General features: G+C 43.6%; 1 protein-coding gene, 1 long non-coding RNA gene and 1 other non-coding gene across 6 annotated transcripts; all 3 read left to right on the top strand.

Moving 5' to 3' along the window:
• Positions 1-6,200: 6,200 nt before the first annotated feature.
• Positions 6,201-54,044, top strand: PCGF6 (polycomb group ring finger 6). 4 transcript variants are annotated; one of them, XM_002821113.4, is made up of 10 exons: positions 6,201-6,978; positions 8,671-8,770; positions 8,860-8,956; positions 10,194-10,249; positions 10,347-10,406; positions 12,534-12,642; positions 23,274-23,301; positions 30,594-30,692; positions 42,883-42,969; positions 52,879-54,044. In XM_002821113.4, exons 1-10 carry the CDS (start codon positions 6,619-6,621, stop codon positions 52,933-52,935), a joined length of 1,053 nt encoding a protein of 350 aa, XP_002821159.1. In that variant the 5' UTR covers positions 6,201-6,618; the 3' UTR covers positions 52,936-54,044. The 4 variants fall into 4 exon arrangements, 3 of the variants coding, with proteins under 3 accessions (XP_002821159.1, XP_063583793.1, XP_063583794.1); XM_063727723.1 differs by having other exon boundaries at positions 6,532-6,978; positions 42,887-42,969; positions 52,879-52,927; XR_008510597.2 differs by lacking the exons at positions 42,883-42,969; positions 52,879-54,044 and adding an exon at positions 22,030-22,326 and having other exon boundaries at positions 6,532-6,978; positions 30,594-30,644.
• On the top strand, positions 12,649-15,779 carry LOC129048340 (uncharacterized). The gene is made up of 2 exons (XR_008510599.2): positions 12,649-14,082; positions 14,526-15,779. It is a non-coding gene; the product is annotated as an uncharacterized LOC129048340 (long non-coding RNA).
• Positions 44,586-44,718, top strand: LOC112135329 (U11 spliceosomal RNA). The gene has a single exon (XR_002916627.1). It is a non-coding gene; the product is annotated as a U11 spliceosomal RNA (small nuclear RNA).
• Positions 54,045-60,283: the final 6,239 nt, after the last annotated feature.

The following is a 60,283-nucleotide window of genomic DNA, read 5'->3' as shown; positions in this document are numbered from 1 at the left end:
CCAGGTTCAAGCAGTTCTCCTGCCTCAGCCTCCCAAGTAGCTGGGGCTACAGGCACATGCCACCATGCTCGGCTAATTTTTTGTATTTTAGTACAGACAGGGTTTCACTGGGTTGCCCAGGCTGGTCTCGAACTCCTGAGCTCAGGCAATCTGCCTGCCTTGGCCTCCCAAAGTGCTAGGATTACAGGCATGAGGACCACACTCAGCTATTTGGCTTTATTTCTTTTGATAATTTTCATTTATTTTCCAATTTTTAAACGTGTGTGTGTGTGTGTGTGTGTGTGTGTGTATGTGTGTGTGAGATCATGGTCTCTCTCTGTCACCCAGGCTGGAGTGCTGGAGTGCTAGGTGCAGTGATGCTGTCATAGCTCATTGCAGCCTGGAACACCTGGGCTTAAGCAATCCTACGCCTCAGCCTCCTGAGTCACTGGGATCACAGGTGTGAGCCATCATGCCTGTCAAAAGTTGTACATATTTTTGAGTTTCTTGTTATATGTTAACTAATTTCTTTCTTTTCATTTTTATTTTTAATTTTTTTTGAGACAGGATCTCACTCTGTTGCCCAGGCTAGAGTGCAGTGGCGTGATCACAGCTCACTGCAGCCTTGACCTCCTGGGCTCAGTGATCCTCCCACCTCAGCCTCCCAGGTAGCTGGGACTACATGCACATGCCACTACTGTGGGCAATTCTAAATTTTTTTTATGTTTGTGGAGACGGGATCTCACTATGTTGCCAGGGTGGTCTGGAACTCCTGGGGTCAAGCAATCCTCCTGCCTTGGCCTTTCAAAGTTCTGGGATTACAGGCATGAACCAACACACCAGCCTAATTGCTTTCTTTAAGGTTGTACAGATTACACTGTCAACAGCAATAAAAAAAGGCCTATTTTCACTAAAAAAAAAACTTGCCAATTTCAACATGTGGCCAAAATACAAATGTTTCTACCTTGTGACCCACCAATTCCACTGCTAGAAGTATGGAAGTAATTATCAGGTATGCGCTGGCTTTCACAGGGTTGTCCTCTGAAGAATATGATGGTGTGATACCAGGTATTTTAGAAAGCGTAAGTGTGTTCAAGTCCATGAACGGGGATTATGGGAAAGGACTTCAATATTTTATTTTGTATACTTTCTCGTGTTGTTTTAATTTTTCGTTGTTGTTATTCTGATGGAGTTTCTCTCTTGTTGCCCAGGCTGGAATGCAATGGCACGATCTCAGCTCACTGCAACCTCTGCCTCCCGGGTTCAAGGGATTCCCCTGCCTCGGCTGAGTAGCAGGGATTACCGGCATGTGCCACCATGCCTGGCTAATTTTTTGTATTTTTAGTAGAGATAGTGTTTCACCACGTTGGCCAGGCTGGTCCCAGACTCTTGACCTAAGGTGATCCACCCTCCTCAGCCTCCCAAAGTGCTAGGATTACAGGCGTGAGCCACTGCGCCCAGCCTTAATTCTTTATCATATGTATTACTTTGTATTGTGGTACAATGTATCTAAAACATAGAATTTACCACTTTAGCCATATTTAATGTACAGTTCAGTGTCATTAAGTACATTCACATTGTTGCACAGCCATCACCACCCTCCATCTCCAGATCCTTTTCATCTTCCCAAACTGAAACTCCAAACCCGTAAAACAGAAACTCTCCATTCCTCCTCTGCCCAGCTCCTGGTAACCAGGATTTTACTTTCTGTCTCTATGACCTTAACCACCCTAGGTATCGCATATAAGTGGAATTATATAGTATTTGTCTTTTTTTTTTTTTTTTGAGGTGCAGTCTCTGTTGCCCAGGCTGAAGTGTAGGGGTGTGATCTTGGCTGGGATTATAGTCTCATGCCAACATGCCTGGCTGATTTTTACATATATATATATAATATATTATATAATATATATTATATATTATATATTATATATATAATATATTATATAATATATAATATATAATATATATTATATAATAAACATATGTTATATATAATATATATAATATATAATATATATTATAATATATAATATATATTATATATTATAAATATATATTATATATTATATATTATATATATTATATATAATTTATATTATATACTATATATAATATATAATATGATATATATTATATATCATATATTATATATTAATATAATAATATATATTATATATTTAAATATAATATATATTATATTATATTATATATATAATATAATATAATATATTAAATATAATATAATATAATATAATATATTAAATATAATATATAATATAATATATTAAATTTAATATATTATATAATATATTAAGTATAATATAATATATTATATAATATAATGTATTATATAATATATAATATAATGTATTATATAATATATTATATTATATAATACATTATATTATATAATACATATAATACATTATATTATATAATACATATAATATATTATATTATATAATACATATACATATATACATATAATTATATATATTATATATATAATTATATTATATATAATTATTTTATTTTATTTTATTTTGAGATGGAGTTTTACTCTTGTTGCTCAGGCTAGAGTACAGTGGCGCGATCTCGGCTGACTGCTACCTCCTCCTCCCGAGTTCAAGCGATTCTCCTGTCTCAGCCTCCCAAGTAGCTGAGATTAGAGGTGTGTACCACCACGCCCGGCTAATTTTGTATTTTTAGTAGAGACACGGTTTCATCATATTGGTCAGGCTGGTCTCGAACTCCTGAACTCAGGTGATCCACCAGCCTTGGCCTCCTGAAGTGCTGGGATTACAGGCGTGAGCCATTTCCTCCAGCCTATTTTTTATATTTTTGGTAGAGACAGGATTTCACCATGTTGGCCGGCTGGTCTCAAACTCATGACCTCAAGTGATCTGCCCGCCTCTACTTCCCAAAGTACTAGGATTACAGACGTGAGTAGCCTCCTTGTGGTTTTGATTTGCATTTCTTTAATGATTAGTGATACTTAGCAGTTTTTCATACGCTGATTGGCCATTGCTGCTCCATTTTTTTTTTTTTTTTTTGAGACACAGTCTTGCTCTGTCGCCCAGGCTGGAGGGCGGTGGCATGGTCTTGGCTTACTGCAAACTCTGCCTCCTGGGTTCAAGTGATTCTCCTGTCTCAGCCTCCTGAGCAGCTGGGACTACAAGCGCATGCCACCATGCCCGGCTAATTTTTGTATTTTTAGTAGAGACAGGGTTTCACCGTGTTGGCCAGGCTGGTCTCAAACTCCTGCCTGACCTCAGGTGATCCGCGAGCCCACCTCAGCCTCCCAAAGTGCTGGGATTATAGACGTGAGCCACTGCGCCTGGCCCATTGCTTCATTTTTATGAAATAATAAAATGTGGCTAAATAATATTCCATTGAGTGGATCAATGAAATTTTACTTACCCGTTATCAGTTGATGGATATTGGAGTTCATTCTAATTATTTGTTACTATGAATAATGTTGATATGAGCATTCATGTAAGAGTTCTTGTGTGAACATATGTTTTAATTTTTCTTTATATACCTAGGAGTGGAATTGCTGGCTTACATGGTAACTTTATGTTCAACCTTTTGAGAACTGCCAGAATGTTTCTCAACGTTGCTGCACCATTTGACATTCTCACCAGCTATGTGTGAGGGTTCCCATTTCTCTACATCCTCCACAAAACTTTTTATTATCTGTTTATTATTATAGCCATCCTAATGGGTGAAGGAGGCCGGGCACAGTGGCTCACACCTGTAATCTCAGCACTTTGGGAGGTAGAGGCAGATGGATCACTTGAGGTCAGGAGCTCAAGACCAGCTTGACCAACATGGCAAAACCACATCTCTACAAAAAATAGCTGGGTGTGGTGGCATACTTCTGTAGTCTTAGCTGCTGAGAGGCCAAGGCACGAGAATTGCTTGAAGCCAGGAGGCAGTGGTGGCAGTGAGATGAGATCATGCCACTGCACTCTGGCCTGGGCAACAGAGCGAGATTCTGTCTCAAAAAAAAAAAAAACCAAAAAACCTAATAGGGTGAACTAGCATATTATCATAATTTTGATTTGCATTTCCCTGAAGACTTACGATGTTGACCATCTTTTCATATGCTTATTGATATAGTCTTTTTGGAAAAATGTTTATTCAGATTCTTTGTCCATTTTGAAATTGGATTGCATGTTTTGTTTTTGTTTTTTGAGATGAGCTGTCACTGTGTTGCCCAGGCTGTTCTTGAACTCCTGACTACGTGGAATTACTGTAGAGCTCCACCAACATCCACTTGAGGCACTCTTTTTCAATACTATAGTCGTTTTTATTTCCAACCCTCTGGAGTCTACACCTCCTCCATGTTTTAGGAGACATTTTCTTCCTTCCATTCCTTCTTGGGTCTTGCAGACTTCAGTATCTCAAGCTTGACCAGATGTTGGGACTGGAGAAGGAGAGGTGGGGTCTGGTCCAGAAGCAATGGGAATACTTAACTTGGTTCACTGTTCCCCAAGGAAACACCATGACTTGATTTCCTCATCAATTCCCTAGACAACACGTTCAGCATTTTCTTTTTTGTTGTTGTTGTTAGACTGGGTCTCGCTCTGGTGCCCAGGCTGGCAATGAGCCACCACCCCTGGCACACATTCAGCTATTTTATTTTAATTTTTTGAGACGAGTCTCACTCTGTCACCCAGGCTGGAGTGCAGTGGTACGATTTCGGCTCACTGCAAACTTCGCCTCCCGGGTTCAAGTGATTATCCTGCCTCAGCCTCCTGAATAGCTGGGATTACAAGTGTGCACCACTACGACCGGTTAATTTTCATATTTTTAGTAGAGACGGAGTTTCACCATGTTGGTCAGGCTGGTCTCAAACTCCTGACCTCGTTATCCGCCCGACTTAGCCTCCCAAAGTATTGGGATTACAGGCATGAGCCACCTCGCCTGGCCATATTTTTAAAATTTATTTGTTTTTTTGAGATGGAGTCTCGCTCTTGTTGCCCAGGCTGGAGTGCAGTGGTGCGATCTCGGCTCACCGCAACCTCCACCTCCTGTGTTCAAGTGATTCCCCTGCCTCAGCCTCCCCAGTAGCTGCGATGCGCCACCATGCCCGGCTAATTTTGTATTTTTAGTAGAGATGGAGTCTCTTCATGTTGGTCAGGCTGGTCTCTAACTCCCGACCTCAGGTAATCCGCTTGCCTTGGCCTCCCAAAGTGCTGGGATTACAGGCGGGAGCCACTGTGCCTGGTCACATTCAGCTCTTAAATGTGACTTTGCCAGGCATTATTTGATTAGGAGCATTTGACTTCCCGAATCTGGCTTGCAGGCATCGTGACATTAGCTGGCATTATCTTAGCAAGGATAATGGTTTTTTTGTTTTGTTTTGTTTGAGACAGAGTCTCACTCTGTAGCCCAGGCTGGAGTGCAATGGCGTGATCTCGGCTCACTGCAACCCCCGCCTCCTGGGCTCAAGTGATTCTTCTGCGTTAGCCTCCTAAGTAGCTGGGATTACAGGCACGCACCACCATGCCCAGCTAATTTTTGTATTTTTAGTAGAGACGGGGTTTCACCATGTTGCCCAGGCTGGTCTTGAACTCCTGACCTCATGATCCGCCAGCCTCAGCCTCCCAAAGTGCTGGGATTACAGGCGTGAGCCACCGCGCCGGGACTAGCAAGGATAATGTTAAGCCAACTCCAAACCTCTCTTAATAAAATTGGGCAATGGGGTGGAGTGTACCTGGGTGGGTCTGAGTTTCTGCTACAGTAGGCTCTCAATAAATGTTTGTTGGGCCTGGCGCCCTGGCTCAGGCCTGTAACCCCAACACTTTGGGAGGCTGAGGCGGGTGGATCACCTGAGATCAGAAGTTTGAGACTAGCGTGGTCAACATGGTGAAACTCTGTCTCTACTAAAAATACAAAAGTTAGCTGGGCGTGGTGGCAGGCGCCAGTAGTCCCAGCTGCTTGGGAGCCTGAGGCAGGAGAATCGCTTGGACCTGGGAGGCGGAGGTTGCAGTGAGCGCCACTGCACCCCTGCCTGAGCGACAAGAGCGAAACTACGTCTCAAAAAAAAGTTTTTTGAATTCAATATAATGGGCTTTATGGGATGGGGTGACATGGGTGATCTTTGAGTAGTGATTAGATTTTCATCTTGTATCAATACACTATATAATTCCTTAAAATAAATAAAAGTACATACTTCAGAACAGGAACTTCATACTTCCTAAGGGAAATAATCTTGGATGGAGGTGATTTGCCACAGAAGAAATGCATAATTGGTACTCAAGTGGAAATTATTATTTGTAATGCAACGTCACATGCTACCTAGTTCAGTGCTCTGTGAATTAGGTGATGCAAACAGAATATTGTTGCTTGGAAAGGTAGCAATTTTGTTGTTTTTAAAAGGCGGCGAAGACAGCGTCCCCTTCCAAGGGGAAAATTTGGTGAGATTCCTTTAAAGTGCGGCCCGCGCGCCCCGAAGCCTGCCCGGGAGCTGCGGGGTTTGCGCCCGGCGGAGGTGAGGGACGCTAAACCACATTTCCCGGCTGGCCCCTCAGGCTGCCGCGCCTGCGCAGTGGTGGCGTCCGAGGCAGGCTGAACTCCCGCGCTCTCCCACCGCCTCGCCTCGCCTCGCCTCGCCTGGTGTCTCTCCCGACCATGGAGGGGGTCGCGGTGGTGACGGCAGGCAGCGTAGGCGCTGCCAAAACCCAGGGAGCTGCAGCCTTGCCGCCTCCGCCTCCTGTCTCCCCGCCCGCCCTCACCCCCGCACCTGCAGCGGGTGAGGAGGGACCGGCGCCTCTGTCTGAGACTGGGGCTCCCGGCTGCTCCGGCTCCCGGCCCCCTGAGCTGGAGCCGGAGCGCAGCCTGGGCCGCTTCAGAGGCCGCTTCGAGGACGAGGACGAGGAGTTGGAAGAAGAAGAGGAGCTGGAGGAGGAAGAAGAGGAGGAGGAGGAGGAGATGAGTCACTTCTCGTTGAGGCTGGAGGGAGGCCGGCAGGACTCGGAGGACGAGGAGGAGGTATTTAGAGCCCCCACGCGACCCGGCTGGGCCCAAGCGGCGTAAGGGACGTAGCTGGCCCTCGTCGGCCGGGCGCGGGCCCGATCCTAGTGCGCCGCCGCCGCGCGGAGCACTGGAGCCAACCTCCCCCGACCTCTGCCCCGGCTGCCTAGGCGTGTGGCGCCGACAGGCCTCCGGCCCGGCCCGGGTCTTTACCGGTTTATTTTGTGAAGTTCCTGCAGATCACTTAGGCTCTGCGAGTCCGACTCATTCGTTCTGTTAATAATTATAATTATTTTGAGACAGGGTCGCCCAGGCTGGAGTGCAGTGGCGCGACCATGGCTCACTGCAGCCTCCAACTCCTGGCCTCAGGCGATCCTCCCGCCTCAGCCTGCGGAGTAGCTGGGACTACAGGCACGCGCCACCACGCCGGGCTAATTAAACATTTTTTTTTTTTTGTAGCGAGGAGGGCTCCCTATGTTCCCAGGCTGTTCTCGAACTCCTGGGTTCAAGCGATTCTCCTTCTCTGCCTTCCGAAAGATTACAGGCGTGAGCCACGTAGCCTGTCCTGTATAATTATTGAAGCTACTGCTTACTAGGCAGTAAAGATCCTTTTTTTTGTTTTGTTTTTGAGACGGAGTCTCGCTCTGTCGCCCAGGCTGGAGCGCAGTGGCGCTATCTCGGCTCACTGCAACCTCCGCCTCCCAGGTTCAAGCGATTCTCCTGCCTCAGCCTTTCGAGTAGGTGGGACTACAAGGCGCCCGCCACCACGCCCGGCTAATTTTTTGTATTTTTAGTAGAGAGGAGGTTTCACCGCGTTAGCCAGGATGGTCTCGATCTCCTGACCTCGTGATCCTCCCGCCTCGGCCTTCCAAAGTGCTGGGATTACAGGCGTGAGCCACTGCGCCCGGCGTAAAGATCCTTTTGAAACAATAATTTGGCCGGGCGCGGTGTAGCTCACGCCTATAATCCCAGCACTTTGGGAGGCCGAGGCAGGCAAAACACGAGGTCAGGAGTTCAGCCTGACCAAAGCGGTGAAACCCCTTCTCTACTAAAAATACAAAAAGTAGCCGGGCGTGGTGGCACGCGCCTGTAATCCCAGCTACTCAGGAGGCTAAGTTAGGAGAATCACTTGAATCTGGGAGGCGGAGGTTGCAGTGAGCCGAGATCCTGCCGCTGCACTCCAGCCTGGGCGACAGAGCCAGACTCCCTCTCAAAAAAAAAGAAAAGAAAGAAAGAAACAATAATTTATATTGTGTTATTATTGTAACTTTCAGCAGTTTTTTAATGGGTTGGAGGTATTTGTTTCCGTGTTGCAATGACATTTTGAGATTATGGTTTAAGGTTTTGAAGAAGGTGAACTGAGCGCGGTGGCTCACACTTGTAATCCTAGCACTGTGGGAGGCCTTGGCGGGTGGATCACCTGAGGTCAGGGGTTCCAGACCAGCCTGGCCAACATGGTGAAACCCCATCTCTACTAAAAATACAAAAATTAGCCAGGCGTGGTTGTGCGCACCTGTAATCCCAGCTACTCGGGAGGCTGAGACAGGAGAATCGCTTTAATCCAGGAGGCGGAGGTTGCAGTGAACCGAGATGACATCACTGCACTCACCTTGGGCTACAGAGTGAGACTCTGTCTCAAAAAAAAAAAAAAAAAAAGAATTTGAAAAAGGCAAGGACCTGTATTTTAAAACTGTTTCCATTTATTTGCAGCGCCTGATTAATCTCTCTGAGCTGACCCCATACATCTTGTGTTCCATTTGCAAAGGTTACTTAATAGATGCAACTACCATCACAGAATGTCTTCATACCTGTAAGCATACCGGTCACATTTCTGAATAATTTTTCAGTTTTTGAAATGTCTTGAAAGCATCCTGACTTCAACATTTTCTTTTTCAACAGTTTGTAAAAGCTGCATCGTAAGACATTTTTACTACAGCAACAGATGTCCAAAATGCAATATAGTAGTACATCAGACACAACCTCTTTATAACATAAGGTAAGAAGAATATATGTTACAATTGTATTTTAAATATACTTTTTCTGAAAGCTTGAAGTTATATAGTTGGAATAAATTCTTGACCTCTCAGGATGGGCTCAGCGGCTAACGCCATAATCCCAGCACTTTGGGAGGCAGAGGTGAGTGGATCACTTGAGGTCAGGAGTTCAAGACCAACCTGGCCAACATGGTGAAACCCCATCTCCACTATTAGCCAGGAGTGGCGGCACATGCCTGTAATCCCAGCTACTTGGGAGGTTGAGGCAGGAGAATCGCTTGAACCTGGGAGGCTAGTGGTTGCAGGAGCCAAGATTGTGCCACTGTACTCCAGCCTGGGCGACAGAGTGATGAGAATGTCTCAAAAAGAAAAAAAACTCTTGACCCCTCTCAAAATTAAAAGGGAACTACATATTCTTTTAAGAAATATGTATAGAGCACTTACTATGTACTAGGCACTGTAATATCTGCTGAGGACAGGCACAGGCCTCTTTCCTGAGAATTTTAATCCCATCACTTACTCAGGTTAATGAGGCTAGTTTAGGCTTTTCATTTCCAGTATATAGGTATTCCAAATTCTATTGTTTTAGAGAAGTAATACCTGAAACAACTGGCCTCTTTAGTAAAGCCCATTTGTCATTAGCTCATTGTGGATTATTAAAATTTCCAGTTCATACTCAGTTTCTTAAGAGAGGAAAAATACTAACAGTAGATTACTGTTATTTATTCAACAAATACTATTGATTTTTACTGCCTTCACACAGGAGTGCTTTGCAGATGATAGAAGTTCAAAATACAGTCTCTGCCCTCAACTCCTATTCTTATGAAGGGAATAAATCAAATTAACCAGGTGTGGTGTCATGCGCCTTTAGTCCCAGCTATTCAGGAGGCTGAGGTGGGAAAAATCCACCTAAACCTAGGAAGTGGAGGCTGCAGTGAGCCATGATTGAGCCACTGCACTCCAGCCTGGGTAACAAAAGTGAGACCTAGTCACACACACACGCAAAAAACAACAAAAGTTTAGTGACCCATTCAAGAATCTGTGAATACTATGATTACATATATTTACTTAAGGTTTTCTTGAGTGAGTTATATTTTAGGAACTGTAAATGCTACTTAAAAGTAACTCACCTCTGAGAAAGAAGATATCCACTCTCAAGAGAAAACACAATTAACTCACTCTGTAACAAAATGCATTTTTCTGAATTCTGAGGTATTCTCCATCCTTTCCTTTTATTAGGTTGGACCGACAGTTACAAGACATAGTGTACAAATTAGTGATCAATCTAGAGGAAAGTAAGTTTCTTTTATTACATGGTTGTGAATCCCAGAATCTCTGACTCTAGTAGTTACATTTTAAGTGTAATTTAGTCTGTGTTTTATCATTTTTTAGGAGAAAAAAAGCAAATGCATGATTTCTATAAAGAAAGAGGTCTAGAAGTACCTAAACCTGGTAAGTTTGGGTGTATACCATAATGTACTTATAGATTAAAGAATACTAACAATAAAATATATGCCCTTTGAAGTTCCTTTTGGGGGTAGCTTATTATATGATCAGAGAGATTTTGAAGGTAATGCTGTGTGTAATCCAATTTGTTTATAAAAATTAGAGATTGCAGACTGTGGAGCTAGATTCTCTGAGTTTGTTCCTAGCCCTGCCACTTTATGAGGTGTATAACTTAAGCCAAGCCAGTTACATATGTAAATGTCTGTTTCCTCATCTACAAAATAATGATAATCATACCACTTCATTTAAAAAAATATATTGAGTAATATAAGCACTTAAAACAGTGCCTGGCACACAGTAACTGTTCAAACATTAGTTTTTATGATGATGTAATGTCACGGAATGGATGTGAAATAGATTTGGATTTAAATCCTGGTTCTTTTTATTTTGAGACGGAGTTTTGCTCTTGTTGCCAGGCTGGAGTGCAATGCCGTGATCTCAGCTCACCGCAACCTCCACCTTCTGGGTTCAAGCAATTCTCCTGCCTCAGCCTCCCAAGTAGCTGAGATTACAGGCATGCGCCACCACACCTGGCTAATTTTGTATTTCTATTTATTTATTATGATTTTTTTTGAGATGTCACCAGGCTGGAGTGCAGTGGCATGATCTTGGCTCACTGCAACCTCTGCCTTCTGGGCTCAAGTGATTCTCCTGCCTCAGCCTCCTGAGTAGCTGGGGCTACAGGCGCCTGCCACTACGCCCAGCTAATTTTTGTATTTTTAGTAGAGACGGGGTTTCGCCATGTTGGCCAGGATGGTCTCAATCTCTTGACTTCGTGATCTGCCCTCCTCGGCCTCCCAAAGTGCTGGGATTACAGGCTTGATCCACCGTGCCTGGCCAATTTTGTATTTTTAATAGAGACGGGGTTTCTCCATGTTTGTCAGGCTGGTCTTGAACTCCTGACCTCAGGTGATCTGCCCACCTTGGCCTCCGAAAGTGCTAGGATTACAGGCGTGAGCCACCACGCCTGGCCTTTTTTTTTTTTTTTTTTTTTTTTTTTTAAAGTGAGATGGACTCGCTCTGTTGCACAGGCTGGAGTGCAGTGGCGTGATCTTGGCTCACTGCAACCTCTGCCTCCAGGTTCAAGCAGCTCTCCTGCCTTGGCCTCCTGAGTAGCTGGGATTACAGGCATGTGCCACCACACCCGGCTAATTTTTTTTGTATTTTTAGTAGAGATGGGGTTTCACCATGTTGGCCAGGCTGGTCCCGAACTCCTGACCTCAAGTGATCCACCCACCTCGGCCTCCCAAAGTGCTGGGATTACTGGCATGAGCTACCTTGCTTGGCCTAAATCCTGGTTCTTTGACTTAGCTGGGTGACTTTACACAAATTGCTTACTCTCTCTAAGCCTCAGTTTCTTTTTTTTTTTTGAGACAGAGTTTCGCTCTTGTCGCTTAGGCTGGAGTGCAGTGGCATGATCTCAGTTCACTGCAACCTCCGCCTTCCAGTCTCAAGCAGTCCTCCTGTCTCAGCCTCCCAAATAGCTGGGATTACAGGCACATGCCACCATGCCTGGCTAATTTTTGTATTTTTAATAGGGACAGGGTTTCTTGATGTTGGCCAGGCTGGTCTCGAACTCCTGACCTCAGATGATCCACCCACCTTGGCCTCCCAAAGGGTTGGGATTACAGGCATTAGCCATGGCGACTGGCGGTCTCAGTTTCTTCATTAGTTAAGAAAAAAAAAAAAAAAAGAGTAGCACTAGCACTGGTACCTATATCATGGGACTATAGTAAGGACAAATGAGATGATGCATGTGAAGTGCTAAGTATGAGCCCTGACACATAGTAGTGCTTATGCAGGGTTGTCTAACATGTTGCTGTTCTAATGAGCTTTCTCTGCAGCCCTAATACGCCAGCCACATGTCTGCCTTCCATTGTGGAGTGGTCCCCAGGCTTGCCTCTCATTTCACTGGCTTTGACAGATTAGCCAATGTCATTAAAGACAGGGAGATTGAGTGGTTTATGATCTTTTAAATACTCAACATAGTTATAATACTTGTGTATTTTTCCAAAGATCTCAATTTATGACATTTTTATTCTTAATTAACATTTTTGTTTGACTATTAAATAGCTGTTCCACAGCCAGTCCCTTCAAGCAAAGGAAGATCTAAAAAAGTCCTAGAATCAGTGTTTCGTATTCCACCTGAACTTGATATGTCTTTATTACTGGAGTTCATTGGGTGAGTACCCTAAAAATTTACCTTTTAACTTAAAATAAAGAATGTTAAAAGTCCTAATAGGAAATCATTCTGAACTCAGGTAAAATCAAGTTTTCTGACATCCCCTTTGAAAATTATGAAATAATTGAATATTAGAAATAATTAGAAAAAGGTATAAAGGGCCGGGTGCAGTGGCTCACGCCTGTAATCCCAACACTTTGGGAGGCCAAGGTGAGTGGATCACCTGAGGTCAGGAGTTCGAGACCAGCCTGGCTAACATGGCGAAACCCCGTCTCTACTAAAAATACAAAAAAAAAAAAAAAAAAATTAGCTGGGCGTTGTGGCGGGTGCCTGTAATCCCAGCTACTCGGGAGGCTGAGGCAGGAGAATCTCTTGAACCTAGGAGGCAGAGGTTGCAGTGAGCCAAGATGTGCCATTGCACTCCAGCCTAGGCGCCAAGAGCAAAACTCCATCTCAAAAAAAAAAAAAAAAAAAAAGGCTGGGCATGGTGGCTTACGCCTGTAATCCCAGCACTTTGGGAGGCTGAGGTGGGCGGATCACGAGGTCAGGAGTTCAAGACCAGCCTGACCAACGTGGTGAAACCCTGTCTCTACTAAAAATACAAAAATTATCCAGGCATGGTGGCAGGCGCCTGTAATCCCAGCTACTCGGGATGCTGAGGCAGGAAGATGACTTGAAATTGGGCAGTGGAGGTTGAAGTGAACCGAGGTCGTGCCACTGCACTCCAGTCTGGGTGACAGAGTGAGACTGTGTCTCAAAAAAAAAAAAAAAAAAAAAGTGTCATTCCCATGCCTTTTTTTTTCACATGGTTGCCACGTGTATATCTATTCCTAAGCAATATGTAGCATTGTTTTTGCCAAACTTGAAATGGTATACTTTTCACTCAGTATTGTGTGATTCATCCCTGTTGAAATACATAGCTCTAGTTCATTCATTTTCACCATTATCTGACATTCCATTAAAATTAATATATTATTTCTTATCTTTTCCTGTTCTGTTGAATATTTAGGTTTGTTTCCAGGTTTGTTGGTGTATTTACTTGTTGCTATTTTAAACAATGTTGCTGTAAACAAATTCATATGTATCTCCTGTGTATATGTGACATAGATAGTTCTCCACGAGTGTAGATTTACTGAGTCTTAGGGTATGTTCCTCTTCAACTTTACCTGATTTTGCCAAATTAGTTAGATAGCTTTCTTTTTTCTTCTTTTTTTCTTTTTTTTTTTTTGAGACAGAGTTTTACTCTGTCGCCGAAGCTGGAGTGCAGTAGTACAATCTCAGCTTATTGCAACTGCTGCCTCCCAGGTTCAAGGGATTCTCCTGCCTCAGCCTCCCGAGTAGCTGGGACTGCAGGCACTTGCCACCACGCCTGGCTAATTTTTGTAGTTTTAGTAGAGACAGGGTTTTGCCATGTTGGCCAGGCTGGTCTCCTGACCTCAGGTGATCCACCCACCTCAGCCTCCCGAAGTGCTGGGATTATAGACATGAGCCACCTTGCCCGGCTAGATACTTATAAATTGCTTCTTTCATACACTGTAGCATATGGTGTACTCCATTTTAGTGCAGCAATGTTAAACAGACCGTCATGGTCCCAGAGTTGGCATGTATCGAACTGTAGTTTTCAAACGCTTAACTGGCTGGCCCAGTAAACTGAAATGCCTTTCTTGGAAAAAATCTAGATTTCTCATGTTGTATCACTGATGACTATTTTACTTCTCAGTCATCTCTTTATAACTCTAGGCTACTTGTATCAATTATCTAGCATGTGCTTTGTTGTATTTATCTCCTTGTATATTCACTTCGTGCTCTCAACTGTTATTAAGAACCCCTAAGGCCGGGCGCGGTGGCTCATGCCTGTAATCCCAGCACTTTGGGAGGCTGAGGTGGGCGGATCATGAGGTCAGGAGATCGAGACCATCCTGGCTAACACGGTGAAACCCCGTCTCTACTAAAAATACAAAAAATTAGCCGGTCATGGTGGTGGGCACCTATAGTCCCAGCTACTCAGGAGGCTGAGGCAAGAGAATGGCGTGAACCCAGGAGGCAGAGCTTGCAGTGAGCCGAGATGGCACCACTGCACTCCAGCTTGGGCGACAGAGACTCCGTCTCAAAAAAAAAAAAAGAACCCCTAAACGGCAAGAGACATTTCTTATGTCCCCAGGAAGCCCATAGTAGTGGTTGATAATGACATAAAGATCCCTTTGGAAAAATTAGAAGAAATCATGTAATTCCAAATTTTAATCCAGCAATTTCTATTATTAAAGAGTATTGCAATTTATATCTCTATAAGGGAGTAGGTTAAATAATGGTATACCCATACATGAGTATGTGCTAATATAATAATGTGTGTGACGATGTGGAATAATCTCCAAGATGTATTAAGTGGGAAAAGCAAGGTGCAGAAAGGCAAGCACACGTACCATGTGCTTACTTAAGTTTTTTAAAAAGAGGATGGTGGAAAATACGCACGTACATGTATACTTTTTATGTGCACAGACCATTCCTGAAAGGCCATATAAGAACATCTTGGCCGGGCATGGTGGCTCACGCCTGTAATCCCAGCACTTTGGGAGGCTGAGGCGGGCAGATTACCTGAGGTCAGGAGTTCAAGATCACCCTGACCAACATGATGAAACCCTGTCTCTACTAAAAATGTAAAAATGAGCCAGGTGTTGTGGCAGGTGCTTGTAGTCCCAGCTACTTGGGAGGCTGAGGCAGGAGAATCACTTGAACCTGGGAGGTGGAGGTTGCAGTAACCCAAGATCGTGCTGTTGCACTCTAGCCTGGGCAATGAGAGTGAAACTCTGTCTGAAGGAAAAAAAAAAAGTCCGGGTGCAGTGGCTCACTCTTAATCCCAGCACTTGAGGAGGCCGAGGTGGGCGGATCACTTGAGATTAGGAGTTTGAGACCAGCCTGGCCAACATGGTGAAACACTGTCTCTACCAAAAGTATAAAAAATTAGCCAGGTGTGGTGGCACGCGGCTGTGATTCCAGCTACTTGGGAGGCTGAGGCAGGAGAATCGCTTGAATTGGGAGGCGGAGGTTGCAGTGAGCTAAGATTGTGCCACCGCACTCCAGCCTGGGTGACAGAGAAAGACTGCTGGGAAAAAAAAAAAAGAACATATTAATGGCAGTGCCCCTAGGAAGCGGCACTGGAGTCTATTGAGTCTAGGATGGGAAAAAGTCTTACTTGCCATTGTGTTTGAATTTTTACACATGTGACAATGTGACTTTTGTTTTGTTTTGTTTTCATACTAATCAAAAGAAGGCTGGAGTAATATCTTTTAATGACTAGCTAATTAAAATTTGAAAATTAAAAAGAGTTGGTCGGGCGCAGTGGCTCTCGCCTGTAATCCCAGCACTCTGGGAGGCTTAGGTGGGCAAATTACTTGACATCAAGAGTTCGAGACCAGCCTGGCCAACATGGTGAAACCCGTGTTTACTAAAAATACAAAAAAAAAAAAAAAGCTGGATGTGGTGGCTTGCACCTGTAATCCCAGCTATTCAGGAGGCTGAGGGAGGAGAATCACTTGAACCCGAGAGGCAGAGGTTGCAGTGAGCCGAGATCATGCCACTGCACTCCAGCCTGGGCAACAAGGGCCAAACTCCGTCTCGAAAAATACAAAAACAAACAAAAAATACAAAAATTAACCAGGCATGGTGGTGCGCACCTTTAGTCCCAGCTACTTGGGAGGCCAAGGCAGGAGAATCACTTGAACCCGGGAGGCGGAGGTTGTGGTGAGCCGAGATAGTGCCATTGCACTCCAGCCTGGGTGACAGGAGCGAAACTCCGTCTCAAAAAAAATAAAAAAGACAATTAAAAGGATTTTTTTTTTTTTTTTTGAGACAGAGTTTCACTCTTGTTGCCCATGCTGGAGTGCAATGGCGCAATCTCGGCTCACCGCAACCTCTACCTCCCGGGTTCAAGCAATTCTCCTGCCTCAGCCTCCCAAATAGCTGGGGTTACAGGTGCCGGCCACCATGCCCGGCTAATTTTCTATTTTTAATAGAGACAGGGTTTCGCCATGTCAGTCAGGCTGGTCTCAATCTCCCGACCTCAGGTGATCCGCCCACCTTGGCCTCCCAAAGTGCTGGGATTACAGGCGTGAGCCACCGCGCCCAACTTAAGGAATTATATTTTTAAAAAATTATTTTGAGAGTCAGGCATGGTGGCTCATGCCTGTAATCCTAGCACTTTGGGAAGCAGAGGTAGGAGGACCACTTGAGTCCAGGAGCTGGATACCAGCCTGGGCAACATGGTAAAACTCTGTCTCTACAAAAAAATACAAAAAGAAAATTAACTGGCCATGGTGGCATGCACCTGTAGTCCCATCTACTAGGGAGGCTGATGGGGGAGGATCGACTGAGTCTGGGAGTTTGAGGCTGCAGTGAGCCTTGATTGCACCACTGCATTCCAGCCTGGGTGACAGAGCAAGACCCTGTCTCAAAAAAAAAAAAAAAAAATTATTTTGGGGAAATGTAACACTTTCCACTAATCACAGCAGGAACTTGGATCCACTTTTTATACCTTTTTTGAAAAGTCAGATATTGTAATACAATGATGGTAAACATGTGACGGGTGTGCCACCATTTCTTCTTTCTTTACTTGTAGCAGAAATCAATAATTAATCATAGCAGGCTTTCCTGATGAGACTTGACCACAATGCTCAAGGCAGTCATTACCATTACTAAAGTTGTTACATTATTAATGTGTTCCCTGCTGTAGAGGAAAAAGCCCTATCTTGGAATAGGAGATCTGGATTTAAGTCATAGCTCTGCTGTTTTCTATCTTTGTAACCTTGAATAAATTGCTTTTCTTTATTCATAAGGTATGTATATAAAATATATATATATATATATATATATTTTTTTTTTTTTCCCGAGACGAGTCTTGCTTTGTTGCCCAGGTTGGAAGACAGAGGCACAATCTCGGCTCACTGCAGCCTCTGCCTCCTGGGTTCAAGCAGTTCTCCTACCTCAACCTCCCAAGTAGCTGGGATTACAGGCGCATACCACCATGCCTGACCTTTTTTTTTTTTTTTTTTTTTTTTTTTGTATTTTTAGTAGAGGCGGGGTTTCATCCTGTTAACCAGGCTGGTCTCAAACTCTTGACCTCATGATCCGCCTGCCTAAGCCTCCCAAAGTGCTCGGATTACAGGCATGAGCCACTGCACCCTCCTCATAAGATGTGTGTGTGTGTGTGTATAATATAGATATAGATATAGTTTTTTTTTTTTTTTTTTTGAGACAGAATTTCGCTTTTGTTCCCCAGGCTGGAGGGCAGTGGCACGATCTTGGCTCACTGCAACCTCAGTCTTCCGGTTTCAAGCAATTCTGCCACCTCAGCCTCCTGAGTAGCTGGGATTACAGGTGCCCTCCTCCACGCCCAGCTAATTTTTGTATTTTTAGTAGAGATGGGGTTTCACCATGTTGGCCAGGCTGGTCTTGAACTCCTGACCTTGTGATCCGCCTGCCTCGGCCTCCCAAAGTGCTGGGATTACAGGCGTGAGCCACTGCACCCAGCCTCATAAGGTATATATTAAGGTCCTGCTGTGTAAATAAAAATTGAACCTTAGAAATTGTTGATTATGATGGGTATTCAGTGTACCTCATAACATAGTCCTTTATCTGTTTTTTCTTCCTTGAGACAGGGTCTTGCTCTGCTGCCCAGGCTGGACTGCAGTGGTGCAATCTCGGGTTGCTGCAGCCTCTGCCTCCTAGACTCAAGCAATCCTCTCGCCTCAGCCTCCTGAGCAGCTGGGACTATAGGCACACACCATCATGCCCAGCTAATTTTTTACCATGTTGCCCAAGCTGGTCTTGAACTCCTGACTCAAGCAATCTACCCGCCTTGGCCTCCCAAAGTGATGAGATTACAGGCGGGAGCCACTGCACCTCACCCTTTTTATTACATAGAAAAGCATTTATGTTACCACAAAACTTAGGCTATTGGGGGTAACCTGTAGGAAACTGTTTTCATGACAGGACAAGGGGTGTTTTAGTCTGATGGAAGCACAGGGGCAAATTTGGTTCAGTGCTTGACTCTGCTTGACTTGGAGGAGGAAAAACACTGAGGTGGGTTCAGCCTCTGCACTAATTTCTCTGTTACTGAAATATGAAATTAGATTTCTCCCCTAAATTGGGTATGTATTTTTTTTTTTTCTTTTGAGACGGAGTTTCACTCTTCTTGCCCAGGCTGGAGTGTAGTGGTGCGATCTCGGCTCACTGCAACCTCTGCCTCTAGGGTTCAAGTAATTCTCCTGCCTTAGCCTCCCGACTAGCTGGGATTACAGGCGCGTGCCACTATGCGCGGTTAAGTTTTTATATTTTTAGTAGAGATGGGGTTTCATCATGTTGGCCAGGCTGGTCTCGAACTCCTGACCTCAGGTGATTCACCCACCTTAGCCTCCCAAAGTATTGGGATTACAGGCGTGAGGCACTGCACGCAACAGGGTATGTGTGTTTTATGGTCTTTTTTTTTTTTTTTTTGAGATGGAGTCTTGCTCTTTCCCAGGCTGGAGTGCAGTGGCGCAATCTCTGCTCACTGCAAGCTCCGCCTCCCAAGTTCATTGCCTGCCTTGGCCTCCTAAAGTGCTGGGATTAGAGGCGTGAGCCACTGCGCCTGACCAATTTTTTTGTTTGTTTGTTTGTTTGAGGCAGGCTTTTGCTCTTGTTGTCAAGGCTGGAGTGTAGTGGCATGATCTCGACTCACTGCAACCTCTGCCTCCTGGGTTCAAGCAATTCTCCTGCCTCAGCCTCCTGGGTAACTGGGATTACAGGCATGCACCACCACGCTCAGCTAATTTTGTATTTTTAGTAGAGACGGGGTTTCTCCTTGTTGGTCAGGCTGGTCTCGATCTCCTGACCTCAGGTTGTCCACCCACCTCAACCTCCCGAAGTGCTGGGATGGGATTACAGGCGTGAGCCACCGTGCCCAGCTTTATGATCTTAAGATAGACTCTTACCCTTTTTGTTCTATAGTTTCTATGTGTAAAGTAGATTATAAAAAGAAATAACCCAAGACAGACAGTATGGTATGTTGAAAGAGTATAGGTTTTGAAGACTAACTCAGAGTAGGTAACCCTTGGGATGTAACTTCTCTGAACTGATCATCAGTTTCTGTATTTCTAAATTGGAGGTTACAATAGCAACTCAAAGGATTGTTGTAAGAATCAACATATGATATTCTTAAGTCTGAATTATTATCAGTATGAGTATTGAAATAATGCAGGGCCATTCAAAAATAAAGGTTAAAGTGGTCCATGGTGCTATAATACATACACCTGAATACCAAAGAAAATGGAGTCTTACAAGATGTGTGATACAGTAAAAATTTAATGCCATTTTAAGCTCAGTGGTGTTTAGTAAACCCAAGAGTAGTATCCCACTCTATGCTGCCTTAGTCCAACAAGAGTATTGTGTTCAGCTCTGGGTACCGTATTTTAAGAGAGATATTGGTAAACAGGTATAACCGGAATGGTAAAAGTTTGAAAATACGTCCTATATGGTAGTGGAAGGAACAAAAATATTTCGTTTGGAAATAAAGCAATGGTAAGTCCCTCAAATTAGTTTAAAATCTTTAAAGGGTTACCAAATAAAAGAAAAATTGGTCTGATTCACAATACCAGAAGGCAAAACTATGACTTCTAGGTATATGTTACAGGGTGAAGCGTGTTTGATTAAGTGGAAGCAAGTAATTTTTTTTGCTTTTTTGGGATGGAGTCTGGCTCTGTCACCCAGGCTGGAGTGCAGTGGCACGACCTCGGCTCACTGCAACCTCCACCTCCCGGGTTCAAGTGATTCTCCTGCCTCAGCCTCTCGAGTAGCTAGGATTACAGGCATGTGCCAACACGCCTGGCTAATTTTTGTATTTTTATTGGAGACGTAGGTTTACCATGTTGGCCAGGCAGGTCTCAAACTCCTGACCTCAAGTGATCCACCTACCTCGGCCTCCCAGAGTGCTGAAATTACAGGCGTGACCCACCGCACCTGGCTGCAAGCAAGTAGTTTCTAACAAAGTCACCCACAAATGAAATTGCTGACTTGTCAGTTAAGCTGTCTAGCTATTCAGGCAGAAGCTGATGCCCATGTACCAGGTATTCTACAGAGATAATTCTTATAATGAATGGGATGTTTTATTTTATAACTCTAAGATAATATAATTTAACATTCTATTTATGTGTATATTTTATTTGTACATTTACGGATTTACAGTTTACATTTATATATTGATATAATTTCATATAAAATAATATATCATTTATAGGTTTATTTATAATATATAAATAATATATTTCTGTATCTCTATTTTTTCTTTTTATTTATTTATTTTTTTTTTTAATTTTTTTTTTTTGGAGACGGAGTCTCGCTCTGTTGCCCAGGCTGGAGTGCAGTGGCACGATCTTGACTCCCTGCAACCTTCACCTCCCGATTTCAAGCGATTCTCCTGCCTCAGCCTCCCGAGTAGCTGGGACTACAGGTGCATGCCACCACACCTGGCTAATTTGTTGCCCAGGCTGGTTTCGAACTCCTGCGCTCAGGCAATCCATCTTCCTTGGCCTCCCAAAGTGCTAGGATTACAGGCGTGAGCCATTGCACCTGGCCTCTTTTTCTTTATTTTTTTGAGATGGAGTCTCGCACTGTCACTGGGCTGGAGTGCAGTGACACGATCTCGGCTCACTGCAACCTCCGCCTCCCGGGTTCAAGCAGTTCTCCTGCCTTAGCCTCCCGAGTAGCTGGGATTACAGGCATGCGCCACCATGCCCAGCTAATTTTTTGTATTTTTAGTAGAGATGGGGTTTCATTATGTTGGCCAGGCTGCTCTTGAACTCCTGACCTCATTATCTGCCCACCTTGGCCTCCCAAAGTGCTGGGATTACAGGCATCAGCCACCAAGCCTAGCCTATTTTTTTCTTACAAAGAGTACTTTGCCGGGCACGGTGGCTCACGCCTGTAATCCTAGCACTTTGGGAGGGCAAGGTGGGCAGATCACGAGGTCAAGAGATCGAGGCCATCCTGAACAACATGGTGAAACCCCGTCTATACTAAAAATACAAAAATTAGCCGGGTGTGGTGGTGGGTGCCTGTAGTCCCACCTACTCGGGAGGCTGAGGCAAGAGAATCGCTTGAACCTGGGAGGCGGAGGTTGCGGTGAGCTGAGATCACGCCACTGCACTCCTGCCTGGATGACAGTGAGTCTCCGTCTCAAAAAAAAAAAAAAAAATGAGTGCTTTGGAGTCTGGGTGTGGTGGCTCACACCTGTAATTCCAGCATTTGGGGAGGCTAAGGCAAGAGGATAGCTTGAGGCCAGGAGTTTGAGACCAGCCTGGCCAACACAGCAAGACCCTATCTCTTAAATTTTTTTTTTTTTTTTTTTTTTTTAATTAGCCATGCATGGTGGCACATATCTGTACTCCCAGCTGCTCAGGTAGGCTTAAGCCCAGAAGGTTGAAGCTGCAGTGATCCACTACACTCCTGCCTGGGTGATAGAGCAAGACCCTATCTCTTAAAGAAAAAAATGAAAGAGAAAAAAGAATACTTTGGAGATGATGCAATTGTGAACTTGTCTAATCTTCACAACATAAGGAAGAAAGAACATTGGCTTTGATGTTGCGCACACCTGAGTGTGAATTTCAGTTTTATTACCTACCATATCTGTGTGACCCAAAGCAAGTTATGACCTCTGTGAGCTTAATTTTTTTTCATCTGTAGAAAGGGGTACTAATACCTCATTTGTGGGGCTATTGTGAGGACTAAATGAAAAACATGCATATGCATATGAATACCTAATTCAGTGCCTGGCACATAGTACTTTCTCAACAAAAAGTTAGATCCCCTTGTCTCCCTCATGGCTTAAAAGTAATTGATTTAACCAAGAATTCTGTAGGCTTCTAGGTGAAAAGGAAACTGAGTAAAATTATGTGCAGGTAATTATTCTGCAAGAAAAGCAATAGGAAGCATAGCAGCCTTCTTGTAAGAAATTTTATATTGTAAATATTACTATAGAGAGAAAAATCACATTCATTATGATTAAAAGAAAAACATGAAATTAGACTTTAAGTTGTAAAATGTTAGGATGCTAAATGTGGGGTGAGGGGGAATCTAATATTTAAGAATATACTTTTTCCTGGAGATCTATTGTACATCACGATGACTACAGTTAATAATGTATTATATACTTGAAAATTGCTAAGAGTAGATCCTAAATGTTCTCACTACAGTAAAATAAGTATGTGAGCTGATGGATATGTTGATTTGCTTGATTTTGTTAGTTTACAGTATATACGTATCTTAAAACCTATAGATATATACAATTTTAATTTGTCTATTATTCCCTAATAAAGCTGGAAGAAATAAGTAAATTCTCATATTTTCCATGAAAAAAAGAATATACTTTTAACTTCTAAAATTAAGTATAGAAGGTAGTGTAAAATACTGGATAAAACTGCCTTTGCCTTAACCACTAGGTGGCAGAAATGACAATTACATTTGTTTATTTCATAGAACTTCAGGTGACTGTGTTCTAGAATTACAATGAATTGATGTTTCTCAAATATTTATATATGTTGTTTTATGATTAAACATATAGCTTAAAGTATTAAATATTGATTAATTTTGCTCTCATTTTTCAGTGCTAATGAAGGCACGGGACATTTTAAGGTATTTTACTTTTTTTTTCATTCATTTCACAAGAGGACTCTGTAGCACACAAATTTGAGTCAGATTAGCAACCAAATGGAGATTGTATAAATAAGTTATTTAAATATGAAGTACATTTAATAATATTTTTATAGATTTATGAATAAAAGTTAAGTAGGGATTTGTTCATTCAGAACAGTAGTCTAAGGAAAATTAAGTGAATACTTTTTAAAACTAAAACCAAATGCTATGTTAATTTGGTGATAAAAAATGTCTCAAAGCATTTTTTGCATAGTTGGCGTTTAGAGTTAAATATGAGCTTAAAATTTTATTTGCATGTAACATTTTTTGCTCAAGTTATTTTGCCCTACTTGTTACTTCAATTATTCACTGAAGTTTTAGAGGTAAGAATGAACTCCTTTGTAACATATTTAAGTTCAGAGTTGATTTAAAGATTCCGAAATCACAGGTACCATTGTATACAGTGTTACTACTATAATGTGAGTCATCAGGAAAAGGTAACTTTTTAAAAAGGGGTAAATCAGACCTTATAGTTACTTGGGAGGTAAATATACAAGGAATAGGTGACTTTGATCTGTTTAGATTTTCAGTGACTTTGTCAAGAGCCTGTACTGAAAGTTAGGTGAATTATACCTAGTTGGATATACTGTACTGTTTTATGAACACACTAGCTCAGAGACATGAATTAAAGCATAGGAATAGATAGGTAATTCTCTGGATGAAGCATGTTATACATGTGTCTCAGAGACTGATGTGATAGAGGGAATGCAGTTTTAAGTCCTCATGATTTTTTTTTTTTTTTTTTATGGAGTCTTCCTCTGTTGCCCAGGCTGGAGCGCAGTGATGCAATCTTGGCTCACTGCAACTTCCGCCGTCTGGGTTCAAGCGATTCTTGAACCCAGCCTCAGCCTCCTGAGTAGCTGGGATTACAGGCATGCACCACCACACCCAGCTAATTTTGCATTTTTAGTAGAGACGGTGTTTCACCATGTTGGCCAGGCTATTCTCAAACTCCTGACCTCCAGTGACCCACCCACCTGGGCCTCCCGAAGTGCTGGGATTACAGGTGTGAGCCACTGCGCCCGACCACAAATCCCCATGATTTTTGATAGCGTTGAACCTCTTCTAAGTTGTAAAACATCAAACCAGTGGTGTTCAGCTTTAGGAAATTCTCGTAGCCATGTAGTGGGTGGGATAGTGGCAGATACGTTTTTGTATGGTTTAAGCACAGGGATATATGCTACCAGTGTTCCCTGAAGACGTCTATCTAATAACCTGTAGTAGTCAGTCCAACAGAGTTTTAAAACCTCATGAAGAAAGAACTAGAGAATGAATTGAAATATTAGGCTAGGTTCGTTGGCTCACATCTGTAATCCCAGTACTTTGGGAGGCCAATGCAGGAGGATTGCTTGGAGCCAGGAGTTCAAGACCAATCTGGGCAACACAGGAATACCCTGTCTCTATCAAAAATAAAAATGTTAGGTCTGCATGGTGGCATGGGCCTGTAGTTCCAGCTACTCAGGAAGCTAAGGTGGCAGGATCACATGAGCCTAGGAGTTTGAGGCTGCAGTGAGCTGTGATCACGTCACTACACTCTAGCCTAGGTGACAGAGTAAGACTCTGTCTTAAAAACAGAAAAGATAAAGTATTAGTCTACTGCTTCCTCAAAAACACGTGTGCAACCCAGAATATATAGTTGTGGTTCTTACAAATGAAAAAACATGGTAGCAATATCACCTTGAAATGTTCTTGCCAAAACATATAGGAAGGTGATTATGCTTCTAGATTTAATTACTAATTTACAAGAAATACAGGGGACAAAGAGATGTATTAGGCCGGGTGCAGTGGCTCAAGCCTGTAATCCCAGCACTTTGGGAGGCCGAGGTGGGCGGATTATGAGGTCAGGAGATCGAGACCATCCTGGCTAACAGTGAAACCCCGTTTCTGCTAAAAATACAAAAAAAATTAGCCGGGCGCAGTGGCGGGTGCCTGTAGTCCCAGCTACTCGGGAGGCTGAGGCAGGAGAATAGCATGAACCTGGGAGGCGGAGCTTGCAGTGAGCCAAGATCTCGCCACTGCACTCCAGCCTGGGCAACACAGCGAGACTCCGTCTCAAAAAAAAGAGAGAGATGTATTAAATGACACTGTAGGAATATAATAAGCCAGATCAAGATAGTGAAAAACTACATAGCAACCAATTCTGTTTCTTCAGCAAATAAATTAAAAAGGAAAGAGATGATGCATAAATCTACAGATGAAACCTATTGATAAAAGTAACTTAAGGGACATATAAATTAATTACATTGTATGCACATTATTTGGATTTGATTTGAAAAATATATATATTTTTAATAATAACCCCAAATTGGGCTGGGGACATTGGGTCATGCCTGTAATCCTGGCACGTTGGGAGCCCAAGGCAGGTGGATCTCCTGAGTTCAGGAGTTCGAGACTAGCCTGGCCAACATGCCAAAACCCTATCTCTATTAAAAATACAAAAATTAGCCAGGCATGGTGGTGGGCACCTATAATCCCAGCTACTTGGGAGGCTGAGGCAAGAGAATCACTTGAACCCAGAGGGCGGAGAACTCGGCAAAGTGAGCTGAGATCATGCCACTTCACTCCAGCCTGGGCGAAAGAGCGAACCTCTATCTCAAAAAACATAATAACCCCAAATTGGAAACAGTGTATATAACCTATTAGCTGATGAATGGATAAACAAAATGTATTTTCATATAATACAGTATTATTTGACAGTAAAAAGGAATGAAGTACTGATACATAGTCTGACATGGGTAAACATTGAAAACATGATGCTAAGGAAAAGAAGCCAGTCACAAAAGGCCATCCATATATTATTTGATTTCATTTATCTGAAATGTGCAGAACAAGAAAATCCACAGGAGCAGAAAGCAGATTAGTGGTTGTCAGAGGCTTGGGGAAGAGGCTGAATGGGGAGTGACTACCAAGAGGTACAGGTTACTTTTTTTCTTTTTGGAGATGGAGTATCGCTGTGTCACCCAGGCTGGAGTGCAGTGGCGCGATCTGGGCTCACTGTAACCTCTGCATCCCGGGTTCAAGCAATTCTCCTGCCTCAGCCTCCCAAGTAGCTGGTATTACAGGCGCGCTCCACCACGCCCAGCTAATTTTTTGTATTTTTAGTAGAAACGGGGTTTCACCATGTTAGCCAGGCTGGTCTTGAACTCCTGACCTCAGGTGATCCACCCGCCTTGGCCTCCCAAAGTGCTGGGATTACAGGTGTGAGCCACCTTGCCCAGCCAGGCTTCTTTTTAGGGTAATGAAAATATTCTGAAATTACATAGCAGTGATGGTTGCAAAATTTTGTAGATATACTAAAATCCATTTAATTGTACACTTTTAAAGGGTGAATTTAATGGTATGTGAATTACATCTCAAAAAAGCTGTTGATTTTTTTTTTTAATACCTAAGCCAAGATTCGATAGAAACTTTGAATAGAAACATTGTTTGTAATTTGCTTGGTGTAAACATTTTGGGGATATAAAAATGTATCTGGTTGAAACAATATATGCTTGGCCAGGCACGGTGGCTAATGCCTGTAATCCCAGCACTTTAGGAGACCACGATGGGAGGATCACTTGAAGTTAGGAATTGAGACCAGCTGGGCAACATGGGGAAACCCTGTCTCCACTGAAAATACAAAAATTAGCCCGGTATGGTGATGCATGCCTGTAATCCCAGGTACGCAGGAGGGCTGTGGCAGGAGAATTGCTTGAACCCGGGAGGCAGAGGCTGCAGTGAGCTGAGATTGTGCCACTGCACTCCAGCCTGGGCTAGAGCAAAACTTCATCTCAAAAAAAAAAAAAAAAACAGGCCGGGCACAGTGGTTCACACCTGTAATCCCAGCACTTTGGGAGGCTGAGGCGGGTGGATCACGAATCAGGAGATCGAGACCATCCTGGCTAACACCGTGAAACCCCATCTCTACTAAAAATACAAAAAATTAGCCGGGCATGGTGGCAGGCGCCTGTAGTCCCAGCTACTTGGGAGGCTGAGGCAGGAGAATGGCATGAACTCAGGAGGTAGAGTTTGCAGTGAGCCGAGATCGTGCCACTGCACTCCAGCCCAGGCGACAGAGCAAGACTCTGTCTCAAAAACAAACAAACAACAAAAAAACTGGCCGGGCATGGTGGCTCACGCCTATAATCCCAGCACTTTGGGAGGCCGAGGTGGGCGGTTCACTTGAGGTCAGGAGTTTGAAACCAGCCTGGCCAACATGATGAAACCCTGTCTCTACTAAAAATACAAAAATTAGTGTGGTGGCTCGCGCCTGTAATCCCAGCTACTTGGAAGGCTGAGGCAGGAGAATCGCTTGAACAGGGGAGGCAGAGGTAGCAGTGAGCCAAGACTGCGCCATTCCACTCCAGCCTGGGCAACAAGAGCGAAACTCCATCTCAAAAACATACATATGTATATGCTTATGTTAGAATTTTTGTTTAAGCCCCTTACTGGTTATATTTTTTTCATGAAATCTTTGTTTTAGTTTTTCTCTTTTAGTAATGACAGCCCTATAAAACAATAAAATCATTTTCTACTAGGTTTAAGAAATTGGGGCCGGGTGCAGTGCTCACGCCTGTAATCCCAGCACTTTGGGAGGCCAAGGCGGGGGATCATCTGAGGTCAGGAGTTCGAGACCAGCCTGACCAATATGATGAAACCCCATCTCTACTAAAAATACAAAATTAGCCAGACGTTGGTGGCGGGTACCTGTAGTCCTAGCTACTTGGGAGGCTGAGATAGGAGAATCACTTGAACCCAAGAGGCAGAGGTTGCAGTGAGCCGAGATTGTGCCACTGCACTCCAGCCTGGGTGACAGAGCGAGACTCCATCTCAAAAGTTAAAATCCGCCGGGCACAGTGGCTCACGCCTGTAATGCCAGCACTTTGGGAGGCCGAGGCCGGTGGATCACGAGGTCAGGAGATCGAGACCATCCTGGCTAACACAGTGAAACCCCGTCTCTACTAAAAATACAAAAATTAGCGTGGTGGCACACGCCTGTAGTCCCAGCTACTTGAGAGGCTGAGGCAAGAGAATTGCTTGAATCTGGAAGGCAGAGGTTGCAGTGAGCCACAATCGCTCCACTGCACTCCAGCCTGGGCGGCAGAGCAAGACTCCATCTCAAAAACAAAAAACAAACAAAAAAAAGTTAAAATCCTTTACATAAAGAGCAAAATGATGCAAATAATCTTAGAGACAAATGGCTCACAACACTAACAACTCTTCAGTTGCTTACTATGTGACAGGTATTTTTATTAGTTATTTACATACATTAACTTATTTTCATGATAATTGTATGAAGCAGGTGCTATTTTTATCTATTTTACAAATAGAGACAGACAAGTTCAGGAACTTGCCCAAAGACTCACTATTAGAAAATGGCAGAACCAGGGTTTGAGCCCAGGTGTCTGCCTGGAGTGCCTACACTCAACACCTATTCTATATGCTGTGTTGTGGTAATAACGGACAGACCATTTGTCAGTTGCTCAAGTATAACAAGCAAGCCCAAGACACCTAGAAAAATAAAATACCTATCTAATATAGACTCTGAGTTTTAGTTGGGAAAGTTCTTAAGAACAAACTACTGTACAGATAGGAAAGCTGAGTGCTGTAACATGGAACAAATGTGTGCCTTGGTTCCCTAGGTAGCCATTCTAGCCTCCCTGTCTGTAAGTCCTAAAAAAACACTTTGTACTTTTCCTGTAAGGGACTGTTTAGTTCTGATTACTTCAGCTTTTCATTTGCATGAGGTCGTAGCATCGTTAGTTGTCTCAGAGAGATGGGAGCTGGGTAAGCATTAGTTTTTACTTTCAAACTCTGTCATCTACTTACCACCTCCTACACCTCAAACTATTGGGTCCCACATTCCAGCCACATGTGTCTAGATAGTGATCTTTTTATTTTTCACTTAAAAAAGAAATCCCTGGCCGGGCACAGTGGCTCATACCTGTAATCCCAGCACTTTGGGAGGCTGAGGCGGGTGGATCACGAGGTCAGGAGATTGAGACCATGCTGGCTAACAGTGAAACCCCGTCTCTAATGAAAAAAAAAAAAAATTAGCTGGGCATAGTGGCGCACGCCTATAGTCCCAACTACTCGGGAGACTGAGGCAGGAGAATGGCGTGAACCCGGGAGGTGGAGCTTGCAGTGAGCTGAGACTACACCATTGCACTCCAGCCTGGGTGACAGAGTGAGACTCTGTCTCAAAAAAGAAAAGAAAAAAAAAATCCCTTTATTATGAAAATTTTTAAACTTATACAAAAGTAGGCAGAATAGTATAATGAACTCCCATGTACACACCACTCCAATAATTATAAATTCATGTTAAGTGTCCTTTTATGGCAACATAATAATGATACTGCAGTTTTTTAAATTAATGATAATCCCTTGATCAGATATTCATGTACTATTTAAATTTCCTAGATTGTCCCCTGAAAATTGTTGATAGTTTTTCAATCAGGATTCAGTAAGGTCCATACATTGTAATTGGTTAATGTATTTGTCATTTACACCCCTTAATGTTTTTTAGTCTCACCATTCCTCCTCTATCTTGCTTTTTCTTCCTTGCAGTTTTTTGGGTTTTTTGTTTGTTTGTTTGTTTTTTAGACAGAGTTTTGCTCTTGTTGCCCAGACTGGAGTACAATGGCACGATCTTGGCTCTCCGCAACCTCTGCCTCTCGGGTTCAAGCGATTCTCCTGCCTCAGCCTCCCGAGTAGCTGGGATTATAGGCATGCGCCACCATGCCCAGCTAATTTTTATTTTTAGTAGAGACGGGGTTTCTCCATGTTGGTCAGGCTGGTCTCGAACTCCTGACCTCAAACGATCTGCCTGCCTCTGCCTCCCAAAGTGCTGGGATTGCAGGCGTGAGCCACCATGCCCGGCCTCAAAGTTGTTTTAGACATTTGGTATTGGGTGTTTTCTCTGTGTCTTTAAAGTGTAAGTTCAGTACTTGAAATGAATGAGTACATTTTACTCTGAGTTTTGTTTTTTCAATGAAACATTAAAATAAACCAGCAAGCCTATTTAGAAAAATTGTTGACATACTTTTCAGAAAGGGAAAGCTAAGCAGAATTTCCATTTTTCTTCTCTGATATGTGTATTAACTTGTTTCATAGTAAGTTTTTTCAAGAGTCTATTGAATCATCTTTGCTATAAAATTTTCTTTAATGTTTACACATTACATATATATACAGATACCTCATGCATGTACAGGTATATTTAACCTAAAAATAGTTTTATCTGTCTATTTTTGTAGCCATTGGAAAAGAAGTTTGTTCGAGTTTCAGGAGAAGCCACTATTGGACATGTAGAAAAATTCCTCAGAAGAAAAATGGGTCTTGATCCAGCTTGTCAGGTACAGTACATATATGTAAAAGAATAGGTAAAGTTGTGAGCTTACCTTTAGCACACTGAAGAAAGAACTCTGTAGGGTTTCATGCAATTATTTTTGTTATTTTTGTTTTATGATGTTGTAGACATTGTTTTTTGTTTTTTGTTTTTGAGACAGAGTCTCGCTCTGTTGCCCAGGCTGGAGTGCAGTGACACGATCTCAGCTCACTGCAAGCTCCACCTCCCGGGTTCACGCCATTTTTCTGCCTTAGCGTCCCGAGTAGCTGGGACTACAGGCGCCTGCCACTGCACCCAGCTGATTTTTTTTTTTGTATTTTTAGTAGAGACGGGGTTTCACTGTGGTCTTGATCTCCTGACCTCGTGATCCGCCCACCTCGGCCTCCCAAAGTGCTGGGATTACAGGCGTGAGCCACCGTGCCTGGACATTGTTAATGCTAATTGAATGTTGATACATAGTGATTCACACCTCCAGCTTTAATCACTTTGATTTACTGTCCATTTCTTTTTTTTTCCTTTTTTTGAGACAGGGTCTGTTTCTGTTGCCCAGGCTAAAGTACATTGACATGATCATGGCTCACTACAACGTTGAGGTTTTCCTGGGCTTGGGTGGTCCTCCCTCCTGTCTCAGCCTCCTGATTAGTTAGGACTAGAGGCACATGCCACCATGCCCAGCTAATTTTTTTTTTTTTTTTTTAAGAGATGCGGTCTTGCTATATTGTCCAGGCTGGTCTCAAACTCCTGGCCTCAAGTAATCCTCTTACCTCAGCTTCCCAAAGCACTAGGATTATAGGAGTTAGCCACCGTGCCAGGCTAGTATCCATTTCCTACTGCCACTGATGGCAATCTATTAGTGTCAGAGAAAAGCTGAAGATAGAAATATTAAAGAGGGCTCAGTTCCAGTTCTTTCCATTTTGGTAGTAGAGAAAGATATTGCTTATCATCCACTCTTCTTTATAGGACATCCTTGCATTTATTAGTTGTTCAAGTATAACGAGCAAGCTTGGCCGGGCGCAGTGGCTCACGCCTGTAATCCCAGCACTTTGGGAGGTTGAGGTGAATGGATCACGAGGTCAGGAGTTCCAGCCTGACCAACGTGGTGAAACCCTATCTTTACTAAAAAATACAAAAATTAGCCGGACCTGTTGGCACGCACCTGTAATCCCAGCCACTCAGGAGGCTGACGCAGGAGAATTGCTTGAACCTGGCAGGCAGAGGTTGCAGTGAGCCAAGATTGTGCTACTGCACTCCAGCCTGGACGACAGAGCGAGACTCCGTCTCAAAACAAAACAAAACAAACAAAAAAACAAGCAAAGTTCAGGACACCTAGAGAAGTGAAATATATTTATCTAACAGGGACCCTATTAGTTAGTTTTTTTTTTTTTTTTGAGACTGAGTCCCACTCTCTTGCCCAGGCTGGAGTGCAGTGGCGTGATCTCGGCTCACTGCAACCTCCGCCCCCCAGGTTCAAGCAATTCTCCTGCCTCAGCCTTCCTGAGTAGCTGGGATTACAGGCAGGTGCCACCATGCCTGGCTAATTTTGTATTTTTAGTAGAGACGGGGTTTCTCCATGTTGGTCTGGCTGGTCTTGAACTCCTGACCTCAGGTGATCCACCTACCTCGGCGTCCCAATGCGCTGGGATTACAGGCGTGAGCCACCATGCCCAGCTGGCCCTATTAGTTTTTTTAATGGATTAAAAGAGATCTCCTGTTCTAGCTATGTAATATTTTCTTTTTTTTTTTTTTTTGGAGGCGGAGTCTCACTCCGTTGCCCAGGCTGGAGTGCAGTGGGGCAGTCCCAGCTCACTGCAACCCCCGCCTCCCGGGTTCAAGCAATTCTCCTGCCTCAGGCTCCTGAGTAGCTGGGATTACAGTTCCATGCCACCACACCTGGCTAATTTTTGTATTTTTAGTAGAGACGGGGTTTCACCATGTTGTTGGTCAGGCTGGTCTCCATCTCCTGCCCTTGTGATCCGCCCGCCTCGGCCTCCCAAAGTGCTGGGATTACAGGCATGAGCCACCGCACCCGGCCATAATATTTTCTTGTTGTTGTACGATGGAAACCTTAAACTTCATGTATCATTGAACATAAAAGTAAAATATACTCATAGTTCTAGTTATGTGGTCCAGTTAGTAAAAATGAACATTTATATAGCTTTGCTTTTTCATTAGTCAAATTTAAAAAGCATTTTTGTTATTCTCCATCATGTGTGAAGTTTTATAGAATAATTTTTATCTAAAATACTGTGTATTGTGGCTGGGCATGGTGACTCACCTATATAATCCCAGTACTTTGGGAGGCCAAGGCAGGTGGATCATTTGAGGTCAGGAGTTTGAGACCAGCCTGGCCAACACGGTGAAACTCTGTCTCTACTAAAAAATGAAAAATAGCTTGGCATGGTGGCACACTCCTGTAATCCCAGCTGCTTGGGAGGCTGAGGCTGGAGAATTGCATGAACCTGGGAGACGGAGGTTGCAGTCAGCCTAGATGATGCCATTGCACCCCAGCCTGGGCGACAGAGTGATAATCTGTCTCAAAAAAATAGTAAAATAAAATAATAAAATACTGTATTGTTAGTTAAATTAATAGATATGTTAAAACAGTGACTGGCCATGTGCAGTGGCTCATGCCTGTAATCCCAGCACTTTGGGAGGTCGAGGCAGGTGGATCACCTGAGGTCAGGAGTTCAAGACCAGCCTGGCCAACATGGCGAAACCCCATCTCTACCAAAAATTAGCCAGGTATGGTGGCGCACACCTGTAGTCCTGGCTACTCAGGAGGCTGAGACAAGAGAATTGCTTTTACCCGGGAGGTGGAGGCTGCAGTGAGTCAAGATCATGCCACTGCACTCCAACCTGGGCGACAAGAGGGAGACTATATCAAAAAAAAGAAAAGGGGCCGGACGCGGTGGCTCACGCCTGTAATCCCAACACTTTGGGAGGCCAAGGCACGTGGATCACCTGAGGTCAGGAGTTCAAGACCCGTCTGACCAACATGGTAAACCCCATCTCTACTAAAAATATAAAATTAGCCAGGCGTGGTGGCGCATGCCTGTAATCCCAGCTACTCGAGAGGCTGAGGCAAGAGAATCGCTTGAACCCGGGAGGCGGAGGTTGCGGTGAGCCGAGATGGCGCCGCTGCACTCCAGCCTGGGCAACAACAGCGAAACTCCAACTCAAAAAAAAAAGTGACTGAAAGTTTGCTAGTGTTTTTAGTACCAATATTTACTGGTAGTAAATATATACTAAATCCAATGAAATATGACTTCTCTAACTGAGCTTGATATATCCTGGTTATATCTCATGGCAGCTGAAAACTAGAAATGACTTATTTTTACCTTGTAGCCACAGCACACTTGAGGTTATTCTTAGGTTTTCGTTAGAGACAAAGCTGGTTAGTGACTCCTGGATTAAGAATTATGAGTGATCCCATAACAACCTATTATTTCTAAAAGCAGAAGTCAGAAGACTTGCCCTTATTATAGAATAAGAAGTGATACCCAGGAGGACCCTCTCTAGAATATAGATTATTCTATGGCTATTTATGTGTCTGTGTCTGTGTGTGTGTGTGTGTGTGTGTGTGTGTGTGTGTGTGTGTGTGTGTGTGTGTGTGTGTGTGTTTTGTGTTTTGTGGGTTTTTTTTTTTGGTGGCAAGGATAACATACTGTGTTGCCCAGGCTGGACTTTTTTTGTGTGTGATACAGAGTCTTGCTCTGTCACCCATGCTGGAGTGCAGTGGCACAGTCTTGACTCACTGCAGTCTCTACCTCCCGGGTTCCAGCAATTCTCCTGCCTCAGCCTCCCAGGTAGCTGGGATTAGAGGTGCACACCACCATGCCCGGCTAAATTGTTTGTATTTTTTAGTAGAGATGGGGTTTCATCATTTTGCTCAGGCTGGTCTCAAACTCCTGGCCTCAAATGATCCTCCTGCCTCAGTCTCCCAAAGTACTGGAATTACAGGCATGAGCCACTGTGCCCAGCCTGTTTTTTTAATTGACAAAAACAAAATATTTTGGGTTGGGCGTGGTGGCTTGCACCTGTAATCCCAGCACTTTGGGAGGCCAAAGTGGGTGGATAGCTTGAGCCCAGGAGTTCGAGACCAGCCTGGGCAACATAGCGAAACCCCAGCTCTACAAAAAATACCAAAATTAGCCAAGTGTGGTGGCGCACACCTGTAATGCTAGTAGTCCTAGCTCCTAGGGAGGCTGAGGTGGGAGGATCATTTGAGCCGGGGAGACCGAGGCTACAGTGATCCATGATTGTGCCACTGCACTGAGCCTGAGTGACAGCAATACACTGTCTCAAAAAAAATAAAAATAAGTGAAGTGAAGGCCAGGCAAGGTGGCTCACCCTGTAGTCCCAGCACTTTCAGAGGCCAAGGTGGGTGGATCACCTGAGGTCAGGAGTTCAAGACTAGCCTGGCCAACATGGTGAAACCCTGTCCCTAGTAAAAATACAAACATTAGCCGGGCGTGGTGGCACATGCCTATAGTCCCAGCTACTTGGGAGGCTGAGATGGGAGGATCCCTTGAACCCAGGAAGCAGAGGTTGCAGTGAGCTGAGACCACGCCACTGCACTCCAGCCTGGGTGACAGAGTGAGACTCTGTCTCAAAAAAAAAAAAAAATGAAATAACTCATATCTATTTATTGTATACAACATAATGTTTTGAAATATGTATACATTGTGGGATGGCAAAATTGAGCTAATTAACATACCATTACCTCACATTTTTTGTGGTGAAAACACTTGAAATTTCTATTCAGCAATTACAATATATTATTATTATTGTTTGTTTGTTTGTTTTTGAGACAGAGTCTCCGTCACCCAGGCTGGAGTGCAGTGGCGCGATCTCGGCTCACTGCAAGCTCCGCCTCCCGGGTTCATGCCATTCTCCTGCCTCAGCCTCCTGAGTAGCTGGGACTACAGGCACCCACCACCACGCCTGGCTAATTTTTTGTATTTTTAGTAGAGACAGGGTTTCACCATTTAGCCAGGATGGTCTCGATCTCCTGACCTCGTGATCCGCCCACCTTGGCCTCCCGAAGCGCTGGGATTACAGGCGTGAGCCACCACGCCCAGCCTACAATACATTATTAAGTATAGTCACCATCTTGTACAGTATATCTCTTCTAAGTTGATTTTGTTACCTAAAAATGTGGGTTTCTTTTTTGCTTACATCATAGAATTTAAGGCTTTTAGCATTTTGAAATAAAATGATATAAAGGCTCATACCTGTAATCCCAGCTACTCTGGAGCCTGAGGTAGGAGGATCACCTAAGCTTGGGAGGTCAAGGCGTCAGTGCATGATGAGACCCTGTCTCAAAAAAAAAGATATAAAATTTGTTTCAACCTTTAATTTTCTTTGTCAGCTCTTGGCTCTCTAAATAAATATTCTACCACTCAGCTACTGTATAGCTGATAATGTTCATAAATTATTATTTAACCAAAATGTTAAAATAGAATTATCAAATATACAGACCCATTAATTGGGGACTAAAATTGTTGAGGCCTAAATTTAAGATAGAGTAAGTAATTAAGAGTTACTTCTAATGCGAACAAAACATTGATCTGGTTTACTAGTCATCAGACTATAATTCTTGGTGTCCTGCAGTCACTTGAGCCTGCTATGCTGACTTTCTTTGAACCGGTTAGTCCTAGCTGGGAAATGTGTGCATGGTTTACAGATAGATATGTGACCTTCATTTGTGGTTATTTACTAACAGGAATGAGTAATTCCCATGGGACTGTTAAACTTTAAAGTTATTTGTGGCAGATTAAATTTTAAAAACAAGACAATTCCGAAAGTTTAAAAAATACAGATTTTTTTTTTTTTTTTGAGACAGAGTTTCACTGTTTTTGCCCAGGGTGGAGTGCAGTGGCGCAATGATGTCAGCTCACCGCAACCTCCACCTCCTGGGTTCAAGCGATTATCCTGCCTCAGCCTCCCGAGTAGCTGGGGTTACAGGCATGCGCCACCATGCCTGGCTAATTTTGTAGTTTTTTTAGTAGAGACAGGGTTTCTCTATGTTGGCCAGGTTGGTCTTGAACTCCCAACCTCAGATGATCTGCCCACCTCCCAAAGTGCTGGGATTACAAGCGTGAGCCACCGTGCCCGGCCATCATGTGTTCTTAAGAAAGATTAAAGTTCATTTAAAATTTAGAGATCAATAATTATCCAAATATGTTTCTTTCTCATAGAGACTCCAGTGTCTCAGGGTTACTGTGGTTGATTTAGTGGTATTTACTCTTTGATGTCTTATTGTATTTTGTTTTTTTTGATATTCAGACCTTATTTTGCTTTTATGAGATGAAATCTAGAACACATACCTCACATTGATCACTAAAAATTCTTCTATAAGATGTGATATTTGATTTTGTTAATCCTGCCATAACTAATTCCATCTTAAAAGTTAGGTTGGCCAGGCACGGTGGCTCATACCTGTAATCTCAGCATTTTAGGAGGCTGAGGCGGGCGGATGACGAGGTCAAGAGATGGAGACCATCCTGGCCAACATGGTGAAACCCCATCTCTACTAAAAATACAAAAATTAGCTGGGCATGATGGTACGCACCTGTATAGTCCCAGCTACTCGGGAAGATGAGGCAGGAGAATCACATGAGTCCGGGAGGCGGAGGTTGCAGTGAGCCAAGATCGCACCACTGCACTCCAGCCTGGTGACAGAGCAAGACTCCGTCTCAAAAAAGTTAGGTTATTTATTATTGTTACTTACTTGGTGTATGATATTAAGCCTTCTATTAAATTTAGTTTCCAAATAATTTTTTGAGGACTAATATATGATGTTTCCATACCATTTATTATATATTGTTACTAAATTGAGGGTCTATGTATTTGACCTTAGGAGTACAAAGATGAGACAAAATTCATGCCATCAGGGGACTCAGAGTTTTGTAGGAAAGATATATAAGTAAACAACTAACTAACAATAGGATGTAATGAATGCAACAGTAGAGATAACACAAAAGTGAATGATTTAACTCAGGAATGGGTTTGAAGAACAGATAGGAATTTGCCAGACTCACAGAAAAAAAGAACTTAGTAGCAAAGAAGAGTATGTATGGCCAGGTCTGGTGGCTCACGTTTGTAATCCCAGCACTTTGGGAGGCCGAGGCGGGCACATCACAAGGTCAAGAGATCGAGACCATCCTGGCCAACATGGTGAAACCCCGTCTCTACTAAAAATACAAAAAAAAAATTAGCTGGGCATGGTGGTACGCCTGTAGTCTCAGCTACTCGGGAGGCTGAGGCAGGAGAATCACTTGAACCCAGGAGGCGGAGGTGGCAGTGAGCCGAGATCCCACCACTGCATTCCAGCCTGGGTGACAGAGTGAGACTCCATCTCAAAAAAAAAGAAAAGAAGAGTATGTATGATCAAAGGAATGAGCCAGTGTGGCTTATCAAAGCACATTGATTGAAAAATCTTAACTTGGAAGCTCTAGCATGATCTTGCTTTTAAAAAGATGAAGACTTTTTCTCCTTTTAATAAGACTACTTTCATGGTCTGATTTCTGCTCTGAGATTCAAAAATATTTTTGTTATCTCTTCTTGATACTCCAGAGGGTAAGATATTATGCACAAAAGAGTTAACGTATCAGCCTTGAGGCTGCTGTCATTAGAAGGGCCTGCTTACAAAGCTGGCCTTTGGCTATCTAGGAACTAGGCCTGCAAAAAGTTTCCTACACTAATATGAAAAGTTTTCTAACTGCAATTTGGTAGTTGTTAGACAGCGAGTGCCAACAAAACCAACTTTTTTTTTTTCTTTTTTTTTTCCAGACGGAGTCTTGCTCTGTCACCCAGGCTGGAGTGCAGTGGTGCCATCTCAGCTCACTGCAGCCTCCGCCTCCCAGGTTCAAGCCATTCTCTGCCTCAGCCTCCTGAGTAGCTGGGATTACAGGCGACCGCCACCATGCCCGGCTAGTTTTTTTGTATTTTTAGTAGAGACAGGGTTTTACCATCTTGGCCAGGCTGGTCTTGAACTGCTGACCTTGTGATCCGCCCGCCTCGGCCTCCCAAAGTGCTAGGGTTACAGGTGTGAGCCACCGCACCCGGACTTTTTTTCTTTTTTTTTTTTTGAGATGGAGTCTCCCTCTGTTACCCAGGCTGGAGTGCAGTGGCGCAATCCCAGTTCACTACAACTTCTGACTCCCAGGTTCGAGTCGTCCTCCTGCCTTAGCCTCCTGAGTAGCTGGGATTACAGGTGTCTGCCACCATGCCCAGCTTATTTTTGTATTTTTTGTAGAGACAGGGTTTTGCCATGTTGGCCAAGCTGGTCTCGAACTCCTGACCTCAGGTGATCTGCCCATCTCGGCTTCCCAAAGTGCTGGGATTACAGGCGTGAGCCACCACACCCAGTTGATCCCATTTTTTTTTAAAGCAAAAAATGAATAACAGAAAAACCCACATGCACACATAGCATTCTAGGATCATACACATCAAACTCTTAGAAACTGACCAACCCCAGCTGGGTGCGGTGGCTCATGCCTGTAATCCCAGCACTTTGGGAGGCTGAGGTGGGCGGATCGCCTGAGTTCGGGAGTTCGAGACCAGTCTGACCAAGATCAGAAACCCCATGTACTAAAAATACAAAATTAGCCATGCATGGTGTTGCATACCTGTAATCCCAGCTACTTGGGAGGCTGAGGCAGGAGAATTGCTTGAACCCGGGAGAGGCAGAGTTTGCAGTGAGCCAAGGTTGTGTCATTGCCCTCCAGCCTGGACAACAAGAGCAAAACTCCGTCTCAAAAAAAAAAGAAAAAAGAAACTGACCACCCTCTAGAGACTAGGATTGAAGTGAGGATTTATCATTCTACTTTCTACACTTTTTTTAAGTTTGTTACTATATACCTGTCTTTTTATTTATTTATTTTGAGACGAGGTTTCGTTCTGTCACCCAGGCTTGGGGTGGAGCGGTACGATCATATCTCATTGCCTCAAACTCAAGCAATCCTCCTGCCTCAGCTTCCCAAGCAGCTAAGATTATAGATGAGAGCCACAGTACCCAGCACCTCTGTGTTTTCTGAATTTGTTACAGTGAATTATTTTTTAAAGATTTTTGTAAAGCTTTTTACAAAAAATTTAAAGATCTGTAAAAATTCAAAGTTGAAAATATAGTAATAATACCATGAATGTATACCACGTGGTAAAGCCCACTAAGAGTGATGGTTTTTGGATTGCTAAATATTTAATGAAACATAGGCCCGGTGTTTTGGCTCATGCCTGTAATCCCAGCACTTTGGGAGCCTGAGGTGGGCGGATCACCTAAGGTTAGGAGTTTGAGACCAGGCTGGCCAACATGGGGAAATCCCATCTCTACTAAAAATACAAAAATTAGCTGAGCATGGTGGCACGCCCTTGTAATCCCAGCTACTCGGGAGGGTGAAGCACGAGAATCGCTTCAACCTGAGAGGCAGGGGTTGCAGTGTGCTGAGATTGTGCCACTGCACTCCAGCCTGGGCAACAGAGTGAGACTCTTGTCTTAAAAAAAAAAAAATTAATAAAACAATGATGGTACCAAATTCTTTAATTTTTTATGGATCTAAGTTCTGTGTGCAAGATCTCGTATCATTACTTTTAAGTCATTTTGGAAATACCACTCTAAAAACAGGTGACAGGCTAGATTTGGCCCTTGAGTATGCCAACCCGGGTTCTATCTCATAATTCTATATAATCTCAGATTAGTAACAACTTTTGGATTTTAGACTTACTAGCTTTTAAATTGACAGAGTGGTATTTGCAAAATGAATTGAAAGCACAGCCACACCGTGGCTGCTTTTGTGCTATAACAGCTGAATTGAAGAGATATAACAGAGATGCTATGGCCCACAAAGCCTAAAGCATTTATTATTTGGCCCTTTGCAGAAACGGTTTGCCGACCCCTGAGATGGCATTTAGGCTTTGGAAAAAGTTAGATCTTGGACAGACCTGGGTTTATATCTGAACTTTGCTATTTACTAGCTTTGTGACCTCAGGAAAGTTTAATGTCTTCACTTCTTAGTTTCCCTATCTGTAAAATTCGGAATTGTAGTTACCTAGTTCATAGGAATATGAGGATTAGATAACACATATCAAATACATATGTAACTTATTGTACATAGTGGCTGCTCATTTAAATGCAGCTGCTATTACTGTTGTTTCCCAACCATGCTGAAAGTTTTTAGAGTTTAACATGTTGACAGTGTATAGAATTTATTGGAGTAAACAGTATTTGAAGATAAGAAGTCTGGCTAGGAGGTGGTTTTAGTGGTTTAAGCCTATGGGCAGTAGTTGAAAGGTATGATATGAATTCAAGAGATAGGAAGAAAGAAGCAATAGGACTTTGTAATTGATTGCATGTAAGAAGAAAGGAAAAGAAGAAAGAGGAAGCAGAGGTGACATTCTGGTATGGAAGACAAGGAGAAATTTCATACCATAATCTAAATAGTAATGTTAGGAGATGGAGCCAGTTAAGTGAGATATATCTCTCTCTCTCACTATATATATATATATATATATATACACACACACACACACACACACACAAACACACACACACCCAGAGGCTGTTGAGGATCTAACCCCATTTTAAGGTAATAGGAAGGGAGTAGTACTCAGTGAAAGATTAAAGATTTGCATTTCTATCTTAGCAAGTAAGTATAGTAGAGTCTTAGTAAAATGTATATATACAACAATATTCTCTCTAGAGAATTCTATATAAAAGTCAGTATTGGCGGGAGCACACTGGCTCACACCTGTGTTTTGGGAGGCCAAGGCAGGAGGATCACTTAAGACTAGGAGTTTGAGACCAGCCTGGGCAATATACCAAGACCCTGTCTCTACAAAAATTGAAAAAAGAAAACCACACAATTGGCCGGGCACGGTGGCTCACGCCTGTAATCCCAGCACTTTGGGAGGCCGAGGTGGGCGGGTCACCAGGTCAGGAGATCTAGACCATCCTGGCTAACACGCTGAAACCCCGTCTCTACTAAAAATACAAAAAATTAGCTGGGCATGGTGGCGGACGCCTGTAGTTCCAGCTACTCGGGAGGCTGAGGCAGGGGAATGGCGTGAACTCAGGAGGTGAAGCTTGCAGTGAGCCGAGATTGTGCCACTGCACTCCAGCTTGGGCGACAGAGCGAGACTCCACCACAAAAACAAAAAACAAACAAGCACACAATTTGCCAGATGTGGTGGTGCACACCTCTGGTCCCAGCTACTTGGGTGGCTAAGGTGGGAGGATTGCCTCAGCCTGGGAGTTTGAGGCTGCAATGAGCTATGATTGGGCCACTGCACTCCAGCCTGAGTGACAGAGTGACACCCTGTCTGGGGGGAAAAAAAAAAAGATATATCTTGGAGCTTTGCAATTACCAAAGGGCTGAAAAGACCTTGTTGAAATTGTTCCGTCTACAAAACAGTTTCCTTAGTGTGAACTTTAAGTCAGTGTTGTACTGTGATTTATATGGCATTGTTGGAAAATGAGATATTCCTCCTAAGAGAATTTTTTCAAATAATGGATGATTGCCTTTTTAAGCATTAATACTTTTTAATGATTTTTTTTTTTTTTTTTTTTTTAAGACAGAGTCTCGCTCTGTGGCCCAGGCTGGAATGCAATGGCATGATCTCGGCTCATTGCAACCTCCACCTCCTGGGGTCAAGTGATTCTCCTGCCTTAGCCTCCCAAGTAGCTGGGATTACAGGCACCATGATTACCACCATGCCTGGTTAATTTTTGCATTTTTAGTAGAGACAGGGTTTCGCCATGTTGGCCAGGCTGGTCTGGAACTCCTGACCTCAGGTGATCTGCCCGCCTCTGCCTCCCAAAGTGCTGGGATTATAGGCGTGAGCCACTGCGCCCGCCCTTAATGATTTTTATCACAGATATTTAAAAAGATATACTTTCCTTTGCTACCTGACGTTGAATACATCTAACATGACTTAATTTCTTTGAGATTCAGGGAAATCATTTTGAATATCAATTATACTGTGCTGTTGTCCTGCTGTATCCTCTGATGCTCTTCCCATGTTACCTTATTTACTTCTGTAAAAAGTTTCTAAAACTCTCTTTTCAAGAGTGTTTAATCAGTCTAAAATAAAATTACAAAATCTAGTTTGGAAACAATTTATGTTGATTTTTTTTCCTCATTTCTTCAGATGGTATTTTGAAGCAAGAAATCAATCTAATACTCTCTTCATGTCCATAGGTAGATATCATCTGTGGTGATCACCTGTTGGAGCAGTATCAAACTCTAAGGGAAATCCGACGTGCAATAGGTGATGCAGCAATGCAGGTAGGTTATAGACATACCCATGTCTAACAGATAAGTTACTTAGTGAAAGAACAAAGTTCCATGTTATCAGTAAGTTTCCATAAATATTCTACAATACTCTTAAAATTACCTACACTATAAATAATAATTATATTTAATATTTATCAAGTTCTTGCTGTGTGTCAGGTACTGTTCTAAGTAATTTATGTAGATTAGCTTATTTATTCTTCATAATTATTCTAAGAAAGCAGGCAGTTTTTTATTTCCCATTTTAAAGATAAAGGAAACTGAGATACAGTAAGGACATATAACTTCCTACAGTCAGTGGGTGAGACAGGGCTCAGACTCTAGGCAGTTTGATTCTAAAAGCCTTGTTTTTTTCCGCCTGTCCAGTGCTATAATACGATTTTGAAGGCTTCTAGGCCAATACATCCAGAAGGACATTTGAAGAAAAACTTGCAAGTACTTATTAGGCTTTAGAGCCAAGTTTGTCCAACCTGTGGCCCTCAGGCCACATGTGGCCCAGGATAGCTGTGAATGGGGCCCAACACAAATTCATAAACTTTCTTAAAACGTGATGAGATTTTTTTTTTTTTCTGTCAGCTACTGTTTGTACTGGTATATTGTATTTTTATTTATGCATTTTTTTGAGACAAGGTCTTGATCTGTTGCCCAGGCTGGAGTGCAATGGCACTATCTCAGCTCACTGCAGCCTTTGCCTCCCAGGTTCAAGCAGTTCTCCTGCCTCAGCCTCTCTAATAGCTGGGATTATAGGCATGCGCCACCACACCCGGCTGATTTTTGTATTTTTAGTTGAAACGGGGTTTCACCATGTTAGCCAGACTTGTCTCAAACTCCTGACCTCAAGTGATCCGCCCACCTTGGCCTCCTAAAGGGCTGGGATTACAGGGGTGAGCCACTCCGCCCAGCCTGTGTTAGCATATTTTATGTTGGCCAAAGACAGTTCTTCCTGTGTGGCCCAGGGAAGCCAAAAGATTGGACACCTCTGCTTTAGAGATTCACCTAGCTTTTCTTGTACAGTAGATAAGAACTCAAGGTAACTATTTTGATGTTTTAATTAACCTATAATGTGAGTGGGAATATAATGTGAAGTCTCCTAGTCAAAATAATAAAAACCAAGATAGGATCTACAAGTTTAATGGAGAGAAAATAGGACCACATATTCTAATGTATTTCTGAACCTATAGTGGAAATTTTTTTTTTTTTTTTTTTTTTTTTTTTTTTTTGAGACAGTTTCGCTCTTGTTGCCCAGCCTGGAGTGCAATGGTGTGATCTTGGCTCACTACAACCCCTGCCTCCCGGATTCAAACAATTCTCCTGCCTTAGCCTCCCAAGTAGCTGGGTTTACAGGCATGCGCCACCACGTCCAACTAATTTTGTGTTTTTAGTAGAGATGGGGTTTCTCTGTGTTGGTCAGGCTGGTCTCTAACTCCCGACTTCTGGTGATCCACCCGCCTGGGCCTCCCAAAGTGCTGGGATTACAGGTGTGAGCCACTGTGCCCAGCCATGAAAATTGTTTTAAGAGCTATATGACTCTGAGAAGCTTATGAAGTACTAATGAAGATTTGATGAACTCTCAAACAAATTTTTGTTTGCTAGAAATATAATTCTTGGGAAAAAAGGGCTTCTGCTGTGAGTGGCACACATAGGGCATCGTTTGCTCTTGGTGCCAGAATCAACATCAAGAGATTTCAGAAGCATAATTTTTTGGTACTTGGGTAGCTGGTGATCATTGGTCATGGAGCCCTTATTTGTTGTGTAAATTAGACAGTTGTGACTTTTTTTTTTTTTTTGAGACGGAGTCTTGCTCTGTCACCAGGCTGGGGTGCAGTGGCGTGATCTCGGCTCACTGCACCTCCTCCTCCTGGGGTCAAGTGATTCTAGTACTTCAGCCTGCCAAGTAGCTGAGACTATAGGTGTCCCACCACACCAGCTAATTTTTGTATTTTTAATACAGATGAGGTTTCACCATGTTGGCGAGGCTTATCTCAAACTCCTGGCCTCAAGTGATCTGCCCACCTCAACCTCCCAAAGTGCTGGGATTACAGGCATGAGCCACCACACCTGGCTGACAGTCATGGCCTGTTGGGTAAATCCAGGTTTCTGCTCCCTCTTAGGGCTGTGTGGTGTGATGCACTGTTTCTATGTTATGTGATTGGTTTGTTGTATTAAATGTTGTGGGTGATTATAACACAAGGACAAACATTTTGTGTATCTACGTATAGAAAACATATGGTAAATATCTCTATTAAAGACAAGAAATGCGGCTAGGTGCGGTGGTGGCTCATGCCTGTAATCCCAGCACTTTGGGAGGCGGGGTGGGAGAATCGCTTCAAGCCTGGGAGGTCATAGCTGCAATGACCCATGAGTGGCTCTGTACTCCAGCTTGGGCAACGGAGCAGGACCATGTCACAAAAAAAAAAGAGGCCAGGCACAGTGGCTCACACCTGTAATCCCAGCACTTTGGGAGGCAGAGGCGGGCAGATCATTTGAGGTCAGGAGTTCGAGACCAGCCTGGCCAACATCCTGAAAACCTATCTCTACTAAAAATACAAAAATCAGCTGGGCGTGATGGCAGGTGCCTGTAATCCCAGCTACTCGGGAGGCTGACGCAGGAGAATCGCTTGAACCCAGGAGGCAGAGTTTGCGGTGAGCCAAGATCGCACTACTGCACTCCAGCCTGGACGGCAGAGCAAGACTCCGTTTCAAGAAGAAAAGAAAAGTAATTCTTGGCCAGGCATAGTGGCTTGTTCCTATAATCCCAACACTTTGTGGGGCCAAGATGGGAAGATCATTTGACCCCAGGAGTTCCAAGACTCGCTTGGGCAATATAGCGAGTCCCATCTTTACAAAGGATAGAAAAATTAGCAGACATGGTTGTGCATACCTGTGGTCCCAGTTACCTGGGAGGCTGAGGCAGGAGGGTTATTTGAGTCCTACAGTTCAAGACCAGCTTAGACAACGTGATGAAACCCCATCTCTACAAAATACAAAAATTAACCAGGTGTGGTGGCACATGCCTATAGTCCCAACTACTTAGAAGGCTGAGGGGGGAGAAGATTGATTGACCCGAGAGGTTGAGGTTGCAGTGATCCATGATCACACCACTGCACTCCAGCCTGGGCGACAGAGTAAGACCCTTTTTCAAAAAAAGAGAAAGAAAAGAAATATAATTCTTTTTTTTTTTTTCCGTATAATTGCCTATGTTCATTTGTCTCAATGGAACAACTGCTCAGAAGAAGATGTGAATATTATAAGAATTATCTTTGTTTTTTTCTTGTCCTCACAATCTGTTCCCAAGAATTATTTTCTTAATGCAAATTGTACAATTCCTTGGAAGAAGCAGAAAATATACACATATGCATAGTTATAGGTGCATAATGTACATATGATATATTTTAATTGACATATAATGAAATGCATGAGTTTCAACAAATACCTATCTGTTTAACTGAAACCCCTCCTTCACATACAGAACCTGTCACTCCCAGAGAGTTCTCTCATGCTGTTTCCCAGTTAATTCTTCTCCCTAGCACCAAGGCAACCATTGTTCTGATTTTGTCACTGGAGATTAGTTTTTTCTTTTCTTTCTTTCTTTTTTTTTTTTTAAGACAAGGTCGGGCCAGGTGTGGTGGCTCACGCCTGTAATCCCAGCACTTTGGGAGGCCGAGGTGGGGGGATCACCTGAGGTCAGGAGTTCAAGACCAGCCTGGCTAACATGGTGAAACCCCATCTCTACTAAAAATACAAAAAATTAGCCAGGCATGGTGGTGGGCGCCTGTAATCCCAGCTACTTGGGAGGCTGAGGCAGGGAATTGCCTGAACCCGGGAGGCAGAGGTTTCAATGAGCTGAAATCGCACCATTGCACTCCAGCCTAGGCAACAACAGCAAAACTCTGTCTCAAAAAAAAAAAAAGACAAGGTCTCACTCTGTTGCCCAGCCTGGAATGCATGGAATGCAGTGGCACAATCATGGCTCAGTGTAGCCTCAACCTGGGGGGCTCAATTAATCTCTTCCCACCTCAGCCTCCCAAGTAGCTGGGACAACAGACGTTACAGATGTGCACCACCACATCTGGCTATTTTTAAAATTTTTTGTAGAGATGGGGTTTTGCCATGTTGCCCAGGCTGGTTTTGAACTCCTGAGATCAAGCAATCAGCCATCTCAGCCTCCCAAAGTGCTGGGATTATAGGTGTGAGCCACCATGCCTGAACTCTGTTTTTTAAAATAACAGTTTTGTTAAGATGTAATTCACATACTGTGTTAGTCCATTCTCGCATTGCTATAAAGAAATACCTGAGACTGGGTGATTTATAAATAAAACAGGTTTAATTGTCTCACAGTTCTGCAGGCTGTACAAGAATCATAGCAGCTTAGCTTCCAATCATGGCTGAAGGCAAAAACATGATAGGAACCAGGAGCAAGAAAGAGAATAAGGAGGGAAGTGCTACACACTTTTAAACAACCATATCACACGAGACCTTATTCACTTTTGTGAGGACAGTACCAAGGGGAAATTGTGCTAAACCATTCATGAGAAATCCAACCCCGTGATCCAGTCACCTCCCACCAGGCCCCACCTCCAACATTGGGGATTACGATTCAACATGAGATTTGGTGGGGACACAGATCCAAACCATATGATTCCACCCAAATCATGCCCCCTCCTCCCCACCAAGTCTCATGTCCTCACATTTCAAAAGACAATCATGATTTCCCAATAGTCCCCCAAAGTCTTAACTCATTTTCAGCATTAACTCAAAATTCCAAAGTCTCATCTGAGACAAGGCTAGTCCCTTCTGCCTATGAGCCTGTCAAATCAAAAACAAGTTAGTTACTTCCAAGATATAATGGGGGTATAAACAATGGGCAAATAACTCTCATTCCAAAAGGTAGAAATTGGCCAAAAGAATGAGGTTATATGCCCCCATGTAAGTCTGAAACACATAACAGCAGCCATTAATTTTTTTATTTTTATTTATTTATTTTTTTGAGATGGAGTCTCTCTCTCTGTCACTCAGGTTGGAGTGCAGTAGCGTGATAGGCTCACTGCAACCTCTGCCTCCCGGGCTCAAGTGATTCTCCCACCTCAGCCTCCCAGCTTGGTGGGACTACAGGTGCACACCACCAAACCTGGCTAATTTTTGTATTTTTTTGTAGAGATGGGGTTTTACCATGTTGCCCAAGCTGGTCTCAAACTCCTGGGCTCAGGCAATGTGTCTGCCTCAGCTTTCCAAAGTGCTGGGATTACAGGCGTGATCCACCATGCCTGGCCCTCATTAAATCTTAAAGCTCAAAATTAGCCAGGCATGGTGGTGCACTACTGTAATCCCAGCTACTTGGGAAGCTGAGGTAGGAGAATTGCTTGAACCCGGGAGGTGGAGGTTGCAGTGAGCAGAGATCACACCACTGCACTCCAGCCTGGGCAACAGAGAAAGACTCTGTCTCAGAAAAAAAAAAGCTCTAAAATATCCTTTGTCTCCCTGCCCTACATCCATGGTACACTGGTGCAAGGGTGGGTTCCCAAGGCCTTGAGCAGCTCCACCTCTGTGACCTTGCAGGGTTTGGCCCCCATGGCTTCTCTCACGAGCTGGTGTTGAGTGCCTATGGCATTTTCAAACACAGGGTGCAAGCTCTCAGTGGATCTACCATTCTGGGATCTGGAGGACAGTGGCCCTCTTCTCACAGCACCACTGGGCAGTTCCCCAGTGGAGACCCTATGTGGGGGCTCCAACCCCACTTTTCCCCTCCACACTGCCCTAGTAGAGGTTCTCTGTGAGGGCTCTGCCACTGCAGCAGGCTTCTGCCTAGACATCCAGACCGGTCTTGATCTCCTGACCTCAAGTGATCTGCTCGCCTCAGCCTCCCAAACTGCTGGGATTCCAGGCGTGAGCCAGCATGCCCGGCCAAAAAGAACATTTTTAATTAATTTTATTTTTAAAAATTCAATAAAGATTTCCACAATAAACCATAGTCATTAAGTCTGCAAATATATATGCAGTTATGCATCACTTAACAATAGGGATATGTTCTGAGAAATGCATTGTTAGGCAATTTAATGATTGTGCAAGCATCATAAAATGTACTCAGATTAGGCATGGTGTCTCACACCTGTAATCCCCGTATTCTGGGAGGCCGAGGCGGGAGGGTCACTTGAGCCCAGGAGTTTGAGACCAGCCTGGGCAACATGCTGAAACCCTGTCTCTACAAAAAATACAAAAACTGGCAGGGCATGGTGGCATGCACCTGTAGTCCCAGCTACTTGGGAGGCTAAGGTGGGAAGATCACTTAAGCCTGGGAGTTCAGGGCTGTGGTGTGCTCTGATCATTCATGCCAGCCTGCGCGACAGAGCAAGACCCTGTCTCAAAATAACAAATGAATGAAATAAACTTTCTTTCTTTCTTTTTTTTGAGACAGGGTCTTGCTGTGTGGTCTTGCTGTGTTGCCCAGGTTGGAGTGCAGTGGCATGAACATGGTTCACTGTAGCCTCAACCTCCTGGGCTCAAGCAATCCTCCTGCTTCAGCCTCCCGTGTAGCTGGTTACCAGAGGTGTGCCACTGGCTAATTTTTTTATTTTTTGTAGAAATGGGTCTGACTTTGTTGCCCAGGCTGGTCTTGAACTCCTGAGCTCAAGTGATACTCCAGCCTCAGCCTTCCAAAGTGCTGGGATTACAGGCATGAGCCATGAGCCACCACACCTGGCCTTGAGTTTAATTGTTGTTTTTTTTTTTGTTTTTTGTTTTTTGTTTTTTTGAGACAGGGTCTGGCTCTGTCACCCAGGCTGGAGTGCAGTGGCATGATCTTGGCTCACTGCAACCTTTGTCTCCCAGGCTCAAGTGATCCTCCCACCTCAGCCTCTTGAGTAGCTGGAAATATAGGCATGTGCCACCACACCTGGCTAATTTTTGTATTTTTTGTAGAGATGGGGTCTCACTATGTTGCCCAGTGTGGTCTTGAACTCCTGGGCTCAGGTGATCCACCTGCCTTGGCCTCCCAAAGTGCTAGGATTATAGGCGTGAGCCCCTGCACCTGGCCTTGAGTTTAAATTTCTTTAGATAGACATCTGCTCTCTCTGGTTTACCACTGGTCTTCAACATTCTCTATTGACTTCACATACCTAACTTATGTATTCATTTATGTTACTGGCCTGGCCCTTATGGGCACTTGAATTTGTGAACCTTTTTCTAGAATTCTGGTGAGTTTTTACTGTAATTGCCAGGAACACAAACCAGATTGCAGTGAGTTGAAGAGTGAGGAAGTGGAGCCATGGAAAAGCTTAGCAAAGAAGCCAAAGAGAGTAATAGCCAGAGCAGCACTGGAAATACAGGATATGTGAGCTGCAACCCCTTCTCTGTGTTGCTCAATTCAGGTCTGTGGCACATTTCCCAATGACCTTTCCTTTTAGCTAGTTATCCAGTCTGCAGGAAATTAGAAATAGTCCCTTAAAAAAAAAAAGGTGGATTGCGGCCAGGCGTTGTGGCTCACGCCTGTAATTCCAGCACTTTGGGAGGCCAAGGCGGGCGGATCACCTGAGGTCGCGAGTTCAAGACCAGCCTGACCAACATAGAGAAACCCTATCTCTACTCAAAATACAAAAATTAGCCGGGGGTGTTGACGCCTGCTTGTAATCCCAGCTACTGAGGAGGCTGAGGCAGGAGATTCGCTTGAACCCGGGAGGCGGAGATTGCAGTGAGCCGAGATCGCACCATTGCACTCCAACCTGGGCAAAAGAGCAAAACTCCGTCTCAAAAAAAAAAAAAAAGGTGGATTGCTTGCTGGATGCAGCCTTGGTGAGAGCCAAAGAATTAAGACCTGGTATCAAGAAAGGAGATAGAACCCCACAAAAAGTAGATAAAAAGACTTGGACACATAGCATCTGGAATCATATAGTATGGGGGTTAAGTTGCCCAACTGCCCTGAGGGCATTCTTTACTCTTTTAAAAAATTATTTTTCCTTTTTTTTTTAAAAAAGAAATTATATAAGTAGAGAGGGGGGCTTCCACCATGTTGCCCAGGCTGGTCTTGAACTCCCGGTCTCAAGTGATCCGCCCACCTCGGACTCTCAAAGTGTTGGGATTACAGGCATGAGCCACTGCGTCCAGCTGAGGGCATTCTTTAAGGAAGAAGTAAAACATATATATTTTAGGCTTTCATTAAATGAGTAAGTGTTTCAAAGCTTTAGCAATTATTATAGTGGTGAGCTGCGTTTATGTGGAAATGAACAGATCTGTGATGCGTTGTAGTAGTTGAGTCTTTTTTAGGAGAATCTAATGCTTAAATAGTCTATTAAGAAGTCTAGGGCTGGGTGCAGCGGGTCACACCTGTAATCCCAGCACTTTGGAAGGCTGAGGTGGGCAGATCACCTGAGGTCAGGAGTTCGAGACCAGCCTGGCCAACATGGTGAAACCCCGTCTCTACTAAAATTACAAAAATCAGCCAGGCGTGATGGCGGGCCCCTGTCGTCCCAGCTGGTCAAGAGGCTGAGGCAGGAGAATCGCTTGAACCCGGGAGGCGGAGGTTGCAGTGAGCCGAGATTGCGCCATTGCACTCCAGCTTGGTGACAGAGCCAGATTCCGTGTCAAAAAAAAAAAAGAGTCTGGGCTGAATGCATGCCTCACACCTGTAATGCCACCTTTGGGAAGCCAAGATGGGGGGATTGCTTGAAGCTCAAGAGTTTGAGACCAGCCTGGGTGACATAGCAAGACCTCGTTTATACTGGGAAAAAAAATTTTTTTTAAGTAGCCAGGCATCGTGGCACATGCATGTGGTCCCAGCTAGTTGCGAAGCTGAGGTTCGAGGATCACTTGAGCCTGGGAGATTGAGGCTGCAGTGAGCTATGATCGCGCCACTGCACTCCAGTTTGTGTTTATGGCTACATGATAGTTTCAGAATTGGCTCCTGAGAGTCATTAAAAAGACACATTGACAGGCTGGTCTAGATGGCTCATGCTTGTAATCCCAGCACTTTGGGAGTCTGAGACAGGCAGATTGTTTGAGTCCAGCCTATGCAATACGGTGAAACTCCGTCTCCTACAAAAAATACAAAAATGAGTCTGGTGGTGGTGCGTGTCTATTGTCCCAGCTATTCATGAGGCTAAGGTGGGAGGATTGCTTGAGCCCAGGTGGTCAAGGCTGCAGTGAGTCCAGATTTGGCCACTGAACTCCAGCCTGGGCAACACAACAAGACCCTGTCTTCAAAAAAAAAAAAAAAAAAAAAGTGGGGCTGGGTGTCGGGCCAGGTGTTCTGGCTCACGCTTGTAATCTCAGCACTTTGGGAGGCTGAGGCAGGAGGATCATCTGAGATTAGGAGTTCAAGACCAGCCTGGCCAACATGGCGAAACCCTGTCTCTACTAAAAATACAAAAATTAGCTGGGCCTGGTGGCACGCACCTGTAATTGCAGCTACCCGGTAGGCTGAGGCAGGAGAATTGCTTGAACCTGGGAGGCATAGGTTGCAGTGAGCAGAGATCGCACCACTGCACTCCAGCCTGGGCAACAGAGCAAGATTCCGACTCGAAAAATAAATAAATAAATATATACACACATACATATAATACATACGTACAAAAATTAGTTGGGTGTGGTGGCGGGTGCCTGTAATCCCAGCTACTTGGGAGGCTGAGGCAGGAGAATTGCTTGAACCTGGGAGGCAGAGGTTGCAGTGAGCCAAGATTGCACCACTGCACTCCAGCCTGGGCAACAGAGTGAGACTCCGTCTTAAAAAAAAAGCACATTCACAAGGAGTGTTTGGTGAATAAGAAACTATATGGTCCACTTATTTTCTTTAAATTAAAGAATTTCACCTTAGTGTTAGATTATTAAAAAAAAAAATAAGCCAGCTTTGACTTGATCATTTGCATTACTGGTTTGAAAGAACTGCAAAATCGTCTTTTTTTCTCCCCTTTTCAGGATGGTCTGCTTGTCCTTCATTATGGTCTTGTGGTTTCTCCTCTGAAGATAACTTGAAGATTCTAAGCACATTATGAGGAGGGAAACAAAGGAGGCTTCTGCAGGACTGCATCTCACCAAAGATTTCCATGAAATGTAATTGCTACCACTTTGCTGTTCAAGACATAACTTACCTATTTTTAGCACCAAGAATTATAGCGTTTATAAGTACAACTTGGAACGATGGAATGCATCTGTTACTAGAGACTATATAAAAAGCAGCCAAAGCTCAGGGGAAATTTTTCAAAAATTGAATTTTAAAATTTCTTATGATTTTAAATACCTTGACGTTGATTTTGCTTCCCATCTTTGAAGTAATCGGTTAGATTTCTTTGTTCAGCCATTTCAAGTTGGTGGTTGGGATATCTGCTCTCTGGGATGGCATCAGTTGGGCAGTCATCTTTTTGGAAGAGAAGTGTGCTTTTGAATGGAAGATTCAAAGCCAGTCTTTGTTAAACTGCAGGGTGTACTCTCAAAGGCCAAAACTATTGGCCACTTTTGTATGTTGCCAGCATATTTTGAACCTGTATCTTTTTTTATACTAGCAACGCTACAAAGGAGAAGTTACTCATTTCAAAATGGATGAATTGTTATTATGTGTGAAGAGACTCTGAGTTTATGGTCTGTGACATAAACTTTCAGTGTAATAAGACTTCTTCAATACATCTTCCAATAAGGGGTGCTTCTTTGTGACAGTATTTTTATTTCTGACATTCATTTTATTTGGGTACATAGTGTGGTTGTTGATACCTTGCAATAGTATTGCTTCTGAAAGTAATAAAAAATTTTAGGAGAATTTGAGAAGTTTACAGAATTACTTATTCATTGTTTTCTTAGTAAGTCAGTTTAATGTTTATTTTTCTCATTATTTCATCACTGCAATAAAGAATAAGGGTGTTTGAGCTCACCTCCATGCGAAGACTTCAGTTTTAAAACATTATTTGCCTAAAATTAGCATTGTGATGCTTTCTAAAAGAAATATTTTATAAATCCTGTTTAACAGCAGAATTTCTGAATCTGTATAGAGACTACTACAAAATTGGACAAAGATTGGCAATTCTTTATAAAGAATTTGTGAATTGTGTATAAATTTATTCTAACATTTAATAAAAATGTATTTTAACCTATTTGGGAATGTTAGTGTTTACTGTGGATTTTAAAAAAAAATAACCAGGCCAGGGCTGGGTGCAGTGGCTCACGCCTGTAATCCCAGTACTTTGGAAGACCGAGGCAGGTGGATCACCTGAAGTCAGGAGTTCGAGACCAGCCTGGCCAATATGGTTAAGCCCCGTCTCTACTAAAAATACACAAATTAGCTGGGCATGGTGACGGGTACCTGTAATCCCAGCTACTCAGGAGGCTGAGGAAGGAGAATTGCTTGAATCTGGGCGGCAGTGAGCCGAGATTGCACCACTGCACTCCAGCCTGGGAGACAGAGCAAGACTCCATCTCACAAAAAAAAAAAAAAAAAAAAAAAACCAGGTCAGGCACTGCGGCTCATGCCTGTAATCCTAGCACTTTGGGAGGCCAGACGGGCAGATCATTTGAGGTCAGGAGTTTGAAACCAGCCTGGCCAACGTCTCTACTAAAAATACAAAAATTAGCTGGGCATGGTGGTGTGTGCTTGTATTCCCAGCTACTTGGGAGGCTGAGGCAGGAGAATCACTTGAGCCCAGGAGATGGAGGTTGCAGTGAGCCAAGATTGTGCCACTGCTCTCCAGCCTGGGCGACAGAGTGAGTGAGACTCCATCTCAAAAAAAAAATAAAAAATAAGCTAGGCATGGTGGCTCATGCCTGTAATCCCAGCACTGTGGGAGGCCAAGGTGGGCAGATCACTTGAGCTCAGGAGTTCAAGACCAGCCTAGGCAACATAGCAAGATCCTATCTCTACAAAAAAAAAAAAAAAATTACCTGGGCATGGTGGTGAATGGCTGTAGTCCCAACTACTCAGGAGGATCAATAGCCTGGGTGGTCAAGGCTACAGTGAGCTATGATCCTGCCGCTTCACTCCAGCCTAGGCGACAGAGCAAGACACTGTCTCAAAAAAGCCTGATCTTTAGTAGCTACTTAGAATGTGCCACTTGTAACAAGTGAGTTGACCGAGAGTTGAAGAGATGTTAAGATTATTGTCTTTAGAACCCAGATTTGGTTGTTTTCAACATTACAGATTATTATTATTATTTTTTTTTTTGAGACAAGTCTTAAGGCTGTCACCCAGGTGGAGTGCAGTGGCATGATCTCACCTCACTGCTACCTCTGCCTCCCAAATTCAAGCGATTCTTGTGCCTCAGCCTCCTGAGTAGCTGGGATTACAGGCCTGTGCCACCACACATGGCTAATTTTTTTTTTTTTTTTTTTTTTTTTTTTTTGAGACAGAGTCTTGCTCTGTTGCCCAGGCTGGAGTGCAGTGGTATGATCTCGGCTCACTGCAACCTCCACCTCCCGGGTTTAAGCAATTCTCCTGCCTCAGCCTCCTGAAAGGCTGGGATTACAGGCCACCCGCCACCATGCCCAGCTAATTTTTGTATTTTTAGTAGAGACGGGGTTTCACCATGTTGGTCAGGCTGGTCTCGAACTCCTGACCTCATGGACCTCGTGATCCGCCCACCTTAGCCTCCCGAAGTGCTAGGATTACAGGCGTGAGCCACTGAGCCTGGCTTAATTTTTGTATTTTTTTAGTAGAGGCAGGTTTTGCCATGTTGGCCAGGCTGGTCTCAAACTCCTGGCCTCAAGTGATCTGCCCACCTTGGCCTCCCAAAGTGCTGGGATTACAGGTGTGAGCCAACGCGCCCGGCCACATTACAAATTTTACCATTTCAGGGAAGAGATTATCCCCACAGAGACTCAACTGTAGACTTGGAGTAAGCATTCATTTTCCCCCTATTTTCCTCAATTACCATCCCATTCATTACTGTAACATGGCAAAATACTTATCTCCTTAAAAGTAGAATATCAAATGTAATTATTTGATAAATACTTCTGTGATGAGCAAGTTAAGAGTGTCACTTGTTAGACATTGTGTGGACAAGAAGATTCAAAGAGGAGTGATCTATCTTCGAGGAACTCACAGCCTATGGGTTACAACACCTCTAAGAATCTAATAAAAAGCAGTTATTGGTTAAGTACTGTGAGTCAAAAAAATTCTACCTTTTCTTTTTTTTTTTTTTTTAAACAGAGTCTTGCTCTGTCACCAGGCTGGAGTGCATTGGCAAGATCTCGGCTCACTGCAACCTCTACCTCGCGGTTTCAAGCGATTCTCCTGCCTCAGCCTCCCGAGTACCTGGGACTACAGGCATGCGCCACTACACCCAGCTAATTTTTGTATTTTTAGTAGAGACGGGGTTTCACCTTGTTGTTACTGGCCCCCCTTTTTTTTTGTGGGAGGATCCTTAAATGTGGGAGGATCGCCTGAGCCCAAGAGTTTGAGACCAGCCTGGGCAACATGGCAAAACCCCAACTCTACAAAAAATACAAAAATTAGCCAGGTATGGTGGGGCGAGCCTGTAGTCCCAGCTGCTCAAGAGGCTGAGGTGGGAGGTCAGCCCAGGAGGTGGAGGTTGCAGTCAGCTGAGATTGCACCACTGCACATAGCCTGGGTTACACAGGCAGAGCCTGTCTCAAAAAAAAAAAAAAAAAAAAAATTAGCTAGTCGTGCCGGGCGAGGTGGCTCACGCCTATAATCCCAGCACTTTGGGAGGCCAAGGTGGGTGGATCACGAGGTCAGGAGATCGAGACCATCCTGGCTAACGTGGTGAAACCCCATCTATACTAAAAATACAAAAAATTAGCCAGGTGTAGTGGCGGGCACCTGTAGTCCCAGCTACTCAGGAGGCTGAGGCAGGAGAATGGTGTGAACCAGGGAGGCGGAGCTTGCAGTGAGCGGAGACCACACCACTGCACTCCAGCCTGGATGACAGAGTGAGACTCTGTTTCAAAAAAAAAAAAAATTAGCTAGCCGTGGTTGTGTGCTCCTCTGATCCCAGCTACTTGGGAGGCTGAAGCAAGGAGATTGCTTGAGCCCAGGAGGTCAAGGCTACAGTGAGCTACAATCATGCCACTGCACTGCACACTCCAGCCTGGGAGACAAAGTGAGACTCTGTCTCTTTAAAAAAAAAAAAAAATGCCCAGTCTTTTGTTGTTGTTGTTGCTGTTGGTCTCGAACTCCTGACCCTCATGATCCGCCTGCCTCGGCCTCCCAAAGTGCTGAGATTACAGGCATCAGCCACCACACCCAGCATTTTTTTTTTTTTTTTAAATAAGGTCTCCCTCTGTTTCCCAGGCTGGAGTGCTGTGGCATGATCTGAGCTCACTGCAGGCTCCGTCTTCCCAGCTCAAGGAATCCTCCCACCTCAGCCTCCTGAGTAACTGGGACTACAGGTGCATGCCACCATGCCTGGCTAATTTTTGTATTTTTAGTGGAGTTGGGGTTTCTGTCCACTTCAGCCTCCCAAAGTGCTGGGGTTACAGTCATAAGCCACCATGTCAGGCTCAAATGCCCAGTCTTGATTCACTCTGATTCCCCCACTTACCTGTTCTCACTTTATCTCTGCTGAAGGTGTATAAGGCCCGAATACATGTGTTAGTCTTATTGTCACCACCAGCAGCATGCATTTAGTTTAGCTGAGATGATTGTTTACTTTATTAATTTTTTTTTTGACACAGAGTCTCACTCTGTCTCCCAAGCTGGAGTGCAGTGGCTGGATCTCAGCTCACTGCAATCTCTGCCTCCTGGGTTCAAGCGATTCTCCTGCCTCAGCCTCCTAAAGTGCTGAGATTATAGGCATGAGCCACTGTGCCTGGTTGAAAGTTTTTTCAAAAGGAGTTTTTACTAGGAACAGAAACAGAAACAAAACTAGATACCCAAATCTGCACAAAAGTTTATAATAGAGCATATGAAGTACAGATTCTAGAGCCTAACTTCAATGGCTAAAGAAAGATTTGTTTGATTGGGACAATTTGCAGGTCCTTTTGTTTTTGCCTAATCCCTATCTGAGGTAATATTAAGCAAAGATGCCCAGAGGAATAGTTCATGGTAGTTTATTTATTTATTTTATTTTTTTTAATTTATTTTTTTTTTGAGACAGAGTCTCATTCTGTCACCCAGGCTAAAGTGCAGTGGCACAATCTCAGCCGGCTGCAGCCTCTGCCTCCCAGGTTCAAGCAATTCTCCTGCCTCAGCCTCCCGAGTAGCTGGGACTACAGGTGCTCACCACCACACCCGGCTAATTTTTGTATTCTTAGTAGAAATGGGGTTTTACTATGTTGGCCAGGCTGCTCTCAAACTCCTGACCTCAGGTGATCTGCCCTCCTTGGCCCCCCAAAATGCTGGGGTTACAGGCATGAGCCACTGTGCCTGGCCATTCGTGGTAGTTTTAATTTGGCAGAATGAGTGCTTAGCAGTTTTCTTATTCGTCTTTTAATGCCATCCCGTTTTCTCTGTAATATAGATCTCAGCCATTTCCGCTGACCTTGGGCGTCACTTTCCTTCCTCTGCACTGCCTTTCTCTCCTGCTTGAGTCAGATGCATTCTTACCTAGTTTCAACAGTTCTTCCTTTGGACTCCAAGCTAACACCGACCTGGACATACTCTTACCCCTCTCCTATGGAGACTTGGTTTAGGATTCCTGAAAGTAACACCTTGGACCCATGTATTTGTCCAATTCAGCTTATCCAAAGTGTGTACCCTATTATCCACTCTTAGATAAGTGTTCTTATAATTTCACCAGGAGATATTTACTCATCAGATGTATGTGTAACTCACTGTTAAACTTTTTATTCTCTTTTTCTTTTCTTTAAAACTCTCAGCTGGGTGCAGTGGCTCATGCCTGTAATCCCAGCACTTTGGGTGGCCGAGGTGGGCAGATCACAAGGTCAGGAGTTTGAGACCAGCCTGGCCAATATGACAAAACCCCATCTCTACTAAAAATACAAAAGTTAGCCGGGCATGGTGGCGTGTGCCTGTAATCCCAGCTACTCAGGAGGGTGAGGCAGGAGAATTGCTTGAACCCGGGAGGCGGAGGTTTCAGTGAGCTGAGATTGCACCACCGCACTCCAGCCTGGGTGACAGAGTGAGACTCTGTCTCAAAAAAAAAACCTCTAATGATTGCAACCACTATGCTGTATTTTGTTATCTTGGAAACCTCTGATAATAGAGAAGATTCAAGCACATGCTGATTCTGAATGTTCATCTTTGTTTTCTTTGGTAGACCATGTCTTAAGAGGAAGTCCTCATTTTTTATCCTTTGTCATTATGTTGTTGTGTATATGGACTAGTGAAATCTAAATTTTATTACCTGTAGAGATTAATAGTCCTCTCACAAATGAAATGACATATTGATCTCCCAAAAGCCTGCCAAGTAGGTACTTACACAGAATGGGTATTATGGCTTGATCAATACTGCATTTTGATTTGGTGCTGATGGTGTCTGTGATTTTACAGGGCTTCTTATTATGACACCATTTTCATTGAAATGAGAAACAATTTTTTTCTTCTAAGGTTTCTCAGGAAACATTTTCCCTGAGAGAAAAGCTAGTTGAATAATATTTTAAATTAGAAGATGAAGACAAAGGCTGCCAGGAACATTTTTTTTCCCCCAAATAGAAATAAAGGCAGGGAGCCGGGCACGGTTCCTTGTGCCTGTAATCCCAGCTACTCGGGAGGATCACTTGACCCCAGGAGTTCAAGACTGCAGTGAGCTATAATTATAACTCTGCACTCCAGCCTGGGCAGCAGAATGAGACCCTGTCTCTTAAAAAATAAAATAAAATAAGATGTAAAGGCAGTATTGCATAGACGTTAAGGACATAAACCATAGAGCCAGACTACAGAGCTTAAAATCCCCGCTTTAGGCCAGGTGTAGTGGCTCATGCCTGTAATCCCAGCACTTTGGGAGGCCAAGGCAGGCAGATCACCTGAGGTCAGGAGTTTGAGACCAGCCTGACCAACACAGTGAAACCCCATCTTTACTAAAAATATAAAAATTAGCCGGGCATGGTGGCAAGCACCTGTAGTCTCAGCTACTCAGGAGGCTGAAGCAGGAGAATCGCTTGAAGTGGAGGTTGCAGTGAAGTGGAGGTTGCAGTGAGCTGAGATTGTGCCACTGCACTCCATCTGACTCTGTCTCAAAACAAGAAACAAAAAACAAAACAAAAACAAAAAACATAAAATCCCAGCTTTGCTGCTTGCAAACTCTGTGATCTTGGACATATTATTTAACTTTTGTAAACTTTAGTTTTCCTTCTCTGTAAAAGGGAACAATGGTACCTAACTCAAGGGGTTGTCATGAGAATCAAGTGATTATATAAAGCACTGAGAACAGTACCTGGCACAATCTATTATCAAGTTCAAATATGGTCCTTACATATT

The sequence above is a fragment of the Pongo abelii genome, chromosome 8 (genome assembly GCF_028885655.2).
Source record: "Pongo abelii isolate AG06213 chromosome 8, NHGRI_mPonAbe1-v2.0_pri, whole genome shotgun sequence".
In the NCBI taxonomy this organism is placed as follows: domain Eukaryota; kingdom Metazoa; phylum Chordata; class Mammalia; order Primates; family Hominidae; genus Pongo; species Pongo abelii.
The sequence above is the reverse complement of the archived record's forward strand: the minus strand, read 5'-3'. Positions and strand labels throughout refer to the sequence as shown.

Bases quoted from the DNA above. Each gene is read 5' to 3' on its own strand.
- PCGF6 (XM_002821113.4), top strand. From the start codon at position 6,619: ATGGAGGGGGTCGCGGTGGTGACGGCAGGCAGCGTAGGCGCTGCCAAA. The intron at 6,979-8,670 runs GTATTTAGAGCC...ATTTATTTGCAG, and splicing joins ACTCGGAGGACGAGGAGGAG to CGCCTGATTAATCTCTCTGA. The intron at 12,643-23,273 runs GTGAGTACCCTA...CTCATTTTTCAG, and splicing joins TTATTACTGGAGTTCATTGG to TGCTAATGAAGGCACGGGAC.